This window comes from Hyaena hyaena, unplaced genomic scaffold (genome assembly GCF_003009895.1).
Source record: "Hyaena hyaena isolate Hyena2069 unplaced genomic scaffold, ASM300989v1 scaffold_122, whole genome shotgun sequence".
Lineage (NCBI taxonomy): Eukaryota > Metazoa > Chordata > Mammalia > Carnivora > Hyaenidae > Hyaena > Hyaena hyaena.
The window spans coordinates 2,887,901-2,959,989 of record NW_024080754.1 but is presented as its reverse complement, the minus strand read 5'-3'; positions in this window follow the sequence as shown (position 1 = coordinate 2,959,989).

The window sequence follows — 72,089 nt, the reverse complement described above, 5'->3', positions numbered from 1 at the left end:
TTAGTATCTACCTGAGAGGATCAAAGAAATGGAGATATGTTCTCACTCACTATGCATTAGAATGCCATATATGGCATTGTATTGTGGTTGTTTTTGGTAGTAGCTCTAATCTCCAGCAGAGTTGACAGGATGTCAGGCAGAAATAGAAATGCTAATCAGGAATGGAGCTACCCCAAACAAAAGGCAAGGGTGCTAGATGATAGCATATTATTTAAACTAGGAGGCAGCTAGGACAAATGAAAAAGAAGTATCTGATGAATGCCAAGTAAGTCCTAGTGAATTTGGCTTGGTTTTGAGCCTACATGGGATATCTGCTAGGGATTCCCAGAAATACTTAGTAGAAGAAGTCTTTCCAGGTGCCTTGGTTTTTGCAAAAGCAGAGATTTCAGAGAGATATGAATTATATTTAGAGAGAAAATGTTCCCACTGCATGATGGCAGTCCTTGATTCTACCTTAGCTCCATTTCAATTGTTTTCAGGGTCTACATGTTGGATTCAACACTTTCTCAAACTCAGTGAATCATTTCAGATATATCTCCTTTTCTGGATACCTGAAAAAGTTTGAAATAGTAATGTCAGCAACCATACTGTGAGCTCCAGTCTTAAATGGCCTGGGAGCTTTTCCCCTAGCTTCCTTGGGAACCTGAACTATTGCGTGACTGAGCCCAAGCTAGTCTGCTGGTGGATGTAAGTCTACATGGAGGAAAACAAAGGAATTGTGGCAGGCTGCAATCATCATGTGAGTGAGGTCATTATAGATAATCTGGCTGCCAGTTAACCTACCAGCTGATCCTAGAGACATGAGAGAGCCGAGGACAATCAGCTGAGTTGGCTTGACTGGAAGAACTGCCCTCATGTTTATGAGTTAAACAGTCATTCCTTTAAATCTCTATGTTTTTGGGTAGTTTGTTTGATAGCACAATCTAACTGATACACCATTAAAATCAAAAAGAAATAGAAAATCTTTACAGATCTGTAACTAGGAATGAGGCTGAATCAGTAATCAAATACCTCCCAACAAAGAAAAGCTCAGGACTAGATGGTTTCACTGGTGAATTTTACCAAATACTTAAAGAAGAATTAAAACCGATTCTTCTAAAACTTTTTCAAAAATTTGAAGAGGAGGGATCACTTCAGACTCATTTTATGAGGCCAGTATTATCCTCATTCCAAAGTCAGAAAGAGAAAAGAAAATTATAGAGCAATATCCCTGAAGAACATAGTTACAAAAGTCCTCAGTAAAATATACTAGCAAACTGATTTCAGTTATTCAATTAAAGAGATTATATACCATGACCAAATGAGACTTTTCACTGGGGTGTAAAGATGATTCAACACAGACAAATCCATAAATGTGATATACCACATAAACAGAATGAAGGACAAAAACCACATTATCATTTTAATAGATGCAGCAAAAGCATTTGACAAAGTTTTTTTATTTTTTTATTTTTTTTATTATTATTATTTTTTTATTTATTTCTAGGAGAGAGAGAGAGAGACAGCGTGAGCAGGGGAGGGTCAGAGAGAGGGAGTCACAGACTGAAATAGGCTCCAGGCTCTGAGCTGGCAGTCAGCACAGAGCCCGACGCGGGGCTCGAACCCACGAACTGCGAGATCATGACCTAAGCGAAAGTCGGACGCTTAACAGACTAAGGCACCCAGGCGCCCCTGACAAAGTTTTTTTTTTAAATTGGACAATTGGACATTCTTTTTTTTCTTTCTTTTTCCTCTTTTTTTTTTTTTTTGCTTAAAACCATAATTTCTGTCATTTGCTGTAAATAAGGTTCTCAAGATGTAGTTGCTTCTGACCTCTCTTGGCTTATCTTTCATTGAATCTCCATTCTTTTTCCTCCTTTGTTCTCTTTCACCTCCTTTTTTTAAAACGTTTATTTATTTTGAGTGAGAGAGAGAGAGAGAAAGAGCAAGAGCACATGAGCAGGGGAGATGCAGAGAGAGGGAGACAGAGGATCCGAAGTGGGCTCTGTGCTGACAGCAGAGAGCCCAGTGTGGGGCTTGACCTCACAAACTGTGAGATCATGACCTAAGCCAAGGTCAGTCACTTAACCAATTGAGCCACCCAGGTGCCCCCTTTCCTATCTCTTTTTTATGTGGCTACCTCCTACTTATCCTTCAAATCGCAGATCAGATTCCACTTCCTACAGGAAGCCTGATGGTTTGAATGCCTCTCTTTGTGCTCTCCCTATCATATCCCCACCCTGTACGTAAATCTTTGTTTTGAAATATTTACGTCCATAGCCCTATGTGAGGACTATGAGCTTTCTAAGGGCAAAGTGTGTGTCTTATTCTTCTTGTATTTCTGCTTCCTAGCAGGTTGTCTGAATGTGGAATAAATGCATGTTCCAGTTTTCAAGAATGCAAAAACAAATAAGATGTAGCAGAAAATAGAACTCACAATTTGTGGCTACTTTTTTTTTTTTTTACACCATCTAGAGATCAATAATAAACATCCATTTTAATCATTCATTTCTATGTCTCTGATTTCCATTTCTTTCCTACCTAAAGAGTTGCTTTCTAGTTGATACGGACTTTATTTATGTAAACTGAATTAGAAGCAAGAGTACCCAGTGTTTTTCCATGCATAGCAGTTGTAAACTATCATGCTCACATTAAAATGCTTCAAAATGAAAGACTTCAGGGTAAAAGTGGTGTTCTGCTTTTTCATAATTGTCAACTCACAAATGAGTTCACCTAGTTTGGCATTTTGGACAAATTCTAAAATTAAGTTTAAAGTTCACTTCTACCCACCCATACAAACCCACCCAGCAGGGAGGCTTGTAAGCTTTCAACATTTACGAGCTGAGCTGTGAATGCCAGTTTTTACTGAAAGGCTTTTGCTATCTTCAGGCAGAGCAGCATTTGTGTGGCATGAGAACAGATCTATGGCAGCCTGATTAAAAAGATTTCCCCTGGGATGGTGTGATTCTCAGGTCTTTTGAGAGCAACACACTAAGCTTCACTTTTTAAATTAAAAAAATATTCTTTCCTTTCTGGTAAGCGCTAAGACTGGTGCCCTCAATGAATGAAAAACTATTTGCATAGCAAAATTATGTTAATCCCTTTGACTCACTGTGTTCCCATAACACACAAAACCTATGAGCACATTAATAGGAATGAAGGTAGAAGAGAAGAGAGAATCCAATGAAAACAAGAGAAATTAAAATCTCTCAAAACCACCACCCTCATATCAAAAAATCAGTAAGATAAGCACAACACATATACCCATTTTGCCTACAAAATTGTGGCAAAGCTGAGTCACCCGACATACAGAAAAAGATATGAATATTCTGCTTGGAAATCCTCGTCAGAAAACAAAGAGAGGAAATGACTTAGCAGGAGATTTGCACATGAGCTGCTCCTTCGACTCCACAGTACTACCGCCCTAGCTGCACTACCAGCAGATGCCACCGACTTCCCTTTTAGAAATCACTGGAACATCACAATGCCATATTTTAAAAATTTGTCTAGAATTTCAGGTTTGTAGACCTTCTGTCACGTGGTTTCTAAGTGAAATTATTCCACTAGTGATTCACTAGTGATTTTGTAAACGATGTTTTGAAAATACTGATTATGAGTGCAGCTATACTAGAGATTTGGGTGAAAGTGACAGAGGTCATACTCTGTTCTGCTTACAAACAAGACAGTGCTTGTTTGGGTAGAGCACGGACAGTGAATCCAATGATGAAGCCAGACTGAGATTGGGTAGCAAGATTTGTGGATTATCATTCAAATTAAATTGTTCTCTCTATTGCAAAATAGATTTAACTCAGGAGAAAAGTGTGCTTTTTTTGGATTTTTAAAAATGTTTTATTTATTTCCAAGAGAGAGAAAGAGAGAAAGAGAGAGAGAGAGAGAGACAGACAGACAGACAGACAGCGTGAGTGGGGGAGGGTCAGAAAGAGAGAGAGACACAGAATCTGAAACAGGCTCCAGGCTCTGAGCTGTCAGCACAGAGCCCGATGCGGGGCTCAAACCCACGAACTGTGAGATCATGACCTGAGCCGAAGTTGGATGCTTAACCGACTGAGCGACCCAGGCGCCCCGAAGGTTTTTTGTTTTTGTTTTGTTTTGTTTTGTTTTTTTGAGCATTTCTGAACTTGCCTCGCACTTACCAGATTACAGATGTGGGGAGAGTAGGTGGAGGAAGGGAGAACTGACCATTTGCCATCAGACTGTCCTGCTCTGAGAAATTAATTTTATGTAATAGGAGGAAAAGCAAAAGTGTAGTTTGGGGGATCACAGGAAAGACAAGTTTCACGGTGTTACATGGAAAGTGTCCTGATGTCTTTTTCTGTCCAAAAGGGCTCCATTTTCAGGTCAGACACCAATCAGAAAGTTGCCAGTTCTGCAAAAGATAGTAAAATGGAGCTCTTCTCCTACCTAGAGAAACATGGGGTGGGCATGTGCAGAAAGCTGTCCACATGGGGCCTGTGGCTAAAGAATAGTATCTAGTATTGAACAAGTATAAGAATTCCTTCTCAGAGCAAGTGGCAAAAAGCCAAACAGTAAGCTATTATTAGTATTAAGAGTATTTTGGAGGCAAAGTTTCCATTTACTGAGGATTGTAGTGCATCAGAAAAGGCCATTCTTTAAAAAAAGAATTTAGATGTAAAATTTTGAGAAGGGGAGCTGCAGCCAGTGTAGACAAGTGTGGAACAAGAACAGATTGGATCCGAGTCTTTACTAGTTTCTTCAGTGGGACTAGCCCTTTCGTAAAGTGATACAAGATGGTAGCCTGGACTGTGCTGTCCAGTAAGGTAACCACTGGCCACATGTGGTTATTTAAAGTTAATTTAAATTAGATCAAATAAAAAATTTGGTTCCTTAGTCACACTTACGACATCAGGGCTCAGTTGTCACATGTGCCCAGTGGCCACAGTATTGGATGCAACAGACAGACTGGTTCAATTACTGTGGAAAGTTCCATGGGGCAGCATTGAAAGGGCATTGTCTTGGGAGCCTGGGATCAAATCCTGGGTCTGCAACTTGGTCAAGTTGTGGCTGATTTCTTCATATTTAAAGTAGTGCAAGGTAATAGCATATGCCTCCTGGGGTTAAATCTCTTCTTATAAATGAATTATTTTCTTATAAATTGTGTAGAACCATGCCTGTCACCTAGTAAGTGCAATAGCAGTGGTTTTTAAATGAATGGATGTCTACTGCTTATATTCTATAGTTTGTATACATGTAGGCTTATGTTAATTTGTAGTAATAATGATGGCTAGCCTTAACTGCACACCACTCCTTGTCGGCGAGGTGCTTTACCTGCATCGTGTGATTTAAGTGCCATTATGATCCCAGGAGGAAGAATCTATTATTATTATTAATAGCTGAGGGCACTGAACTCCAAGGTCACTCAGGTAAAGGATAATTTCTTTTTAATTAGTTAATTTTTAAAAGCTATTTTATTTATTTTAAGAGAGTGAGAGAGAGAGAGTGAGCACACACGGGTGGGACAGAGAGAGAAGGAGAGAAAGAGAATCCCAGGCAGGATCCACATTGTCAGCATGGAGCCTGCCCTCTGATGCAGGGCTTGAACTCATGAACTGTGAGATCATGACCTGAACCAAAATTAAGAGTTGAACACTTAGCCAAATGAGCCACCCAGGTGCCCAAGGGATGATTTCTTTTTAAAGTGATTATTTATTTATTTATTTATTTAGAACATGCCAGTGGGGACTGGGCAGAGAGAGAGAGAAAAAGAGAGAGAGAGAATCCCAAGCAGGTTCTGTGCTGTCAGCACATGGAGCCTGATGCTGGACTCCATCCCACTAGTCATGAGATCATGACCTGAGCCCAAATCAAGAGCCAGACACTTAACCAACTGAGCCACCCAGCAGACTTTGACCTGCTGCAGCATGTTCCATTGTGACGAGCCACCAGACTCCAGAGTCCACGCTGTATTGCCTTTTGTCCTGTAAACTAAAAACAATACATATTTCTTCTGGCTTTAACTCTGAGTTACAGAACTGTTTCAGTGATAACTTGCACAAACATAATAATCATAGCTAACCCTTACACAGGACTTAATGTATCCTACACACTGATCTAGGAACTGGGCATGTATTAAATCAATTAATTGAGTCATCACAGCAGTTCTGAGATATGTACTGTTATCACACCATTTTATAGCTGAGTAAATTGAGGCTCAGAGGTTCAGCATATTGTGTAAGTTCACACAGCTAGTAAGTCACACAGGTAAGCCACTAGGACTCCTATCCTAATTTGAATGTCTTTTTTCGCGACTGTTTGCTTCCTGCATGGGGGTTCAGTATAGAGTCAAAGAGTACAAAGATGGCTGGTTCAGGGGAGGGCAGCCTGACCAGGGCAGAATAGATACTGGTTCTCACAATGGACAGAGCCAACTAACTTCGCTTAATAGCTACTGAGCTACTTAAACAAGGCTATTTCAGTCCTGCATGCAATGCGTGCATATCCTGACTCGCCCTTTCCTTGGGGAAAATAGGGAGAAAAGTACGTACATGGAAATGTACTATTAGCTGTTGCACCAAATTTGGCAAGGCTGGTGGATCACTGATCCTCTGCAGAAGAGCATTTTGCTGCCGGCAAAGGGCGCATTTCCCAGGCTCAGATCCACAGGATCCCCTCCACCTCCTGCCTCCCAGTTTGCCTCTACAGCAGCTGGACTTCTGTGAGAAAAGGAAAAGTGATGTTATTTGGGAAGTCAGATCTAAGCAAAGACTAACTCTCTGCTTGCGGTCCTTAAAATAATTTTCAATGAAATAAAGCCTTCTGAGTCAGAGGATATGACATCCTCATTTGCATGATTCAGAATGGCGGTGACGCCACAGGCAGTCATTGAGAGCAGTTCCCGAACGTGGAAACCTTGAACAATTAAACGGGTACTGTGGTTGGCACTAAATGAATAATCTTATATAACTAAATCCCATTCCATTGGCCTCAGCACAGGAAGCTGGTGGCTATCAGAACTTCACAGGAGGTGACTCCTCTTACTTCCCCAACGTTTTCCTGCAGCGGAGTGGCTGACAGCAGTTTCTGAGTGGGACAGAAGTTGCTGGGTTTCCTATCCAGAACTTACAGTATTTAGTACATACACCACTTTTTTTTTTTTAGAAAGATATCCATATCATATTAGAATGGGAATTTGTAGCTTGGTAGGCACATAGAAGAAGAAAATCTTTAGGGCAGCTTATAAATCCTGGAAGTTGTATGCAGAAGGTTGTTTTTGTGTCCTGGGAAAATGATTTACAGATGCCATTATGTTCTTGAAAGGGCCTCTGGCTTCTAAAAGATTCGATCCATGCTCCTGGTAATCATACAGTTAGGAGATCACAAAGAAATTTGCATGCATGTTAGAGTGAAGTAGAATTTTAAAAGCTGGACCACTGATTATAGGTAGCAGGATCTATTGCAAGCAGCATCTTCCTCTCTCAATATACAAAAAATAAAAAAAAAATGAAAAAATAAAGACTTCATGTGTGGATATTTTTAAAACACATAGGAATGTGGGCATGACAATCATACTTCACTTCACCAGCAACAGCCCATTTAGTGGCCTTTCTGGTCTGTCTCTTCTGTTTTCTGGGAAGGTTGCCATGATTTTGAAGAGGATTGCTGTGTGTTGATCCGGTAACATTTTCCATCTAAGTAGGAGTTGAAAGTCTCAGATGTGGATTTTTCAGTATTAAGTGATGTCCTTGAAAGGTGAGGCATTGAGTGCCCCAGCTTGTGGGCAAGGTTGCACACTCTGGTGCCAGGAAGGTTTTTGACAATGGAGGGCGGTGCTCTCCTAGTGGTTACAGAAAGCAGCCTCTCCCTCCCTGTGCTCAGGTTCACACTTGCTTTCTCTAAGGCCGTGCAGAACAAAGGCTGCTTTGATAGCAGTATCCTTCACCACAATCCCATCCAATCTGTGAGCATAGCATCATTAAGGTTTGGTTGCTGATGTTGGAATAATGCCGTGGACAGCCAAAGATGGCTCCAATCAAGTGTCAGTCATGGTAGACACCATGAGAATGGAAGGAAATGGGACTCTGATTAAAAATTTCTTTTGTGATATATTGACAGTTGAAATAAACCACCACGGCAAGAGAAAACCTGTTAGAACTGCTTCTACTTTTCTTCCTTATCCTTCTGTCGGATTCCCCTGCTGTCTTTCCTATGATGATTCACCAAGGAGATATTAACTGCCAAGAAATCACTGATTTTGGCTTTGTGTTAGCTATTGTCACTGGCTTAACCCAAACTGTACAGCGAGTGTTGGAAGCGAGAATTACAAGAAGGTATTCTGATGAAGTTTTCTATAAATATAATTTCCTTCCCTGTGAACCAAAACTTACAAGAGCAAGTAGCTCAATTTTTATTTTGCTGTGGGGACAGAAAAGGAGAATTGGTTATGTTGACATCAATAGCAAATGGAAATACATTCTGCTCTAAAACTTCTTCCTACTACACTGAAACTTTAGTCCCCAAAATAATTGGAAAAAATCAAAAGATTTACACTGTGACTGAGAAGGATTGGTTAATAAACTCTTCTGTTTATAAGAAGTTATTTAGGGGCGCCTGGGTAGCTCAGTCGGTTAAGCGTCCGACTTTGGCTCAGGTCAGGATCTCACGTTCGTGGGCCCGAGCCCTGCGTCGGGCTCTGTGCTGACAGCTCAGAGCCTGGAGCCTGCTTCGGATTCTGTGTCTCTCTCTCTCTCTGACCCACCCCTGCTTGTGCTGTCTCTCTCTCTCTCTTAAAAAAAATAAATAAAATAAAAGAAGTTATTTAATGTTTTTAATAAGCTCAAAATTAGATTCTAAAGTTAAGAATATCCACTTTGAACTACAATTTTGGTGCCACACCGAATTACTAGTTTTTGCTATTCATTAAGAACTTATTGTCACATAATAAAGATCTCATTTAGAGCTTCCCAACTTAGATTGCTAATAAGCTAGGAGCTTGTTAGAAATTCAGGTTCTTGGGCTCCACTCCAGATGGACTGAACCAGAATCTGCATTTTAACAAGACTCCCAGGAGGCCCCCAGGAGGCCCCTGGGTGGCTCAGTTGGGTAAGCATCCCACTTTGGCTTAGTGGTTCGTGAGTTGGAGCCATCTGTCTGACTCTGCTGACAGCTCAGAGCCTAGATACTCCTTTGGACTCTTTGTCTTCTCTCCCCACATGCCTCACTCATGCTCTGTCTGTCTTTCTCTCTCTCTCTCAAAAATAAATAAACATTAAAAAATTTTTTTAACAACACTTTCAGGGGATTTGTATGCACATTCAAGTTTGAAAAGCCCTGGTTTAGGTTAATATTTCCAAGGCTTAGATAATCATCCTAATCACCTGTGTGTAGAGAGCCCTTAAGAAATATTGCAGAAATTCTGTTAATGAGCCTTTGTTCAACTCACTCTCTGGTTTACGAAGCTTTCTCTTTACTCCAGTAAAACACACTGACCAGTGTCCACAGCAAGCTGACTTCTCCTGGCTTGTAGCCCATTCTCTGGTGTTCAACAATACTTTTGCACAGTCCACTTGATGTATATATACCCTATGTTTGTTCCCAAACCTACTAGTGATACAGTGTAAATAATGCAAACTGATAAAATATGAGTACAAATAATACTGTTTGTTTGTTTTTGTATGTAGACAAGAAAACTTTGATAAGAAAAATTATAAAACTCTAGGAACTTATGTTTAGATTTCCTTACAAATGTCGTTTAGTCCTTGTCTTTATTTCAAGGAAATGAGCGCTGAAAATTGCATACCTGTGTTGTGGGTGTGAAAAATATAAGAAAGATGGCTTTGTAATTGAATCAGTAAAACTATATGAAAAAAATAAGTCTACATCAAGAGTGTATCAAATGGATATATTTATATGTGTAGTTTCACATATACCTTAGAAATGTGCATAAAGCTTTTTTTTTTTTTTTTGATTCCTTGCTCTCTGCAACTTTTGTGTTGAACAAATCAAGTGCCAATTAGGAAGAGGGTTTTTACTACACATATTCCTGGATCTCATGCCAGGCCACTGAATTAGGGCAAGATTAGAATATGTATTTTTAAAAAGATCTTGCCATCAGCTATGTTTGGAAGTTATTGAGTTAGGGAGTTCTAACTGACCATCTAACAATTATCAAAAGAAGGGAGGCTTCAAAAGGTTCAGATATTTAAAAAACATTACTAACACATTTATTTACTAAATAATTTTCAGAATCCTTATAACAAAAAAAAGCCATAGCTGATTCCACAGATAATAATTTGCATATTATCTACATTTCCTGGTATGATGTTTTTGAAGTGTTCCTGGGATTTGACCAGCTGGCCCCTCTGAACAGTCTATCTGTAAACCAGGGAGAAGGGAAGTTTGATTTGATACCAGTTTCAGAATATTTAAATTTCTTTCTGACCCCACTGCCGTTGGTCAGAGTGGCACACATATTTTCTTTGGAGATAATCATTACTTTCTAGAGACTTCCTGTTTCCTAAGTCACTGGTAAAGTGACATAGGGAATGGAGAACAGGGGATTTTGAGGAGACTAAGCTGTACTGATTCTCACTGGACTAGTGGACTAAGTTTGTCCTTTGATCCCCTGATCTGGTTTATCTGCTCTCTATATGCCTTCTAGACTCCTGTGGAAAACTAAATGCTGGTAGGTCATTGATTTATGGAAAGATAAACAACCTTCAAATGACAGGAGGACTGGAAAATGAGATTATCACCCACTACTTAAATTAGAGATGACAGCTACAGTTATTCCTGGATCAGATTTGAGTCTTGTCTTTAAGGCTTTAAGAATGTAGGTTTAAAAAATGATGTTTTAAACGAGCCGTCTTCTGGACCTGTCACCCAGTCTGCAGTTGACTCTCGTAGCTCTCTGCATAGCTCAAATATTTGGCTATCAGATACATACTCAAAGTCTACCACACATTTGCTTACATGGAGACCCTTGCTTTGGAAATCACATTCTGAGTATTTTGGATGAGAAGTGCCATGATTTATTTTGAGTTTCAGGACACAGACTGAGATAATTGCCTGATGTAGAGGTGATTACTTGACAATAATGGACAACACTATAGTGACTTCACCCTTGGCCCCAGAATCTGGCTGTCTGGTTATACTTTATCACCCACCTTCTCCCCTCTACTTACCAGTGAGATTTTTAGACAAAGAGAATCCAAATCTGAACACATTCAGTGTGTCAAATGTCTGTGAGAAGTGAGCTGCTGTGACTTTGCGTGAGTAGATTCTATGGTTCTCAGATTAGGCCAGGATTTTCCAGACTTGCCTCATCTTGGAAGTCATTGTATGTGGTGTGGGCTGAAGGAGGGTCGTACTTAAAGTATATAGATCCCAGGACTTCTTTCCAGAGATTTCCACTCACTAGGTCTCTTCGGGGAGGGAGCAAGTGATGCTTATGAACAGGGAAGTTAAGGATTCACTGGTTTTTTAAAAATTAAACATTTTTTTAAATGTTTATTTATTTTTCAGAGAGAGAGAGAGAGAGAGAGAGAGACAGATCGTGAGCAGGAGAGGGGCAGAGAGAAAGGGAGACACAGAATCCAAAGCAGGCTCCAGGCTCTGAGCTATCAGCGTGGAGACTCACCTGGGGCTCAAACTCATGGACCATGAGATCATGACCTTAGCCAAAGTCATACGCTTAACAGACTGAGCACCCCAGTCGCCCCTAATTTTTTTAAATGTTTATTTATTTTTGAGAGAGAGAGAGGGAGGGAGAAGGAGAGGAAAAAGGAGAGGGAGAAAGAATGAGTGGGGGCGGGGCAGAGAGATAGAAGGAAACACAGAATTCGAAGTAGGCTCCAGGCTTCAAGCTGTCAGCACAGAGCCCGATGTGGGACTCGAGCTTGTGAACCATGAGCTCATGACCTGAGCTAAAGTCAGATTTAACCCACTGAGCCTCCCAGGCACCCCCAGGATTCACTGCTTTAATATTGTAGGATTCATTTCATTTTGATGTCTCGTGAATAATGTGTGTTCAGTAAACGATGACTGGTGACGGTGGTGAACACACTTAACATCCAAATACAAGGGTGAAGTGTGCTAAATGTTTCTTGTGATCCTGAAAATGTCAACATGATATATGATATATGATGTCACTTGTTTTAAGGAGCAGGACTATTCAACAAGACTGTTCTGCAGAAACCGTGATCTCATCCGGGCTCATAAGAATACCAAAGAGACCAACGCTGGTCTTGTTCACGATAACACAGTAACAATAAACAATTCATAACTCATAGTGGTTACAAAGATTAACATGTCAGGCTTGCAACCATGAAATAAAAAAGCCTATATTTAGGGTATTGTTAAACATAAAAACAGTTAAGTTAGCCTGTCACAGGAAAAGGCCTTTAGCTTTTTAAATTCTGTATATAGGTATGCATGTATGTATATATACATGTTATGTGTAGATGTGTTTATTCCTATATGTTATATATGCACATATGTCTATCTATATATGTTTATACATGTATAATTACTGAGATAACACCGGGGATAGGAATTTTATGAACTGTACTTAAGCTAGTTTTAGCATTTGAAACTGTTCAAAAACTGTTTAAATGGAAGTGAGCTTAGAAATCATTGATTGCTAAAGCATTTTACCCATCAGAACATGGAGGCTAAGAAGGCTAAAATGATGCTTATTGTAGGAGAGTGAATAACAACCATCACTAAAAATGCTTTATTCAAAGCACATTTTTATTTTACTTAAAATCAACTTTTTCAACATACAATTTTCACGTTATAAAATGCACACATTAAAGTGTACACTTTAGTGAGTTTTGACAAATGTATATACGCTTGTGTATCTGCCAACCTAGGCAAAATATGTCACATTTCCAGTACTTCAGAAATTTCCCTCCTTGTACCTGTACCCTCATTCCCAGGCTGCTTGGATTTCTATCATTATAGATAAATTTTACCTATTTTAGAATCTCATATAAATGGAATCATACAGTGTGTTGTCTTTTGTGCTTGGCTTCTTTTGTTGATCATATGTTACTGAGATTTATTTGTGTTGCTGCACAGTTTGGCAGTGAGTTTCTTTTTCTTGCTGAGCACTGTTCTATTAAATAATAAATGACAATTGGCCTATCCATTCACCACTTGGATTGTTTGTAGTCTCTAGTTATTATGAATATAGCTGCTATTGACATGTATTTCTGTCGATTGTATGTTTTCATTGATTAAGTGTCTGGCAGCAGAACTGTTGTGTCACATACTAGGTATGGGAGTGGGTTTGAAGTGGTTTTTAATGTTTATTTATTTTTGAGAGAGAAAGACAGATAGAGCACGAGCAGGGAAGGGGCAAAGAGAGAGGGAGACACAGATTGTGAAGCAGGCTTCCGGCTCCAAGCTGTCAGCACAAAGCCCACCGTGGAGCTCAGATTCATGAACCTCGAGATCATGACCTGAGCCCAAGTCGGACGCTTAACCAACTGAGCCACCCAGGTAGCCCTGTCACAGTGCTTTTTTGAAAAATTAATATATACCTGACAATTAAGAGCTGTATGTATTTATTATTATGACATAACCCCGTTTTAGAAAATGAGTATTAACAAATATTTGCTTTCAGTCTGTGCCTTGCCTTACCATTTTCTTAACAGTGGATTACTAAATATTTTTTTAGTATCTATTTTATTTGTTTTGTTGGCATCTTTTTTAAAATTAAAAAAATTAAATTTTAGGCAGTCGTGCGAGGCCTAAACCTTAGCAAAGTTTATTTGGAACTAATGTTAGGCTATTTCACATTTCACGGTTCCTAGTTAACACTTAACATTTCTCAAAGCAGTAACCTTATTATAGAATATACTTTCATTCCCCCCAATCCTTTGTACCATTTTGTTATACCTGTTACTTCTAAAGTAAAAAGTCTGCCTTTGAATATTAGTGTTTTTGTTTCAAATGAGCAGCTGTCTTCTCAAGGAAATTTTTCCCCCTAGTAAGTATGATATTTTTATTTAAGTTTCTGACAGTTATTTTTAAAAATTTTAATTTAGTGTAGTTAACACACAGTGTTATATTACTTTCAGTTGTACAATATAGTGATTCAACAAATTTAACAATTCCATACTTCACCCAGTTCTCATCATGACAAGTGGATTCCTTAACATTCCTTAACCCCCACTCTTATTTAGATCATTCACCCACACCCCCACGCCCCCTCCCTGGTAACCATCAGATTATTCTCTACAGCTAAGAATTTGTTTCTTGGAAAAAAAAAAAAAAAGAATTTGTTTCTTGGTTTGTCTTTCTTTTTTTCCTTTGCTCATCTGTTTTGTTTCTTAAATTCTACATATGAGTGAAATTATATGGTATTTGTCTTTCTCTGACTTATTTCACTTAGCATAATACTCTCTAGCTCTATCCATGTCATTGCAAATAGCAACATTTCATTCTTTTTTATGAATGAATAATATTCTATTGTGTGTGTATATATAAAGAATATATATATACATATATCACATCTTCTGTATCCATTCATTAATTGATGAACACTTGGACTCTTTCTATAATTTAGCTATTATAAATAATGTTGCTATAAATATTTGGTGCATGTATATCTTTGAATTAATGTTTTGGTATTTTTTGGGTAAGCATCCAGTAGTGTAATTACTGGATCATAAGGTAGTTCTATTTTTCAGATTTATTTAAATCCAAGTTAGTTAATAGCGTAATAATGGTTTCAGAAGTAGACTGTAGTGACCAGTCACTTGCATATAACACCCAGTGCTCATGCTAACAAGTGCCCTCCTTAATGCCAATTGCCCATTTAGCCCATCGCCCCTACTCTTGCAGCAACCCTCAGTTTGTTCTCTGTATTTAAGAGTCTCTTATGGTTGGCATTCCTCTCTGTTTTTATCTTATTTTTCCTTCCCTTCTCCTATGTTCACCTGTTTTATTTCTTAAATTCCACATATGAGTGAAATCATATGGTATTTGTCTTTGACTGACTTATTTCACTTAGTGTAATACATTCTAGTTCCATCCACATTGTTACCATGGCAAGATTTCATTCTTTTTGATCACTGAGTAATATTCTAATGTATATATCTATATCTATGTCTATATCTAATCTATATCTATATCTATATCTGTCTATATCACATTTTCTTTATCTATTCATCAGTGGATGGACATTTGGGCTCTTTCCATACTTTGGCTGGTGTTGATAGTGCTGCTCTAAACATTGGGGTGCATATGCCCCTTCGAATCAGCATTTTTGTATCCTTAAGTTAAATATCTATTAGTACAATTGCTGGGTTATAGGGTAGCTTTATTTTTAATATTTTGAGGAACTTCCATATTGTTCTCCAGAGTGGCTGTACCAATTTGCATCCCCACCAACAGTGCAAAAGTGTTTCTTTCTCTACATCCTTGCTAACTACATCTGTTGTTTCCTGGGTTGTTAATTTTAGTCGTTCTGACAGGTGTTGGTGTGGTATTTCATTGCGGTTTTGACTTGTATTTCCCTGATGATGAGTGATTTTGAGCATGTTTTCATGTGTCTGTCAGCCATCTGGATGTCTTCTTTGGGAAAGTTTGTATTTATGTCATTTGCCCATTTCTTCACGGGATTATTTGTTTTTTGGGTGTTGAGTTTGATAAGTTCTTTATAGATTTTTGATACTAACCCTTTATCTGATATGTCATGTGCAAATATCTTCTCCCATTCTGTTGGTTGCATTTTAGTTTTGCTCATTGTTTCCTTCTCTGTGCAGAAGCTTTTTATCTTGATGAGGTCCTAATAGTTCATTTTTGTTTTTGTTTCTCTTGCCTCTGGAGACATGTCTAGTATGAAGTCGCTGTGGCCGAGGTCACAGAGGTTGCTTTTTGTACCTCTAGGGTTTTGATGGTTTCCACTCTTACATTTAGGTCTTTCATCCATTTTGAATTTATTTTTATACATGGTGTAAGAAAGTGGTCCTGGTTCATTCTTCTGCATGTCACTGTCCAGTTTTCCCAACACTAGTTGCTAAAGAGACTGTCTTTTTTTCCATTGGATATTCTTTCCTGCTTTGTCAAAGATTAGTTGACCATATGTTTGTCAGTTCATTTCTGGGTTCTCTATTCTGTTTTATTGATCAATGTGTCTGTTTTTGTGCCAGTGCCATACTATCTTGATGATTACAGGTTTGTAATACAGCTTGAAGTCCAGAACTGTGATGTCTCCAGATTTTTTAAAGGAAATTATAAAAACAACAAAAATTTTTTTGTATATGCATACTAATTTACTGTTTTTAGTGATTATCAATTTTTTGTAGAGTTGAGTTTCTGTCTGATATCACTTTTTTTTCCTGCAACTTGAACAATATTCTTTAACATTTCTCTTAATACAGATTTGATACTGACAAATTCTTTCTGCTTTCACCTTAAAAGTCCTTTTTAGATCCTTAATTTTATTTTTTAATTTTTAAGGTTTATTTATTTATTTTGAGAGAGAGAGAGAGACAGGGAGACAGAGAGAGAGAGAATCCCAAGAAGGCTCCACACTATCAGTGCAGAGCCTGACACAGGGCTCAAACTCAAGAACTGTAAGATCATGTCTTGAGTCAAGATCAAGAGTTGGATGCTTAACTTCCTGAGCCATCCAGAGGCTCCAAGGACCTTTGCTCCTAAAGTATATGTTCAATGGCTATATTTATCCTTGTGTTTACATTTCTGGTCTTCACTTCTTTGTGTAAATCCATGTGTCCGTCTAGTATCATTTTCTATATACCTGAGGAACTCCCCTTAACATTTCTTTTAGTGTGGGTCTGATTGTGATGAATTAGTTACACTTTTGTATATCTGAATAAATCCTCATGTAGCCACCGTTTTTGAAAGATATTTTTGATAGATACAGAATTATAGGTTGACATTTTTTTTTCTTTTGGTACTGTGAAGGCAGTTCTCTTCACTCTTTTTACTTTTGAAGAGAAATCTGCCAGCATTCTTATTCTGGTTCTCCTCTATGTAATATTTCTTTTCCTCTGGTTGCTTTTCAAAAGAATTTTTTTTGTGTGCGTGTATCTGGTTTTGAGTAATGTGATTATGATATGCTTCCATTAGTTTTCTTTACATTTATTGTGGTTCAGTGTTGTTTAGTTTCTTGAATTTGTTGGTATAGATTTTATCAAATTTGGAAAAAATTTGGTGATGAATTGTTTAAATATTTCTTCTTTCCTCCCCTTTCTCTTCTTTCTTTTTGTTGTCAAATTTCACATATATTAGGCTGCTTGAATTTTAATTTTTTAAATTAAAAATTTTTAATTTTTTTTTCTTTTTTCTGTGTTTTACATTAGATAGTTTCTATTGATATAGCTTTAATCATACTAATTTTTGTGTCCATAATATCTAACCAAATGCTGTTTTTTTTATGTTTATTTTATTTTTGAGGGGGGAGGGAGAGGGGCAGACAAAGGGAGACACAGAATCTGAAGCAGGCTCCCAGCTCTGAGCTTTCAACAGAGAGCCTGATGCAGGGCTTAGACCGAATCATGAGATTGTGACCTGAGCTGAAGTTGGATGCCTAATCGATTGAGCCACCCAGGCGACTCTTAGTAAATGCTGTTAATTGCACCTAGTATTTGTCCTGTGAACTAACTGTTTTGGTCTTCCTCCACTCTTTTTTTAATATTTTTTTATTTATTTCTAGGAGAGAGAGAGACAGTGTGAGCAGGGGAGGTTTAGAGAGAGTGTGATTTATATTCCGAAATAGGCTCCAGGCTCTGAGCTGACAGTTAGCACAGAGCCCGACGCGGGGCCCGAACCCACGAACCGCGAGATCATGACCCAAGCGAAAGTCGGACGCTTAACCCACTAAGCCACCCAGGCGCCCCTGGTCTTCCTCCACTCTTAAGCAGTGCCCTCAACCCTCGGACTCTGCTGGTCTCTCCACACGTTCTGGCTCGCTGGGCCATGCTCTAGAAAAATCTCACAAAGCAGATGTCTGGGCAGTTGTTTCTCATCTCTCATCTCCTCTTACCTGATATCCAGTCTTAGAAACTTTTGTTTCTCATATTTTTTCTGTTTGTGGTTGTTTCAGGAAAGAGGGTACATTGGTTTCTATTATCATATCTTGCCTGGAATTAGAGATTTTTAAATCACTTTTTCATGTTGCTTTTTCAGTTGACCACTCTCGAGTTATTTACAGGTTTATTTCTAATGATAAATAGTAATAATAATAATAATAATAATACCTTGCATTTGTATAGCATTTTGAAGTTTATGTGATATTTCAGTCTTCTAAAAATTTAATAATTATGGCATAATATTTGACAAATAAGTTTATAGAAAAAAGTCTCTTTGAACTTCAATTTTCTCTTAAGCTAAACAAGTGAATTGGACTGGAATAACTTTAGGGTTTCTACATGTTAATAATATTTTCAAAAATTTTCCAAAAAGTATGTTTGTATTCCTGGACTTGTTTTAATATGAGTTCCACAACTATCTGTTAAGAGCCACTCTCTTTTAGAATAGCCAACTTTTTAAATAATTCTTTTCCTGAAATAAAGCTTATTCTTGAAACAAGATAGCTCTGCAAAAGAACTTACCTGTTTTGTTTTCCAATCCAACTTTTCTTACCACTTGCTACTGATGTATAGTCATAGCTCAGTGATGATGTCATTTTTTTTTTTTTTTACTGATTTCAGTAAATTAAATAATGACTTAGCAAGTGGATTTGTAAAAAGCTAACGCCCATTTTAATAATGAACCATAATATGGTAAATACAAATCTATCCACTTACTGGACAGAAGTGGTTAGATCCTGCCTTTCCTCCCCAGTTGAGCTGAGCCCTGGCATCTAAGGGTTTATTCTGCTTAATACAGGAAGAGCTCAAACCTCCCACAGTGGGTGGTGTATAGCTGGCCTCTTTGTTCTTGGTGCAGTCACACTGAATCATGGGTCAGTCTGAACGTCCCAGGCGCAGACAGCCCATATGACACCTTGTTTGTTCAGTTGGCATGTCTGACTTTCTGCCCTGGGTTCCTGGTTAGTGTTGCTTGTCCTCATTGGGCTCTCTTCCAGACTCTAGCCCATTGAGCTAGGGACTAGATAGTCTTCTAAGCTCTTTCCAGAGTCCTTCCCTGGAGTCCATAGATCTCAAATAGTCAGACTCCTCTGCTAAACTTGTTAGAAGACTGATACCAAATAAACCATTAATTTGGAATGGCAATGGCATTGGCATCAGACCCATGACTGTGAATATGGTCACTGCTGGGTAACCATTGCAGCCACCCTCCTTTGGTTAGACTGTATTCTCCTTGAATGTCGGCGGCAAATAGTCCACACATCTCTGTTTTTACCCTTGCTTTCTTATCCTTTACTTAATTAAAAAAAGTTTTTAATGCTTACTTATTTTTGAGAAACGGAGAGAGACAGAGCATGAGTGGATGAGGGACAGAGAGAGAGGGAGACACAGAATCCAAAGCAGGCTCCAGGCTCTGAGCTGTCAGCACAGAGCCTGCTGAGGGACTCAAACCCACAAATTGTGAAATCATGACCTGAACTGAAATTAGATGCTTAACTGACTGAGCCACCCAGGCACTCCTCTTATCTTTTATTTTAGATAGGACTTCTTATGTTTTACAGGAACAAGTGATTGATTTATAATCGTGTCAAATAGCAAATTTTATGCTATCTGTAAGATGATGGGACATTTTGAAGGACAGAAGGAGCTACTTCATTATGGCATTCCAAATTTCTATAGTTTAGCATAAACTTTCTCCTGGATAAAATCCTAATGTAACTTTAGGTCTGTATGTTAGGTTTCACAAAGACTAAAAATAAACATTTGTTGTTGTTTCCTTTTAAGAAGGATCATAAATTTTAGTTAGTACTGTTAACAAACATAAATTTAAATAGTTTGCTGATAAGATAATGACTTTTTCAGTTTCACAGACTTCTTGTTTTTCCTTGCTTATGAGCCTGAAACTGCTAGCATTTGCTTGGCACTGCGAGTTGGCATTAGAATTTTAAGACATTTCCTTAGATTTACTGAGTCATATGGTGTTTATCTCAGATTATGGTCTGTTGGAATCTTAGTTCTTTAATGTTCTATTGATTTGCATGTTATCCTTAGTCCATAGCAACCCAAAACAGAATTAAAACCATATTACTTTAATAGGAACATTAATTTTTGTTGACAATGGAAAATAAAGGAAAGTCCCAAATCAATAGTTCTGTTCAGCCCTTTTTCAGTGAAGATGGTCCATCCACACAATGTTTTGAAGGACGCCAAGAGAAGGTGTAATAAAGGAGAGCCAGGATAAAATGAATATTTTAATGGTAGCCAATGGGTAGGAAAGATTAAGAGCTTTCTAACTGGTTTATGTTAGTATCTTTGGGAGAAATGCTAATGTGAGGTAAAATGAATGTTTCACAAATATCTGTTATGGCATCATGTGAGCTGGTGAAAGTGTATTTAATTTCTCAAATGTAGGAAATTTGCTTTAACTTTGATTTGTTATTTTAATTTCTTTATCACACCTTATAGTATTTGCTTTATGTGTTCTTGAAGATGTATAGCCAGAAAATGACTTTCATAAAACATAATATTATATGAGCTAGAATTCTTATCTGAAACCAGTGGATAAGTTCTCCAGGGCTGCTCTCATCAGGCATCACAGACTGGGTGGCTCAAATAACAGAAATGTATTTTCTCCCAGTTCTGGAGGCCTGGAGCCTGAAGTCAAGGTGGTGATAGGGTTGTTTCTTTGTGAGGACTGTGAGAGAAGGATCTGTTCCAGGCTACTCTCCCTTAGCTTGTCCATGGCCATCTTCTCCCTGGTTCTTTGCAGCATCTCCCTCGTGTGCATGTCTATGTCCAACTTTCCTCTTCTTATGAGTACACCAGTCACAGTGGATTTAGGGCCCATCTTAATGACTTTATTCTAACTTAATCACTTCTGTAAAGTCACTAACCCTAAGTACAGTCACATGCAGTGGTACTGGGGGCTAGGACTTTACATGATTTTTTTTTTTTTAGGGAGACATAATCCAGCTCATAATAATCAGTGACTATGGAACACCCTAGCAAAAAGTTAAGTTATGGTAATTATATAAACTTAAGCTCAGAAATTTGAAGAACTGAAGTCTAATTTCCTCTTGTTACACTAGTGTTAAAAATGGTCACTAGTCCTGTGAGATGTGTGCCAATGTATGATGAAAAGGTAAGAGTGCTTTCTTGAGGGCAAGTGTTCTTATGTAAGTGCAAGGATAAATTATGGGGCAGTGTTTATAGAATCACGGACAGATTAAAAACTAGTCTTTTTCCAACAATATCAGTTTACATAATAATTTTAGGGAAAAAGGAGATCAATCCAAAATACACAGCTAAATGATGTTCACCTGGGATTCACCAGTATTTAACCGGTGAACTTAGCTTATTTCTAACAATCAATTCAAAATAAGATCCTAAGTTGTTTTGACACAAACTGTTTATTTATAGTAGATAATGATTTAGAAGTATAAAACAAACTATGAAATTATGTATCAACACGTAAGTCATTAATCAAGGAATAAGTGTTCAGTATTATAAGAAAATAGGCCAGCAAGTTCCTTTTATGAGAAGTTAAAACAAAAAACATTTTTGTTTTTGTGGCTATAGGATTGCAAGTCATGAAAACTTGAACATTTTATTTTTAAAAGTGAGGTGCCTGGGAGAGACTTATGAGGGATTTGAAATTCTCAAGTGACATTTCAAGCAAAACTCATTTTATTATGCTTATTTCACCACTCATACCATAAAATTCAAATTCCTATCCTAATTTTGATACCACTCAGTTTAATTCTTCCTGTTATTCTTTTTATACTTAAGACACTCAAGAGTTCCAAATAACAGAATATTAGATATTGGTTAGGCCTTTTTATTTTGTTATTTCCAAGAAAAGCCTACAATGTTAATTGAAGACCTTTAGAAATACTGTTTTTTCTGGGTTTTGAATAAGATAATGTCATGCAATGGGCTGCTAGGTTGTCAAGAAGCAACAGATTATTTGGATCATGAAGGAATAGCGTTTGCCTCCATGTGGCAATGGTCAGATGCTTTGTAGAGAAGACAATAATATTGTCTAGAGATGGGAAATCCTAGAACTTACATCAGTGGTTGGCTGATTAAGAACTCAGCAGAAAATAGTTATGGAATATGAAATGGAGGTAGTGAGAGATCTGGTATTGTTTGACATCCTTAAGGGTCTTCAGTATAAAATCAGCACAAAATTACATATTCTTAGCATGTCATACAAGCTCCTTCATTTATTTGTCCCTGTTTCCATTTCTAATTTCATGTTATACTGTTCTCTCTTCTTCCCTCTACTCCAGCCCTGCTCAAACTTGCTTCAGTTCTTCTATGCTAAACTACTTCCACAGGGCCTTTGCACAAACTGCCTCCACCTGACAGTTTCCTCCAAATTTTAGCATAAATCTAATCTTCCTCAGCAAGGCTACTCTGAACCACCCATTTCAAATTAGTCACTAAGTCACTCTCTGTCCTATTGCCTTGTTGTACCTCTCTGTCTGGTTCTTAAGTCCATGTCATATCTCTTGCCTATTTGTTTGTTCATGGGTTGCTAGCCAATTGTCTATGGAAACTTCACTCTAGCTAAGCTCTGACAGTAGGAGTTTAGCCATTTTTTTATCACGGTACCTCCAGTGTCTTAAAAAGTGCTTGGCACATAATAATTTCTTATTTAATATTTGTGGAATAAATGAAAAAAGAAAATTATTTAATTCCTTGCCTACACTAATTAGGTATCATCCAAGGATACTATGAGGTTTTAGAGTGAGAGAAGGGCAAAGTGAGATCTATCCAGAGATAAGAAATAAAGAGCAAAGTATGTAAAAACAAGCAAACAATAAAACAATAGGTTATAGGAGGAACTGGTAATAGTCAACCTGGAAAATATTTGAATGGCTGGGAAGTGGAAAAAGAAGCTGTAAGAACGCAGTTACCAACTTGTTAAAAGAAAGAGTTTTCTGATAATTTGAGCAGTTCCACAAAAGAGATATCCAGTATAGCAAGTTTTCATATAAAAACTGCATGGCCATGTATCATGGAAGTTTAGAGAGAATTTTTTAGGTGATAGAATTCAAAAACCTCTACAGTTTCTTACAAATATATTATTATTATAAAACAAGATAACTTTTCATATAAAAATCCCATAATTCCTTCTCAAATCTAAAAAGGGGAGAGCTTTATTTTTTTATATAAAACAACAGAAAATAGAAACTCAAATAGATGAGATGAAGTCAACAATATTTTTAAATGTCTTGCTGATTGTAATAGTGCCCTTATTATCTTTACTGTATACATTTAAGGCAAGGTACATCCCAGATACTGGTGGGTGTATATGAGAGGGGCTGAATTTTGTGAGACCTGAAGTTTTAAAGGTCAGTGGGTTTTGCTAAGGTAGAGCCCTGAGGGTGCTGCCCTGCTCTAGGAGAAAATTCAGGCAAACAACTTGGGAGCAGACAGCATGGAAACAGTGATTTGAAGAAAGCCTGGGGCACACAAGGGAGAGATTATTCTTTCATCTGGGAAAGCATCCTTGGGAGGCAGCATTCACAGAGATACCTCTCTGGGAACAGGGGACCTGGCCTGTGCCATTTTTCTCTCCTGCCTTTCAGCATAAACACAGAACCACTTGCGGGGGGCAGCACAATGCCAATACTGGTTGCATAACTTGCTTAACGCCAAGCCCCACCACTCTGTGTTCTGGAAGGTACTGCCCTTCTCAGTCAAGCTTGCGTCAGTCCCAGTATGGCAGACTCTTCCCCCAGAAAACCAGCACAAGCCCCTGCCCACACCATGTTTCCCAACAAGAAGAAAGTTCTGCAGGGCCTCACTTCTGGAGGGGTTGGTATCAGGTCTCATTTCACAAGCAGACCAGAGCATGCTTACTTAAAACGTGGCACATTCAGATCAGAGACCAGAGACTGCCCATAGCAGGCAAGGAGAGCATCTGCAGACTTCTTGCCTGAAGAATAGAGCAGCCAAAACACAACAGCAGAGCATACAGCACACACTAGAATCACACTCCCTGAAGCAGCAGGCCCTGGACACTACATGACGTCTTCTTCCTAAGGCCATTACTTTCAGGAGCAGGAGACATAATTGGCTTTTCTCACACACAGAAAAAGGAGGAGACTTAGACAAAATGCCAAGTTGGAAGAATTTATCCCAAATGAAAGAACAAGATACAGCCATGGCCAGGGATCTAAGCAAAACAAATTGTAAGATACATGTCTTATGGAGAATTTAGAGCAACAATCATAAAAATACATACTAAGCCTGAGAAAAGAATAGAAGATATCAAGGAGACCCTTACCACAGAGATAAAAGAGTTAAGAAGGAATCAATCACTAATGAATAATGTAATAACTGATATTGGAAATGGGCTCAATGCAATGAACATACAACAGGGTGGAAGAAGCAGAGGAATGAATTAGTGACTTAGAAAACATAATAATGGAAAATAATGAAGCTGAACAAAAGAGAGAAAGAATTATGTAACATTAGAGCAGACTTAGAGAACTCAGTGACTCCATCAAATGTACTAGCATTTGTATTATAAGAGTCCCAACAGAAGAAGAGAGAGAAGGGGCGCCTGGGTGGCTCAGTTGATTGAACATCCAATCATGTTTGGCTTAGATCATGATCTCATAGTTTGTGAATTTGAACCCCATGTTGGGTTCTGTGCTGACAGCTCAGAGCCTGGAGCCTACTTCGGATTCTGTCTCTTCTCTCTTTGTCCCTCCCCCACTTGTGCTCTGTCTCTCTCTGTCTCAAAATAAATAAACCTTAAAAATTAAAAAAAAAAAAAGAAGAGAGAAGAATGAGGGTAGAAAATTCATTTCAAGAAAGAATAGCAGAAAACTTCCCTAGTCTGAGGAAGGGAACCAGGTATCCAGATCCAGGAAACAGAGAATTCCCATCAAAATCAACAAAAGCAGGACGACATCAAGACATATTGTAATTAAATTGGCAAAATACAGTGATAAAGGACAAATCTTAAAAGCAGCAAGACAAAAGAAACCCTTAACTTACAAAGGAAAACCCGTAAAGCTTGCTGAAGACTTCTCAACAGAAACTTGGCGAGCCAGAAGGGAGTGGGATGCTATATTCAACATTTTGAATGGGAAAAATCTGTAGCCTAGAATTCTCTCTGCAGCAATGCTATCATTCAGAATAAAAGGAGAGAGAAAGGGTTTCTGAGACAAACAAAAACTAAAGGAGTTTATGACCACTAAACCAGTCCCGCAAATAATATTAAAGGGTACTCTTTGAATACAAAGGAGAAACCAAAAGTGACAAAGACAAGAAAGGATCAGAGGAAATCTCCAGAAACCATAACAAAACAAGTAATAAAATGACAATAAATACATACCTATCAATAATTACTTTGAATGTAAGTGGACTAAATGCTCCAACAAAAGACATCAGAATGGATAAAAAATAAGACCCATCTATATGCTGCTTACAAGAGATTCATTTTAGACCTAAAGACACCTGCAGATTGAACATGAGGAGGTGGAGAAACATTTGTCATCTAAAAAATATCAAAGGAAGGTCAAAGTAAGGTCAAAGTAGCAATACTTATATTAGACAAACTAGGCTTTTGTTCTTGTGTTGTTTTTATCCTGTTTGGTATCAGGGTAGTACTGGCCTCATGGAATGATTTTGAAGGAGTTCCCTCTATCCCATTATTTGTAAGATTTTAATAAAGATTGTTGTTAATTATTATTTTTTTAATGTTTAGTAGAATTCACCAATGACACAATGGGATCTTGGGCTTTTTTGTGCTGGGTGATTTTGATTCCTAATTCAACTTACACTCTATTGGTCTAAGGAGATTTCCTCTTTCTTGGATTTAAGATTCATGATTCATTTGTGGTAACTTGTGGGTTTTTTGTTTGTTTGTTTGTTTTTAGGAATTCCCTGGTTCTTTTTTCCCCTAAGTTATCTGATTTGTTGGTGTAATTTGTTTATAGTAATCTGTTATCACACTATATATTTCTGTGGTTATCTCTGGTATTGTTTTTTCTTCCATTTCTCATTTTGAGTTTTGAGGCTTTTTCTTTTATTGGTCTAAGAAGATTTCCTGTTTCTTGGATTAATGATTCAATTTTAGTAACTTGGGTATTTGTAAGAATTATCTGTTTTTTCCCCCTAAGTTATCTGATTTGTTAGTATGTAATTGTTTATAGTAATCTATTATCACACTATGTATTTCTGTGCTTATCTGTTGTATTGTTTTTCCTTCCATTTTTCATTTTGGTTTTTGAGTATTTTCTCTCTCTTTGGTAGTTAATGTAGTTAAAGCATTGCCAATTTTTTTTTTTTGTTTTTTTTGGAAAAACTGATCATTACTGTCAATGTTGTTATTATTTATTCTGGTTTTTATTTTATTTATTTCTGATTTTTCTTTAATATTTCCTTCCTCTACTAAATTTCAGCTAAGTGTCTTCTTTTTCCAGTTCTTTGTGCTGTAATGTTAAGTTGTTTACTTGACTTTTTTCTTTTCTTTAGGTTGGTTTATTTATTTATTTTGAGAGAGAGAGAGAGTGTGTGTGTGTGAGCACTTGTGAGGGGAGGGGCAGAGAGAGAGAGGAGAGAGAGAGAATCCTAAGCAGGCTCCATCATGTTAGCACAGAGCCCAGTGCTAGGCTGGATCTCATAACTTGTGAGATAATGACATGGGCTAAAATCAAGAGTTGGACACTTAACTGACTGAGCCACCCAGGCCCCCCTGAACTTCTTTCCTTACTACAGTCATTTATAGCATCAATTTCACTCTAACATCTGCTTTTGATGAATCCCATAGGTTTTGGAATATTGTGTTTTCTTTTTCCAAGAAAAACAGAAGCAGACTAGAGTAGGTGGTGCTCTGGTCTTCTTATCTCAAAGTATGAGACATACATACTTTGATTTTCCATTTGCTTTCTTATTTGGCCCATTGCTTGTGTAGTAGTGTGTTGTTCGATGTTTACATATTAAATATTTAATACTACATTGTTGATTTTCCAGCTTTGTTTTCTTGTTGACCTTTAGTTTTGTACCCTTTTGGTTGGAAAATATACCTGGTATGATTTCAGTCTTCTTAAATATGTAATATTTGTTATGTCTCTTTTTTTGTGACTTAACCAGGGAATTCTTCTGTGTGTACTTGAGGAAAATGTGTATTCTATTTTTCTTGGATGGAATGTTTTACATATATCTTTAGAACCATTTATTCTGAAGTATGCTTCAAGTAAACAATGTTCCCACTGTGTGAGGACTAGAATAATTGTGTCTAAATTGATCCATTTGATTATAAGTAGAAAGTGATTACATGAGTGGAAGTTCCTCTGCCAACTCCTTGTTATGATGAAATGACCTTCTGGAGATTTCATGTATTTAACAGGATGAGTAGTATCTGATATGTGGGTTTAGTAAGATGTCATTATTTGTACTTTAGTTTTTTAAAAATGTTTTATGTATTTCTGAGACAGAGAGAGAGAGAGAGATAGCATGAGCAAGGGAGGGTCAGAGAGAGAGGGAGACACAGAATCCGAAGCAGGCTCCAGGCTCTGAGCTAGCTGTCAGCACAGAGCCCAATGTGGAGCTCGAACCCACGAACCATGAGATCATGACCTGAGCCAGAGTCAGATGCTTAAGCGACTGAGCCACCCAGGCACCCCTATTTGTACTTTAGAATTTAGTTGAAATTAATTTTTCCTTTGTAACTTCTTATATGTCCTCATGTCGCAATAGCTCATACCTTGTATCTCCTCTTACTTATGTGCCCTGCTTTGGAGATCACTCTTCCAGCACCTAGAAAACATATAATATTAAAAATATGATAAGCCCTTCCATTTGAAACATAATTATAGTGCAGTAGTGAGTAAAATCGCAGTCTTACAGAAGGCAGATGAATAGGAGATTCTGTATCAGATGCGCTTTAATTCTAGTGACTTCACTCTGGGTCTTCCAGTGCCAAATTTAAACAAGGGAGCAAATAAAAGTGCTCCTGCTCCTGGTTTTGAAATAACCACAGGGCACATAAAATCTCTAGCACCTTTCTTTGAGCAAACACACTGAAATGAGCAGAGTTTAGAGCTCAGTCCACTCATTTTTTGTGGACTCTTTAGTGCTGACGCGGGAGTGCTTCATGGTCCCTAGAGCTCAACATTCCCATTTGCTGGTCCTGGATCTACTCTCACTGTCTGAGGGAGAGAGAGAAAGAGAGGGAAGGAGAGAGTGATGGGGAGAAGGAGGAGAAAAGGAGGAGGAGAAGGAAGGGGAGTGGAGGAGGGGAAGAAAGAGAAGGAGGGGGAGGGTGGGAAGGGATGAGAGAGGAGAGAAAGAGAACTCTGGTAAACCCTGAAGAATGTGTTTTTCATCCCTTTCACCCTCCCAGCATCTTCCTGCTCCATTCTGCGTCATGAACCATGGCTCAGGCCATGAATCATCTAAATGCAATCATCCCGTGTGGGAATTTAAGCAGGCAAACAGGACAGTTTTGAATGAAGATGCAGGGGCTCTTTTATCACTCTCGAATCTCATCCTGTTAGGGCACACCTACTCCACACTTAAGAAGGTCTGTCCCTGTAGACAAGAAGAGGCTTTATGAATTGGCCATTCCTGAGAAACACTGAAGGTTAGGGAAGAGTTAGAAAAGGTTGCTTACTTTGTGCTCCAAAGTGGAATTTTGTACAGGATGGGAAAGACTTTACTGAGAAAACAATGATTGAAACATGTCACCCATTGTCCAAAAGTGTCAAAACTCAGAGATGAGCCACTGTTGATGGGTGTTAACTACACTTATTGGAGTGAGCATTTCACAAAATACGAAAATATCAAATCATTTTGTTGTTCACCTAAAACTAATAAAATGTTATATGTCAGTTATATCTTAATTTGAAAAAAGAAAAATGGAGGGGGGGGAGAGAGAGAGAGAGAGAGAAAAGAACCACTCATGTGCTGCCTCAGAGGCTGCTGCATTAGGTCATTCTCTAGGCGAGGCAGTGCCACGTGCCATGTGGAGGCACTTGAGCTACTTCCGATAACAAACTTCTTGGATGGGATTTAAGTCAGATGTCATCCATTAAATTCCATATTCTAGTGGTTCATGTTTCAGCAAAATGTCACTGAAATCTAATTTATCTAAGGACATTTTCTTCCAAAAAATATGTCATTTAGTTTTACAAATTGCCTATCATGTTTTTCTTAATAGCTCACAACCAAGAAAATGGTGAAGTCTCAAGTCGAAATCTTGGCTTTGGCTTAAGCCATTTTATCATATTTTTCTCTGAAAACTTCTGGAAAACTTTTCATTTTAAGGTTTTGCTAAATTGCAAAGTGTGTGATGGGCAAGTTTCAATATGTTTTTTTTCTGTGTGCAAAAACCAGGAAAGTTGAATTATAAGTAACAATTCTAACCAAAAATTTGCTCCTTCACCAAAAGCTGAAAGATATCTTAAGTTGTTTTGATTTTCTAGTTTGTGCAGGATCCATTTTTTCAGAGTCAATAATGTGAATTGCTTACAAAATTGCAGATATAGCAACATGATTCTGGATTCAATGCCTGGAGACAGAGAGGAAAAAAAATAGAGAAAGAGACAGAGATATTATGAATTTTATTTCCATTAACACTCATTGCCTCAAAAGGGCCTCATGATATATATGTACAAAAAATAAGTATTTGCGGGTTTTTCGTGGAAATGTTCTCCCTGTGAATAAAACACTGCATTGTACTTCCTCCCCTGGAGGAACATCCTCTCTGAAGAAAGTGCAGTCTTACAATGCACTTTTCAATGGAGATGTAAATACTAGCTAGCAGACTTTATCAATGTAGAAGTATGACAACTTGGATTTGAGGACAATGCCTTTACTTACAATTCTATTTCTTTCATTAAAATTTTTTTAATGTTTTATTTATTTCTGAGAGAGAGAGAGACAGCATGAGCAGGGGAGGGTCAGAGAGAGAGGGAGACACAGAATCCGAAGCAGGCCCCAGGCTCTGAGCTAGCTGTAGGCACAGAGCTCGATGCGGGGCTTGAACCCACAAACCATGAGATCATGACCTGAGCTGAAGACAGATACCTAAACGACTGAGCCACCCAGGCACCCCAACTCTATTTCTTTTAATTAAAAAAAGTGCTGTATTAGGCTTGAAACTATTAAGAATTTTTAGTTTATTTGAATATACAGATTGGCCAATGCAGCTGATACCTACCCTAAAGTGAATTTTTAATAATCAGAATGAACAAATTATTAAATGAATCTGGTTTTCAATTGAACTATTCTCATGATTTTTCATGGCTGCAAGACTATAAGTTTATATGTTGAGATTCATCCTTTTGCTTAGGTGTTTCATATGTTTAGCTGAATACTAGTCATTTACATTTCAATACTCTTTCTTCTTTTCAAATTCAACCTGACCATGATTGAATTTATTGTGTCTTTGAACAAGTGCTGTAATTCAATGCTTGGATTTTGTTAATGGTATCAACATATTTTGGCTATTTAATACTGGATACTTGGGGCAGAAGAGTTCAAAACCATAAAATATTTATGAAAGCACTATATAATTGCTCAAGTTCTGTCCAGATGCAAACTGCTAGTATTTTGTCTCAGCCTCCTATCGTGCATCTTTATATGAAATCAAGCTAACTTGATTTTCAAAGGCTGTAGTATCTTTCTCTGTTATCATATTAAGATTGTAGTTCAGGTCTTTATTATCTCATGGGCCTTCATTCAGTAATAGCCTTATTCATTTATCTGTTCACTTATTGAAAGCTATATATTGGGTAGCTTCTATGTGCCAGGCAATATGCCAAATGGCACAGTAGTCACTGTGATAGAACATAGTTCCTGGCTCCATGACATTTAGTCTAGTGACAAAGGTAGACATAGAAAAAGTAAGTTTAAACACGATAAATGCAGTGAAGGAAGCAGAGTGCTATGTTTGCGTGTATCGGGTGAGCCTAACACAGTCCTGGGTGTCAGACGACCTAGCTGATCTCTTTTTGGTCTCAGTGATGACATTAATTTTCCTCAAACACCATTTATACCATATCATTCATGCTACGAATCAACTAAACCTTAATCTCCAGTCTAATCTGAATACCTCTGAACTGAGTACTTCATAAGCTGGCCCCATTGGACTCATTGACATATGTTTCTCAGGACACCAAATTCTAGTCAGGAAGGTTTCTTCACTGTTCCATGGATATGTCATACTTTTCTAGGCTCTACGCCTCCTTTTTATAACATCTCTGTCCTTGATTGCCACATAGTTTTCCCATCCTTAAAAGCCCTGGTTAAAATGAATTCCCAGTGTGTTGGGTTTGAGTGGCCAGCCATATTGTAATACCAGCTCTTGTATACCTTTTACGGCTCAGTGTTTAACTTTTACATTTATAAATTTTTGGATATCCCAGTTGGCATATCCAGTATTCCTTTCAAAGGTGATAAGCAATTTTCTTTTTTCTTATTCTGAAACAAATTGTGTGAGTGCGTATGTGTGTGTGTTTCCATCAGATTTTGCTTTAGCCAAGTTGGCCAGAGAAAACTTATTACACTTCAAAAGTCACTAATAGGTCAAGGTGGGAATTTTCCTTATCCAAAACACTGTAAATACCTGTAATGGAATATAAATATCATTATTTTATTTCTTCTCCATTTTGACATTGAAATAGAAACATCCTAGTTGGGGTACTTAATAATAAAGTATTTAGAATTTACCATGTATAAAGTATTTAGAATATACTATGAATTTACCATGGCCTTGAGATTAACATTTATTTCCCATACTTGGTATTGATATACACAGAGACATACAAAAACATACACATTAACTGACACAGACACACATATACATACATATATATATGTTCACATATATTTGTGTGTGTTAAAATATTTAAACATGGAGAATTTGGATTGGCCATTCATGAGGATGGAAAAATGTGGTTTTCATAATTGAACAAAAACTTCCAGATGCATTCAATTGTGTTTAAAGAGCTAAAAAATTGGCTTAGTTAAAAAAAAAAATCCCAACTTACCATGGTCTTTATTCTTAATTAGAACAAGTGTCTTTGACATATTTGAAGACATTTGACTTAAAAATAGCCAAGTTGAAAGTATTCAAGACTGACACATGAGCACCATTCTCGACGGCACTCAGCACTCTATATCTGCTGCAGGCACCCATCCCCTCGACTTCAAAGAGAGTTCCCCAGAATGAAACCACTACATAGCAAAACAATCTGTTCATCTTCCGCTTCCAGTGTATTTGAAACTCAGCATCACTATCTGTGTACAATTGAACCCAGTGAAGTCTTGGCTCGGACAAAACTTCCAATACTCTACCACATGCCAGTGAAGTTCCTTTGCAAAGCTCCTGGTTCCCAAATGGAAATCCTGCCTTGGCTCTTTGGAGGTGCTAAGGAGTGGAGAGACGGAGCAGACCAAGGCCTGGATGTGCTTTTTGTTTACATAAGTGCATTGACTTGTGGATGAATTGGCATGGTCCATGTCTGCAATCATGGTGAAGGGCAGTGTTCAAGGACATAGCCTATCATTAGTATAGATTTAAGACAGTCTTTTTCACTTAAAACGTTTATTTAAAAAAATGTTTATTTGTTTCTTTTGAGAGAGAGAGAGAGAGAGAATGAGAGAGAGAATGTGAGCAGGGAAGGGGCAGAGAGTTTGGTAGATGGAGAGTCCCAAGCAAGGTCTGGGCTGACAACAGAGAGCCCGATTCAGGGGCTTGAACTCATGATCCCTGAGATCATGAACTGAGCTGAAGTCAGACACTTAACTGACTGAACCACCCAGCTGCCCCTTCACTCAAAACGTTTATACGCACAGACCTGTAAAAAAAAAGTCTGTGATCAAGAGCAAGAGTTTTGAGGTACAGCATGGCCCGACACATCAAAAAGGCTTCAACTCTGACACTCCACTGTACTACCAAGTCAGGGGAGTGAACAAAGATGTTTTGAGATCCGTACAAAGCTGGAAAGAAAACTTTGGGGAGATGGGGCAGTATGTAGACTTCAAGCTTTGATTTGACAGCAGACAGACCTGAGTTTCAATTTTGGGAATATTCTTTACTATGTAGTCTTGAGTTAAGTCATTAACACTTACATAGCTCTGTTTTCTCCTGTCAAAAATTGGGAGAATAATATGGATCCCATTGCTTTGTTGCGAAATCAGCAATAATGCCTGGACACATAGTAGGTGCTTTCATTAGGATAGTCCAGAGAAAGAAACAGTAGTGGATTATATATTATATATATAATAATCTAATCTATATTTATAGATATAATAAAATATACAAAATATATCTATTTGTCATCTGCAAGCTGGAGACCCCGGAGGCCTTATGGTGTAGTTTCAGTTGAATGTTGTCAGACTTAAGACCCAGAAAGAACTGATGTTTCATTTTGGGTCTGAAGGCAGGAAAAAAGTGATGTACCAGCTCAAGGCAGTCAGACAGGAGGAATTCTTTATTTGAAGAGGTGGCAGCCTTTTGGTCTTACTCAGGCCTTCAACTGATTGGATAGGGCCCACCCACATTAGAGAAGGTAGTCTTCTCAGTCTTATCAATGCAAGTGTTAAACTCACCTAAAACACCCTCAGAAAAACACCCAGAATAATATTAGAGCAAATATCTGGGCATTCCATGGCTCCATCAAATTGACACATACAATTAACCACCGTGTGCTTTGTAAATGATAATTTCTATTAATAAAAATGACTAGAAATGAATGTAATTTATTTTCTTTCCTGAGTTCTGCTTATGCATAAAATTATGCTGAAATACAAACTTTCTATTTCATTTTCAACTCAATCCATTTAAGTGAAAATTAAAGGAATATTTATTAGTTATTGTAAAATTCTTATATTAGGAGTAATTGGTTTTGTCACTAATAAAAATAGTTGCTTAAATCAAGAAAGTACCAGAACTTGGAATAATGAAAATCATTAAAGTTGCCTACTGTTGATAATATTTTTTACCAAGATATTCAATACTAAAGAAAAAATATATCACTGCTGTTAGTTAAGGTTGTAGGAGTACAATTGGCATGTAACTTTAATGCATTAGAATCAAGGAGTTTCCATTTTATAACTCTGAGTAGCAATTCCTTCCACTCCCCCTTCATATTGCTGAACGTTTTGCACACGAGGTCATTTGCTGGTCAACATGGTATAAAACGAACATGTCTAACTTCACCCACTGTAGACATTCCCTGAATGAAAAGCCAAAGCTGTGACTCATCTGGAAGATCTCCATCTGTCTTTCCCATATAGGGAGTGGTGGTAAAAACCACTCCTGTCACAGGCAGAAACTTAAAGGGGCCTATTTCAAGGCAAAGAGACAAAATCTAGTCCTGTATGAAGCAAGGAGATGGTAGTATGGACCCCTTGGTTCTAATCTCAGATCTGGTGCCCAAATCTCCTGTGACCATGAGCAGCTTCAGTGTCCTCATTGGAAAGTGAGGGATTGGACCAGTATGGCTTGCATGACCCTCTAGCCATGGAATCTTTTAATTCTTAAGGGCTGTGTTCACCTCTCACTATGGCAGTTGGCCTGCCCAGACTGGATGAGGGAATAGGGCTTGCTGTGTTGACGAGCTCAGACAGGCTGCTTGCATGGCTCACTGCCGTCCTCTGGGTAGACACACACCTTGGAGTGAATCAGGTGGAACTTGAGCCCTGCCGTGAAGACAAGGCTGCCGTCACCCCATCTTGAGCCAAGAGGGAAAGTACATTTTTTGCAAGTGCAGGCTTAAACTGAGCTGCTGAAACTAAACACCCTGGTGAGAGTGATATCATGGCATTATGAGCTCATCCAGAAGAAAACAGAGTGAGGAAAATAAAGCTTCCCTGTGGCTGTGGGGTTGAGTTAATGTGAAGAAGGAAGTACAAAAAGGAATCACTTCTCAATAAGCAATTACTATTCCAGAGCATTGAAAGGTTTTATTTAAATTTCCCCATTGCAACTGAAAACATACAAACACATGTATATGCCTTCCTCAATAAAAAATATTTTGGAAGAACCTCTATGGGCTGCCTTCTGGGAAGCAATATTGTCATTGCTGTGTCACTAAGGGTTTACCTATGACCCCGTGTTACTACAGAATAAGGAAAGGGCATCTGTAGCAGGATGCCTGAAAGTGAAGGGGCTCCTGTGAGGGGACTTTGAGACAAATATTGGCAGGAAATGATTTGTCAGAGAAGTGTTCCTAAGAAAAATCTGTCAGAGAGTAGAAGAAGCAAAGCAGGGATAGAGATGAAACTTGTCAATTGTGGAGTACATCAGGGGACTCCCTTGATTCTGTAGGGGAAACTCAGGTGTGCAAGTTAAGTTTCAGTTTGTCTCCACTGGACAAAAGTCTAGGAAATCGGACTTTCTTAGTCCCTATCTGGCAGTCACAGGCTAAGGGATGCCCCCAGGGGAGCCCCGCACTTGCTGCTGTCTGGGATGCCTGCAGGCAAAAGGGCTCTGGGAACCCCTGAGAGCAGTTTTCCAAAAAAAAAAGTGTTAAGTGAGGGCCATTGGAAGAAAATAGGCATCAAAGTTGGGGTTGAGCTCACAGATACGGTGCAAGGGATCTTTCATTCCTGGGGGGGGGCTAGCTCCTGATTAGTATGCCCTTCTCAGGCTATAGTTGTAATTGCCCATTTCATAATACCGACTTACCATGGGAGCATGGGAGCATCAAGAGATGCCCTGTGGATACCCAGAAGCAAAGTCTTAGAATGACGGGCAATGGACCAGCATTCACTTTCAGGATTCATAAGTATGCACAAAATGTAGAACATGGTGATTTTAAAGTCCAAGATAATAATTTGTATAGTGTTTCAACTAATAAAGAGGTTTAACTGACAAGTAAAATTTAAGGTGTCCAGCTTAATGTTTTGATATACCTATCCGTTGTGAAATAATCACCACAATCAAGCTAATTAACACATCCCAGTGACGAAATGGGCAGAAGACATGAACAGACACTTCTCCAAAGAGGACATCCAGATGGCCACCAGACACATGAAACGATGCTCAGCATCCCTCCTCATCAGGGAAATACAGATCAAAACCACACTGAGATACCACCTCACGCCAGTCAGAGTGGCTAAAATGAGCAAATCAGAGAACTCTAGATGCTGGTGAGGATGTGGAGAAACGGGCGCCCTCCTACACTGTTGGTGGGAATGTAAACTGGTACAGCCCCTCTGGAAAACAGTGTGGAGGTTCCTCAGGAAACTAACACTAGAACTCCCCTATGACCCAGCAATAGCACTGCTAGGAATTTACCCAAGGGATACAGAAATGCTGAGGCATAGGAGCACATGTACCCCAATGTTCATAGCAGCACTCTCCACAATAGCTAAAACATGGAAAGAGCCTAAGTGTCCATCAACAGATGAATGGATCAAGAAGATGTGGTTTATCTATACCATGGAATACTACATGGCAATGAGAAACAATGAAATCTGGCCATGTGTAGCAACATGGATGGACCTTGAGGGTGTTATGCTGAGCGAAATAAGTCAGGCAGAGAAGGACAAATATCATATGTTTGCACGTATAGGAGGATTAGGAGGAACTTGACGGAGGAACAAGGGGGAGAAGAAGGGCGGAAATGGTGGGGGAAAGGGAGAGAGGCAAACCGTGAGAGACTCTTGAATGCTGACAAAAACTGAGGACTGATGGATGTGGGGGGGAGGGGGGATGGGCACGGAGGAGGACACTCATGGGGATGAGCATTGAGTGTTATGTGGAAACTAATTTGACAATAAACTATTTGAAAAAAAAAAACACATCTGTCACTCGCAAAGTCATCGTTTTTCTTTTCCTTCCCTCCCCTCCCCTCCCTTACTTTCTCCTTCCCTTCCCTTCCCTCACTTGCCCTCCTTTTTTGTGGTGAGAACATTTAAGATTGATCTTCTTAGCAAATTTTAGACATACAATATGGTGTGAAATTTAGTCACACTAATGATCTTCAGAATCACAGTAGATCTTCAGAACTTATTCATCTTGCATCATTGAAATGTTGCTGCACGATCACACTTACATGTGTGTCTTTGTCCTTTTGGGCTGCTATAACAAGTTACTATAGATAAGTTGGCTTATGAACAATAGAAATTTATTTCTTGCAGCCTGGAGGCAGGAAATCTGAGATCAGAGCATCACCATGGTTGGGTGCTGCTGAAATCCCTCTTTGGGATTGCAGACCACTGACTTCTCACTTGTCTGTCTTCTCATGGCAGAGAAGCAAGCTGTGCCGGACACTGATCCCATTCAAGAGGGCTCTTCCTTCATGACCTCATCTAATTCTATTTATGTCCCAAAGACCCCTTTTCCTAATACCATCACCTTAGAGAGTATGGTTTCAGTATATGAATCCTGGGGAAACACAAACATGCAGTCCATAATTTGTGGAATCTAAAATAGGCAGACTCATAGAAGTAGAGATAGAATGGTAATTTCTAGGAGCTTGGAGGAGGGAGAAGTAGTGCAATACTGATCACAGGGTACAGAATTTCAGTTACTTTATATAATTTTTGTTGTAATGAACACTGAAGTCCAGTAAAATAAATTTGTCAGTTTTATTAAGCTTTCTAGTATATGACTTGGTACATAGTAGGCACTTACCATTTGATAATTAAATAAGCATATTGTAGGGGTTCAACAAATATATGCACCACTGAACAAAAAAATAATTTTAACCTCTACATTTAGGTTACCAAAGACAAACAATAAAGTCCAGTTTTCTAGGAAGAAAAACATCGAAATATATTCATTTTCCTTTGTACTTAAAGGAATATTAAGAAAAAAAAATTTCTGGTTTGGGCAGCCAAAATTCTTTCCACAAAGAGGAAATATTGGGCTTGAACAAGCCATAATTTGATGAGCGTACACGATTGGAACATTGACTGTTTCACTAGAAGCCTAGTATTCTCTTGAGAAGTGGTCCCTTGATCCTAATACTGCTTGCTTCTTGACAAGGTAATGGCAGGATGTGTCCAAGGGCTGACTTTCATGGTTAACCTACTGATTATGGACCGATTAGCCATAGGGCACTCTCCATTGCTTTTCAAACATTCACTCATTCAACAAGTCTGAGCCAACTGCAGTTCTTGGAGCCAGGGAAATCACAGTGAATAGAAAACCTTCTTGTTCCTTAAAGCTTGCATTCTAGAAGGGGAAGAGAATCATAAACAAATGCATTTTGAAAAGAGAGACAGAGATGTCTGAAGGTGACGAGTGTTAGGGAGAGACTAGGAATTGCCAAGAACTGAGGTGGATGGTTCTGTTGTGTCTAGACCCTTCCCCCTGTCAGAGAAGGAAATTTATGTATGTATACTACATATCTGTAAATATTGTTATATGTGTCCATCTTTATATTAAGCTAGGCATGAGTACATACTGATGTCTCCAATTCCAAAGTGGTATACCAAAGGATCATGCTAACCTTCCTCTCCTTGCTTTTCTGTAATATCCATGCCAACACTGAGAAACTTGGCTCCCACTATCCACCACCCATTACTTAATTGTTTAATTTCAGTATACATGCATAGTTGTTTCAGACGACTTAACCCACACCTCCATGGGAAACAACTTAACCAACTAGAGTACAATGCCCATGAATATTTACTTTGCCTAAGCCTTACCATCTTCATTCATTTCCAGAAGTACTCAGGTCAGTACCTTACTTTACCTTCCCCCTCAGTGAGGTTGTTTCATACATTTGTAATATAGTTAGATTGTTTTGTCACATGGTGCGATCCCTTGCCCTCCTAGATTATTTTTTTTAAACTTGCATACATTAAAATCCATTCTGTGCTGTATAGTTCTGAGTTTTCACAAATACATACTGTCATATATCCATCATAACGAATCATACAGAATAGTTTCATTGCTTCAAAAATGCCCCTGTACTTCATCTATTAAACCCTTCTCATTCCTCAACAGCCTGGCAATTCCTGATATTTTTACCAACTTAAAATTCTGCCTTTTTCAGAAGCTCATATAAATGACATAATACAGCATATAGTCTTTTCAAACTAGTACCTTTCATTTAACAATATTTATTTAAGATGTTTTTGTGTAGCTTGATAACATTCCTTTTTTTTGTTTTTAAATCAACAAATAGTATTCCATTGTATGGATATATTGCAGTTTGCTTATCCATTCACCTATTTCAGTACATCTTGGTTATTTCTAATTTTTGGCAATTATAAATAAAGTTGCTGTAGATATTTATGTGAAAATTTTTGTGTGAACATACTTTTCACATGAATTAAGTAAATATCTAGAGGTATGATTGCTGGACCATATTTAGCTGTGTAAGAATCTTCCAAACTCTCTTCCAAAGTGGTTGTACCATTTTTCATTCTTACCAACAATGAATATATATTCTTGTTACTTCACACCTTAGTCAGCAATTGATATTGTTAGTTTTTTTGGATTTCAGCTATTTTAATAGGCGTGTAGTGGTGTCTCATTATTGTTTTAAGGCTGTCTGATTTGAATCCCTGCATAGTTGCTAGCTGTGTGCCCTTGGTCAAATTACATAGCTTCTCTAGGCCCCATCTTTTTTTTAAAAAAAGTTTATTTATTTATTTACTTATTTAATTATGGGGGGATAGAGAGAAGGAGAGAGAGAATCTCAAGCAGGATCTGCGCTGTCAGTACAGAGCCCGATGAGGTGCTCAAACCCACGAACCATGAAATCATGACCTGAGCTGAAATCAAGAGTAGGATGCTTAACCAGCTGAGCCACACAGGAGCCCCCCTAGGCCCCATCTAAATAAAGACAGTGATAACATTGATCTCTTAGATGGTTGTTGGAAGGCAGTGGTTAATGACACATGAATAATATTTGAAATATACTAAGTGCTCAGTAAGCGTTGTTACCTTTCAGACTACGAAATAATTTTACTGGATGAGTATACATAATAACCTGAAGTTAATTGAAAGTAACTATTCACTTTAAACCTTTCCAAATTCATCCCATGCCCCCAAATGTGCCAAAAGTCTGCTCTGTACATTTTAGAATAGTTCCCTGAAATTTTGCTACATACAGTATTCATTTTCCTCTGGTAGGATTATATGATGTCTTCATATATAAAACTGACTTTTATTTCCATTTGCTGTCCCTCCACTCATGGCACCTTTTGACATTTTTGCCTTTAAAAATTCAAGTCCGCTTTCACTACACCCAGATAATATGTCATTTCATCCAAAGAACCTTTCCTTGATGACTTATGGCTGGGAGCGGTCTCTTCCTATTTGCAATAGACGGTTTTAAACATGTATTGCTTATTTATGGGTTATATATACTCATTTCTAAAAATGTGAGATTATGAATAAATATGACCAAAATTACACACATAAACATATAAAAATATCAGAAAGTCCGTATCCTCCAAAGTAGTCAATTAGGCTATAATTGTTTGAATTCCTCATTAGGAATTTTATTCACAGCGGATACTGTATCATTTTATTTATTTGTATTTTTTACTTTTTCTTTTTTTATAAGTTTATGTATTTATTTTTGAGAGAGAGAGGCAGAGAGAGTGCGCTGGAAGGGGCAGTGAGGGGGAGAGAAAGAATCCCAAGCAGGCTCTCTGCTGTCAGCAACAGAGGGCTCCAACCCACAAACCATGTGATCATGACCTGAGCCGAGAACAAGAGTCAGAGGCTTAACCGACTGAGCCACCCAGGCACCCCTGATATGGTGTCATTTTAAATATCCTTAGTGGTGGATTGTATTCACTCTTTCGTCTCCACCTCCTCCCATTAACCTAACTGTTCGCATAATCCCTGACCATGTAAATACATATAGAAATGTACTTGTAAATATGTCTACACATATGAGGATTAGTGTTTATTTTACAAAGAAAGATCTTAAAATTCTTACAGTCTTGCTCTTCTCACTCCTCACTCACAAATCCCTTGTGGGATTTTCACTACACACTACAAGTCAGAAGGTTAGCACTAATTCATTATTTTCAAGTGAGATTTTTGCTGCTACAAACACATGGCCTTACATTGTATGGGTTTGGGGACAAATGTATAAATGACATGTATCCACCATTACAATATACATGTGTTTTCACTGCCCTAAAATTCCTCTGTGCTCTGACTGTTCATCTGTATCTGCTCCTCCCACCTCCTGCTAGCTGCTGTTATTTTTTACTGTCTATAGTTTTGCCTTTTCCAGAATGTCATATATTTGGATTCAGACAGTGTATAATAGCCTTTAAGATTGGCTTGAAAAAATTTTTTTAATGTTTACTTTTATTTTTGGGAGAGAGACAGAGAGACAGAGCATGAGCAGAGGAGAGGCAGAGAGAGAGGGAGATACAGAATCTGAAGCAGGCTCCAGGCTCTGAGCTGTCAGCACAGACCCCTTCGTGGGGCTCGATCATGTAAGTACGAAGAAAAATATGTGTCTGTGTTATGGTGGATAAGTGACAACATCGGTATTTAATCAAGTGATAAAATTCAATCTCACTAATAGTGGGGTAACTTAATATTATGTGTCTCCTTAACTAATGCAATATGGAGTAACACCACCATGTGTTTAACACCACCCATGCAGTATTATTAAAAAAAAAAAAAAAATGTTTAGCTGCATTTAATCAAGTCTCTAAACCAAACTTCCTGGTTAAGGAAATAGAGGAACAAAGTAAGTGGCCCCAAAAGAAGACAGTAAGACACATCTAGAATGTGGGTTATTTTATTTTTATTTATTTATTTTTTGAGTGAGAAAGGGTGCAAATGATTGAGGGGCAGAGAGAGAGAGAGAGAGAGAGAGAGAGAGAGGGAGGGAGAAAGAGGGAGAGGGAGAGAGAGAGAGGCTAGGTTCACCTGGGGCTCATGCTTATCCAGTGCAGAGCTTGTGCTCACCCAAAGTGAGGCTTGAGCTCACCTGATGTGGGACTCGAATTCCCAAACCGTGAGATCATGACCTGAGCCGAAGTCAGATGCTTAGCGACGGAATCACCCACACGCCCTAAATGTGGGATATTTTATAACATGACTGGCCAAGACTCTTTGGGTGTCTGTTCTCCATAAGTAGTAAGCATATCCAATGTGTTACTATTAATTGTAACCTGGATTAAAAACAGACAAAAGAAAAATAAAGTCATATTATATTTTGTTAGTGTGTTCTATGTGTTATACAATATATTTCTATATGTAAGATATTATATATGTATGTATAACATTATTTATGTTCTTAGGTGTCATAATGACATTGTGGTTAGGGAGAAAGCTGTCCTTACCTCTGCAAGATACCTCCTGAAGCATTTAGAGTTTATATGTCACATTGTCTGCAACGTTTTTTCCAGAACAATTGGCGAATCTAGGTGAGGCATATATGCTGTTCATTGCACATGCCTTTTGTTTTTTTTTTCCAAAGTTTAAAAATTTTTCAAAACAGAAAGTTAAGAAAAACATCAAGTGATTGTTTCATTTTTTCAAGTTTTAAAATTGTCATTATTGAAAAATTTTCTTTCATCCCTCAGTTAAGGTAGAGATAGCCAATTGTGCTGTCATAGAGGAAATGAGCTCTCTATACCAGTAAGGCAGAGAATTTTACTTTTCTTTTGGTGCAAGGATAATTCTCTCAGATTATCTTGAGTCATTTTTTTTTTTCCAATAAGGAGTCACATGGAGATAAAATAAGCAGGAATTAGCTTCACAGCCAGGTTTGAGGGATGTCAGGAACAGCTGGAGAGCTTGCCCTTATGGTGACTTGTCCTAGTGCAGAAGTGGAAGTGGCTAATGTGGTGCCTCTAGGAGACAGAGAACCTTGTTTCTTCAGCAATAGGAACTTGATGTTCTTCCAAAGTTCTGGATTCTTTCTTTCTGCCGTTCTCTCTGCTACCAGAATACGTTTATCTCCCATACTCTGTGAAATTTATTTTTCTAAGTTAGCCTTTTCTTCTTTCTCACCCATGGCTCCTGTTGTATCATGGGAATCTATGCTGCTCATTCTTTGTATATTTTTGAACTTTGGCACCTTCTACCAATTGACTGGCTTTCCTCTTGTATTTCTGGTTTGAAATCTCCCCCAAAAGGGAAAAAATACAAACAGATAAGTTGATTCTCACTCCTGGTTGAGCAGAACTTTTCTTTATCTCTGGTCACCTGCTGGGGAAGATGGAAAGCCATGAGACTCTGAGTCCTGATACCTTGGCTCAAGCAGGTGTGTTGGGTCACATAAAAAGTGTGTAGATATTACGTAACAAAGCCATCTACATGTAAGGAATGCCCTAGGCTTACTTCTGGGGCAGAGCCTGTCACTTGAGGGCTGCAGTTTTCCCCAGAGTAAAGGCAAGGGGGCAGGGACAAGAATCTTGCAGGGCCTTTATGGTACATAAAATCAGCCTTCTTCTTACATTTTGTTCACCTTGCTTAAATATTGCTTCAAGAAAGTTGAGTCTCTTTTTACAATGTGAGAATTTTATTTGCCACATAATTCATGAGTCCACCTTTCAAAGATCTAGGAGGTTATGTTTTGAAATCTGTGAACTTTTAGTTATTCAAGAGCTTATATTAGTCTCAGATGTCCAGTGGGGAGGGAGACAGAACACCCCTGCCTTTAATAGCCCTGATCTTTCTGCCAACTACAGCTGGGGCTGGCATGTAAGTGGTCTTGCAACATAATTTCCTTATCCTTTGTATATCCTGCATGCGGTGAACACCAAAGTGGCCCATTTCTAATCTCGACAAGCAAATGAATCACTTCTAAGGGACTTGTGACAGTCAATAAAATTTAGACAATTTATTTATGTATTTGGACTTAGAAGAGTTTCAGAGTAGTCTGCATTTTGGATTTCTGGAATACCCATTATATAGTAGGTATAGAGATGCTAGATTGCAAATAAAGTGGTTTTTTTGAAGTGAAAAAAATCCAAACTCATTGGCATTCATGGATAGTTGGAAATGTCATTTGATGAGGATAATACTTAATTATTAATAAATGGGTCTGGACGCACCCATTAGAAACAGTAATTGGGAGCTTATGGAGGGGAAGGGTAAATAACCCATGCCAGAAGGAAAGGAAAGTTTACACATGTAGTAAATCAATTTTGTAGGTTGCCTGCTACCAATGAGTGTCTTAGCAATTTGCAATAGTAATTTCACATAACAATTTCTATACTATTAGGAGTAGATTTTTAAAAAATCAATTAATCTATCATATCTATTAATTTACCTTACCAATATATCTTAAGTATACAGTAAGATAATAATAAGTCATTTGAACACAGCCCATTTTGGTGAGTATTCTAATGTGAGAAGCAGCAAGCTTGGTAGAAGATGGCAGACCAGAAGTTGTGGAGTCATAGAGTCTGGGTTCTGATCTCAGCTCCTCCTCTTAGCAGATGTTAATTTTGGGAAAATGACTTGACCTCTCTGAGTTTTGGTTTGCTCATCTACAAAAGAAGAGTCCTAATGAGGATAATCTACCTCATTGGGTAGGTGTGAAGTCTTGGCAGTACAAGCAAGACACTTAGACCCTGACATGTAGTATGTAGTTAAAATAAATATTATCTCTGTGTTATTGGCAAAAAAGTGATACACATGTGAACTCTTTCCTGCCTTATGGGGAGAAAAATAAATGTAACAAGTATTATGAAGCAGAGTAAAATAAGTACAGATTATTAAGGAGATTGAAGAACAGGGAGCAATTAATTCCAACTAGGTGACCAGAGGCAACTTTTTGGAGCTATTGACTGTCACTTACAGAGAAGGAGGTCCCACAAAATTATGGTAAGTCTGTATATTGTCACATTCCCCCAAAGATTCTCATTTTGCAAATGAAGATGGTGAGGCTCAGAGAGATTAAATAACTTATGCAGGGTCACACTTGTGGTAAACAGAAGCACATTGGGAAACTTACATTTACCAGATTCCAGTTTTCTATAAGTTAAAAATGTCACTTTATTTATTTAAAAAAAATTAAAAAAAATTTTTTTTAATGTTTTATTTATTTCTAGGAGAGAGAGAGAGAGAGAGAGAGAGAGAGAGAGAGAGAGACAGCGTGAGCAGGGGAGGGTCAGAGAGAGAGGGAGTCACAGACTGAAACAGGCTCCAGGCTCTGAGCTGGCAGTCAGCACAGAGCCCAACGCGGGGCTCGAACCCACGAACCACGAGATCATGACCTAAGCGAAAGTCAGACGCTTAACCGACTAAGCCACCCAGGCGCCCCTATTTTTAAAAATTTTTAGTAGGAGAGTGGTAAACTTTTTTTCCCTAAACATTTTCTCAAGCTATAGAATTGACCCTACCCCAGTAACTGCATTAAGTCATAGAATGCAGGTTCCTGCACATAAAAGAACAGAGTTTTGAGACTACATCAATGTTTTTACAGTTTATGCACCAGCTTTCCTCTTCACTTATTTTTTCCAGCTTTGTCGAGATATAACTAACATATAACATTGTGTAAGTTTAAGTTGTACAATGTCATGATTTGATAAATGTATATATTGCAAAATGATTATCACAATAAGCTTAGTTAACACATCTATCACCTCACATTGTTACAGTCTTTTTGGTGTGTGTGTGTGTGTGTGTGTGTGTGTGTGTATGTGTGGCAAGAACTTTAAATATCTCATTTTGTAGCAAATTTCAAATATACAACACAGTACTGTTAACTATGGTCACCATGCTGTCCGTTACAGCCCCAGAACTTATTCATCTTATATTTGAAAGTTTGGACCCTTTGAACCAGCTTCATCTATTTCCTCACTCCCCTTTCATACCTTGCCCCGTTCCATGGTCACATTTACATAAGCTTGGAAGGATCAGGCACATAAACAGATTTATTTTACGTGTTCTCACTGCAAATAAGGCTTTCATTGTGTTCTGTGTTTAATATTCCATGATAAATCAATTCAGGTTTACAGGTGGGACCTGAAATGTATTTGCAATTTGTCATTTGAAAATTAGGAGAAATACTCAGAACATCAGAATCAGTTTTGTGAAACCATTTGGAAAAAATCATGGCTCCCATGTATCCCATGTAGTAAAGTATCAACTATGCTTAAAAATACGATTCTTCATAAGACACACTTTTACCATCTTTAAAGAACATTTTCTAATTTATATATGGGTCTTCTAGGGCTATGCAATAGCAGATAGTTTAATATTTCTGCTAGGAAACATAGAATTGTGGAATCTTAACAGTAGAGACAATGCTGAATTATTGAATAACTGAATTTGAATAATAGAACATTGAATAATAACACTAATTATTGTTATTTTAATAATCCCCTGTGCAATGCTTACCAGGTGCCAGGCACCATTCTACATGCTTTACAAATGTTAACACATTTGATCCTCATAACAACCATATGAGTGTTGAGTAACATCATTATTTGCACTTCACAAATGGGGGAATTGAGACCCACAGAAAGATTAAGTATAATGCAATTCTGACACTAAGTACTCAGAGTTAGGGCAGACTTTAAAAGTTAAAGGCAAACAATCCCTAAACAGATTGCCCTCACTTTATTCACTAGCTGCAAGCTCTGAGGGTCCTCAGACCACCCATGCATAAATTGGGGGGTTCACAGAACTCAGGAAAGCACTATATTACGGCCACAATTTTATTATAAAGGATACGAATCAGAACCAGTGAAATGAAGAGATGTACAGGGCAAGGTTTGGGAGAGTCGCAGATGTAAAGCGTCCATGTTCTCAGGACCTATCATCTTCCTGGCACACGTGCATCATTAATGGGAAGCACACCCAGGTTTTGTTGTCCAGAGTCATTATCATTATGTAGGCACCATTGATTGAATCATTGGCCACAACGTGGAACTCAGTCTCTGGCTCTCCTTCTCTCTTTGGAGGTAAGACTAAATTATTTTGCTCAAAACTCCAACCGTCTAGTCACAAAGTTTGTCTTCTGTCGTGACATAGCCCACCCCGTCCTGAAACAGTTTTGGGGTCCACTGTGAGCCACTTTGGCAGAAGAGGCTCTTTACCTCAAGCAATGTTTCCCTCATGTCTGCCTCACTCAATTCTCTTATTGAACTAATTGTATCTTATTTAATCATTATAAGAACTCCCTGGGGGAAATGTTATTCCCAGTTTACAGAAGACACACAAAAAGATTCAGATAAGTTATGCTAACACTTGTATAGGAGACCATAACCCAGGATCTCACTGTTTAATGGTAGTGCCCAGAGAAAATATTTGTTTCTCTTCACCACCAGGTGGTCCCACAGGCCATTGAAAACATTCTAAAATGGCTAAAATCATGATTTTCATACAGATATAAAATGAACACATGTTAAAGATTTTTATTTAACTCATTATTGAGGGATTGAGATAGAATTTGTAAGTTCAAAGAAGTAAAATAGCAGAGGTATTTATGGATGAGTAATACTGAAATGAATTTGCAAAACTATGCAAAACTGGGTTGTTGTTGTTGTTGTTGTTGTTTTGGACATGGGAGAGTTGTCTCTTCAAATAGCATAATTTATTTGCATGCTTAAAGACAAGAATTATTTACATTGCCATCACGGATCTACCAAAGGCCATGAAAGGTCAAGAGACTCCTTTGAATCAGATTCAGATAACAGAAGGATATGCCTGTAAAGAATTAGAAGTTTGGGGCACCTGGGTGGCTTAGTCAGTTAAGCGTCCGACTTTCGCTTAGGTCATGATCTCGCGGTTTGTGGGTTCGAGCCCCGCGTCGGGCTCTGTGCTGACTGCCAGCTCAGAGCCTGGAGCCTATTTCGGAGTCTGTGTCTCCCTCTCTCTCTGACCCTCCCCTGCACATGCTGTCTCTCTCTCTCCTAGAAATAAATAAAAATATTAAAAAGAAAAAGGAATGAGAAGTTTTACGTGAAGCACAAATGATTTTTTATGCCATCAAACTAAGATTAATGAGGTTATCAATTTAAGATGACTTTATCTTTTTCTACAAAGGGAAACACTTAAGAACTTCATAGTCCTTAAGCTTTTAAAATCTGGAATACTTTTGCCTAGGCCTTGATTACGGCAAGTCATGTTGGAATATATTACTTGGCTCCCTGGAATTCTAGATGAAATAAATATTCCAGGAAGCCTGGGGAACTTCTAGGAATGCATAAAGTTAAAAGAAGAAAAAGTTCTACCATTTGGGAATATTCTCAATATATCATTAAAAACTAAAAACTGACCCCGAATTGCATTTGCAAGATAGCATCTATATGAGTAGAAAATTCATGCAGGACAGAAAGGTAAAAATGAAAAGATAAATCACTTACCACCCACAGCTGGCTCTATAATAATTAGCTGCTATTGGCAATGTATGTAACTTTTTTTTATTACCTGAAAGAGATTATATGATACAGTGTTCCGAAGCTTACAGTTTTAAAAATAATATCTTGAAGAGTTTTTCATGTATGTGAGCACAAATCTACTTCATTATTTTTTAGCAATTCCATAGGATTCCCCCCATAAGGATGAAAGGAAATGTGTACATTGTGGAAATAAAGGAGGGCCGCTGAAATGGGAATGAAGAGAGGCTTTTTTTTTTTTATGCATTGCTGTTTTATTGATTTTACATTCTTTTTTTTTTTTTTTTTTACAAATAGTTTATTGTCAAATTAGTTTCTACATAACACTCAGTGCTCATCCCCAAAGTGCCCTCCTTCATGCCCATCCCCCCCTCCCCCCCACATCCATTAGTCCTCAGTTTTTGTCAGCATTCAAGAGTCTCTCATGGTTTGCCTCTCTTCCTTTCCCCCACCATTTCCGCCCTTCTTCTCCCCCTTGGTCCTCCGTCAAGTTCCTCCTAATCCTCCTATACGTGCAAACATATGGTATTTGTCCTTCTCTGCCTGACTTATTTCGCTCAGCATAACACCCTCAAGGTCCATCCATGTTGCTACACATGTCCAGATTTCATTGTTTCTCATTGCCATGTAGTATTCCATGGTATAGATAAACCACATCTTCTTGATCCATTCGTCTGTTGATGGACACTTAGGCTCTTTCCATGTTTTAGCTATTGTGGAGAGTGCTGCTATGAACATTGGGGTACATGTGCTCCTATGCCTCAGCATTTCTGGATCCCTTGGGTAAATTCCTAGCAGTGCTATTGCTGGGTCATAAGGGAGTTCTATTGTTAGTTTCCTGAGGAACCTCCACACTGTTTTCCAGAGGGGCTGCACCAGTTTACATTCCCACCAACAGTGCAGGAGGGTGCCCGTTTCTCCACATCCTCGCCAGCATCTAGAGTTCTCTGATTTGCTCATTTTAGCCACTCTGACTGGCGTGAGGTGGTATCTCAGTGTGGTTTTGATTTGTATTTCCCTGATGAGGAGGGATGCTGAGCATCGTTTCATGTGTCTGTTGGCCATCTGGATGTCCGAAGAGAGGCTTTTTATTCAGAGCTTGCCCCAGCAAGGGAGTCATCTACCATTGCTTGTATTTGGTAGACACCCAGAGGCTGTCAGGGGAGGGGAAGGCTTTATAGTGACAAAGGGAACAGTTCAGGCATCCGCCACTTTTCTGTCCCATCCCTTCCTATTACTTCCAAATTCTCTTTTCCGGAGACAACTATTTAACCCTATTTTCTAGTTGTTTCTTCTGGAATTTGTGCATCTCCAGTGTTACAAGTAATATGCATATCCTGCCATGTCACAACTCATAAATTTTAGGGAGTATCAACTTACTGGGCATGTTGGTGACTGAGGATTAAATTCTCTTACATTGTGGCTTGTGCCTTCTTCCCTCCTTCAATGTAGTTTTACCATTGTTAATTCTGTTTGACATTCTTTGGACCTTTATCTGAGGATTCGTGTATTTCAATAATTTGGGAGAAATTTTAGTCATCACCTTTGAGGGTTGCATTTTTCTCATTTTTCTTGTAATTTATCTGTAGAGCACAGAATAGACATTATTAGACTTTCTTCCTTTTTTCTTCTTGTCTCTTAATCTCATATTTTTCATATTTTTTCAGATTTATCATCCAACTCACCAATTTTCTTTCAGCGTCTCTACTCTGCTGCTTTATATGTCTATTAAATTTTATCATAATTTTCACTTGTAAAATTACTTATTTTTCAAAGATGCTTGATCATTTTTTTCTGAGAGAAAGAGAGAGAGAGAGAGAGGGAGAGCATGAGTCAGGAAGAGGGGCAGAGATAGAGAGAAATAGAGAGAGAGAGATGCTGATAAGCAGGATGGAGCCCTACCCAGGGCTTAATCCCCACCACCCTGGGATCATCACCTGAGCTGAAATCAAGAGTTGGACGTGGGGTGCATGGATGTTTCAGTCGTTTAAGCATCCAACTTCAGCTCATGTCATGATCTCATGGGTTGTGGTTTTGAGCCCCTCATCGGGTTCTGTGCAACAGTGCAGAATCTGGAGCCTGCTTTGGATTCTGTGTCTCCCTCTCTCTCTCTGCACCTCCTCTACTCATGCTCTGTCTCTCTCTGTCTCCAAAAATAAATAAATGTTAAAAAAAAAAAGGTGGATGGGGGCGTCTGGGTGGCTCAGTTGGTTAAGCGTCCGACTTCAGCTCAGGTCATGATCTCACGGTTTGTGGGTTTGAGCCCCCCATCGGGCTCTGTGCTGACAGCTCAGAGCCTGGGGGCTGCTTCGGTTTCTGTGTCTCCCCCTCTCTCTGACCCTCCTCTGCTCTCTCTGTCTCTCTCTGTCTCTCTCTCAGAAATAAATAGAAAACATTAAAAATTAAAAAAAAAAAAAAAAGGTGGATACCACCCAGGAGCTCTCCTTGGTCATTTTTTATAGTTATGCTTTGATCCCCTCTGATTTCCTTACACACAGTTACTCTATGTTCTTTTTTAAAAATTTTTAAAATGTTTTATTTATTTCTGAGAGAGAGATAGAGACAGCGTGAACAGGGGAGGGTCAGAGAGAGAGGGAGACACAGAATCTGAAACAGGCTCCAGGCTCTGAGCTAGCTGTCAGCACAGAGGCCGACGTGAGGCTTGAACCCATGAATGCAAGATCACTACCTGAGCCAAAGTTGGATGCTTAACCCACTGAATCACCCGGTGCCCCTCTATGTTCTTTATCTAATATCTTGGGTCCTCATTGGTTTGGTTTGGTGTTTCAGCTGATTTTCACTGAAGATAGTTTGTTTCCTTAGATTACTAATGATTTTTTTTTAAACGTAAGCATATACTGGTAACTACCTCTGAGGGTCCTGTGAGGCTCTAGGGGAAGGTGTTTTGATCTAGGATGGAATTACCCTTGCTTCTACCAAGTACTCCTAGCTACTATTAGCTAGTGTCCACTCTGCACTGAAATTCTTACTTTGGGCCTTTTGTATAGTACATGGTATACATGTTTTTTCCTTTCTTTGTTACACAGTTTTCTTCTATTTCACTCTTTCCCTTAGGGTGTGGTTTTCCTTCAGCCCCAGCTTGTCTTCAGTCAGGTTCCTTACTCTGCCTAGATTCAGGGCTTAGTCCTAATATCCCCTCCCCCCCTCCCCCTCCCCCCTCCATTGATGCCCTTAAGGCATGGAGCAGTCCCCATTACTGAAATGGCATTTTCATTTCAATGTGATGTGATCCCTCCTGCTTCCTTGCACGGTGTTCTAATTTCAAAAGTTTTGTTTCCATGGCCTTTTTTTTTAGATATATTTCAGATGAATTTTGAAATATTTAGTCAACATATTACTGGAAACAAATGCCTCAACTGGCTTTAAAGATCATCAATTCATGTAATTCTCTATCTTCCTCAATTATATGTCCAAGCTGCAAGGCAGAACTGTGTTCATTTTTTAAAGTTTATTTATTTTGAGAGAAACAGAGACAGAACAAACAAGGGAGAGGGAGAGAGAGAATCCCAAGGAGGCTTTGCCCTGTTAGCGCTCAGTCTGACACAGGGCTTGATTCCATGAACCCGTGAGATCATGACCTGAGCTGAACTCCAGAGTCAAATGTTTAACTGACTAAGCCGCATAGGCGCCCCTGTGTTCATTTTACTAGTAAGTACTGGTTCTGGTATTGCTGGTATGGGTTTGCTGTAGAAAGCAAAATCTTAACAACTTGTATCCAAGTTTCTGTCTCCTAAATTTATTGAGAATGAATACAAAATAATCTACTATGTTGAAGGCCAGCTTCATCAAAATGTCACCAAAACAAACTGTTGATAGGTCAAAGTGGAATTCATTCCTATTGTGATTTAAAAAAAAGCACTATCTTGAGAAATCTTATTAGTGTCACAGGTGGGAGGGAGCAAAGTGGATATATTCATGAGATTTTGAAGTCTGATTTATAGCAGGTCTCTCAGTACAGAGGCTTGGTTTCGATTAGGTAAGGATCATAATACAGTTGCTTAGGGCTGGTGTGCACAGCAAGAATTCTCAGGCCATGGTTTCAAAAAGTCTTGGGCTGTAAATTGTCTTTTGATTCTTTCTATTGAAGATTTGATGGGTCTTTCAGGAAGATCCTGGACTGGTAAATAAAGTTTGCAACTTTGATATTATTGGGCAGATGTTTATATTCCTGAAATAGTAAAGTCCTATTAATGTGAGCAGTAAGCTGTATGGGCGTAGGCGTTTTCAATTCTCAGGTCTGAAATAGTAGCTATTGGAGAATGTTTATAAAATGGCACAAAGTAATGATAAAGGAACATCACCAGAGTCATGCAGTGCTGTACAATTTGGAAAAAATATGGCAGTGGTGCTAAATACTTTTCTCAGCAAGATTTCCAATTGTGATAAAAGGATAGAAGCATTTTTTGAAATTATTTAATGGAATTAAAATGATAAGACACCGTCAGGCATACTGATTTGTACAAAGACTGAGGTGACGTGTTCGGGATACTTCTTTATTGAAATGTTTGTTTTGCTGTCATAGCCCTATTTCAAGGGTCCATTTTCTCTGTAATCCCATCAGTTTTCTCAGACTTTCTCACACAAGGGCCAACAAAGGGCAGAAAGGCCTTTTTCTGAGGCTGCAAGCTTTAGAGGCAGAGAGGAAAAGAAGAATTCCTAAAGGGTCTTGAGCCTTGCTGTTGTTCCAGTAATGTAAAGTTTTCACAGGTTATTTAGTCGAAGACACCATCATTTGGAAGATGATTCATTGTTTTTACGTACCACTAACAAAGAAACCCTGCCAACTGAACTATGTAATAATGCCCTTATCACCTAGAATTTTCATTTTATAGTCATTGAAACAGCTCTTTTATAGTGAGAAATTTATTTTTATCACATATTATTCTTTAACATAGATAAAAAGAATATATCCAAACAAATTTATTCTTAAAATGCTTTCACATTCAGATAGTGACTCTTCAGAAATACCTTTTGACTCATTCGACTCATTGATGTTACTCTTTCCAGTGATATCATCTGTACCCTTAAGAATGTTGGTGGTATAGCATTTCTTGAGAATGTTTTTCTCTCATCTCTTTAATTCGCTTCCAATGACACCTATTTTTTAAACTTTGATTTTGGTACTCCTTTGATCTTATGAGCTAATATCAAAGAAAAATTTTCAGGTAACAACAGGCTTCAAATTTCTTCCTCAAATGGCCCTCAAAAGGTTTACTTGCTGATATTTATACCACCTGGAAAAATAACCAATTGGTTCATATGCAGGTGAAGGCAGTTATATTATGACAACAGCCTAACTACTAGTGATTATAAGGTGTCATTAATTGGAATAAATGCAATATAGCATTTTGTATAGAAAAGGCTACTGATTGTAGTACTTCCTCTTAATCTTTCTTAATTGATTCTTTATAATCCTGTTAACTTGATTTTCTTAGCCCTCTGGGAAAGCTTCACTCTTACTTTAAATATTTAACTCTAGGACTAAGTACCTTGGCAGACTTTGCGCAGAAACTTTAGAGGGCTAGTCCGTTTCCTATAAAAGTCGCACCCTGAATGCACAATTTGCTGAATGGTATTTTACTGGTAACACATACTTGATTCCCAAGTGGTATAACTGGAAGTTTCAATTCCAAGCTAGAATATGACATCAAATGAAGGAACTGGCTTTGGAAACCTCACCATTTGAGAAAGAGAAGTAATACTAATATGTCCCTTCTGGATTGAGTTATTTAACTCCCAGGGTGTCCATGTGTGTGAGCTGGACTACTGTCTGGTCCTGGAATGAAGTGAGACTAATAAATTCATTTAAAATGTCAGCTTCAGTTTTAACTACATGAACTGAGAGGTCTCCAAACAGAAAACCCATAGTTCAATCCTTTGCTATTCAAATTTCTATTATACTCAGCAATAAACTAATCCTTAACTGGTGGAGTAACTTTGGTGGTTGTGAGTCCTTTTTAGTGAATTTGGATAATATGTTGCTGACTGTAATGTTATAAGGGAAAGCAGAAAAACAAGACCAATATCCTTTACCTAATTTGGAAATGTATTCTCTAATCTTCAGGAACACTGTAAACAATGACTTTAAGGCATTATTATTTTTTTCCCTTAGTGTACCGGCCACGGCAAACTTCTAAGAGGAGGGTTTTTTTTTTTGTTTTTTTTTTTTTGTTTTTTTGCATTTCAGCATTTAGTAAAATCAGTTTTTTCTTTTAATTTGGCTAGTATAACAAAAGACCTTTCTATTTGGTATAAAGGAGCTAAATATTTCCCCCTTGTCCTTCTTCTGAAGTTAGCCTGATAAGATTCATTGATTGAGGAGCAAAAGCCAGTATCCATCCCGGATCTTAGGGTGTGGATAGGTCATCATTATTAAACCCTCATATCCTTAAGTAAGGGTACCGATCAAGGCAATACTAAATACAAAAGGCAGAGCCACTGATTTCTTTTTTTTTTTTTTAATGTTTTATTTATTTCTGAGAGAGAGAGAGAGACAGCATGAGCAGGGGAGAGTCAGAGAGAGAGTGAGACACAGAATCAGAAGACAGGCTCCAGGCTCTGAGCTAGCCATCAGCACAAAGCCCGATGCGGGGCTTAAACCCACAAACCGTGAGATCATGACCTGAGCTGAAGTCGGATGCCTAACTGACTGAGCCACCCAGGCGCCCCGAGCCACTGATTTCTTATGCCTTCTCTCTTAGTTAACTTTCTAGTTGAGGAAGGAAAACACACAAACTTGTGAATAACAAGAGAAGTAGGTGCATAAAGCAGAATGAGGGACAATGGCAATAAATGCTTGTAGATGTTGAGCGGAGGGCTAAATGTTGAGTGTTGAGTTGGAGGAAGTTTTATGCAGGAGGCAGAGTTTCTGGTGAGTTTCAGTGACATGTTCCATTGGCTTTACAAGGAACAGGGCAAGCACTTCCATTTTGTGTGTTGAGGCTTTGTTTACTTCACTGGAGGTTTCTCACTGTAGCAAAGCCATTTGGACTTGGCATAAATGGCTGGGATGATGTACCACCAGAAGGCAGGATATGCTGGCAATTTTGTTCAAATGGGTGCAGAGTGGGGTGGGAGGCTAAACAGGATTCAGCAGGTCACTTGTTGGGGAGCTCTGCCTGACCCATCCTAGCTCTTCCTCCAGGTTACATTGTTTTTTTGAACTGCCTGACCTCGCAGGGAGCCATACATAACAGCTCTCTGCCCCGAGGTGGAAAAGTATAATCCACTGAGCCCCATCATGATGGGAATCTGTCCAAGAGAAGGTTCAGTGAGTATCTGTCCAGGGTCTTCCTTCTCACAGTTGTTTTAGGGCAGGAGAATCACTTGCTCCTTTCTCTTATGAGGAACTTCTCTGCCAACCTGTTTCCTGCAATCACCTCTTTTCACCATTTGCATAAGAAGTGCCCAAAGCGGTAAATGCTAACTCACATATAAACTACATTCAGAAATTGATGATGTTCCCTTTTGGCAACAAAATCTCAGTTTTTGCTTGCAGTCAGGTTTCTTAATGCTGTCCTAGAGATTCAGAACTGTGATCTAGCAACTATTTGTTTGTATAAGAAAACTTGCTGCCAAGCTTCTTTTATGCTTTGTCAGTCAAAATGACGTTTGCCATTTTCAGCCCTGACCTAAGTTACTCTAGGAGTAAGGAGAACTTTGGGATAAAGCTTCTCAAAGAAAGTTTAGTCGCCAGAGTGAGCAGCCAAACTTCGATTGTGAAAAAAAGCAAAAATGGGGCCCTTTGCACTCCCTGCCCATAACATTCTTCAATTTTATTGAGCAAAGAATTTGGCCTGGGCCAATGCCCTTAATGCTAAAGTAGATTAGCAAATATGCATAATTTTGAATAAATAAAAATCCCCCCTTTCTTAATTGACACATGTGTCTTTCCCCTTCTCATTTCATTTGTCCTGTAGTATGTTTACTTAGCTCTCTTAAATATTTATCATTTTAAATTTGTAAATTTAATAAAATTTACAAATTTAAAAAAAGCTTATTATTAAAAAATCAAATAAGATTCAAAGATAGTTTTACTGCCTCACATAAGACAACATTTGCATTTAAGTATATTTGTATCTCCTTTTCAAAGATAGTTTTTAAAAATTTTAAATCACTGTTATCTTTATTGCTAAAGTATAATTTTCCAAAAAAAGGTGAAATCATGAAATTTCATGGTAATGTAAAAATGTATAAGAGATGATATGGAACTCCTTATTTAATGAGGAAACCAGTAAGATATTCAAACTTATTAAAATAAGAATCTGAAGAGTATATACATTTATATATTTAGATATATATGCACACATACATGCATATATACAATGCCCATACACACAATTGGGAATGCTGAAATGAACTTCTAGGGGCGCCTGGGTGGCTCAGTCGTTTGAATGTTCGACTTCAGCTTGGGTCTAGACTCGCGTCAGGCTCTGTGCTGACAGCTAGCTCAGAGCCTGGAGCCTGCTTCGGATTGTGTATCTCTCTCTCTCTCTCTGACCCTCCCTGCTCACGCTGCCTCTCTCTCTTGCTCTCAGACATAAATAAAACCTTAAAAAATGTTTTAAAAAGTGAAATGAACTTCTAATACTGAATCAAATCCCATAGGAGTAAAATGCAATATAATGATGGATGCTTAACATCATCTAATCCTTCTGTCAACAAAATTCATTTGCATTGATGGCAATAAAAGAATGATTTACATTTAAGCCAGTTTTCTGCTACTTGACTTCTATGCCTACAGAGTTTTAAAATCTAGTCTAATCATTTGAAATCAAATGTACAGAATCAAAGGTGCAGAATTCAGTAGCATGAGCTTGGAAGACACCCAGTCGTTTCCAACTATTGGACAGTTTTCCTGGCATTACATTTAATTACATTTCTGAATCTGGTGAGAGGTAAATCTAAACTTTCCAGGTACCATTCTGGAAGGAGGCATGAACTGTCATACATTCTTACAAGTTCGTTAGCTATGGCAGGTAAGGCTTAAAATCAAGGCCCAGTATCATGTGCTGCCATGACATTTGGTAAAACAGGGAGGGCCTCAAATGATCTTAACTGTAAGTTCTCCTTCCTGCTCTACTCCCATGGATAAGGACTCTTGGCCGAAGAACTTGCCTTACCTAGGGCACCAGACACAGTTCCTGCTTATCCCTTAGTGTGGGTGACCTTCTCTACTAGCCCACATAATTCTTCAACAAGCCGATCGCATCCACCTGTGGTACCTGGGGGCCCCTCATCTCTTAATACTATAAAGCCTGTTTCCGGCAGGTCTTGGTTGTTCACTATGGTTCTAAGTGCAACTCCTGCATGGCCTCGTGAGATGTCCTCCAATCCCAGGCTGTCCTGCTCCCAGTGTATGTGACTAATGCTACTGTCCGTTTCATCTGTCCAGTGTCAGGTGTTCAGTGTTCAGCTGTCCCCATAACTGGAGGGTGGGAATGGCTCCTTCTCAGAAGGGTGAATAGGCGATGTGACAACCTTAGCATGGAGAGTTGAATCAGAGCAGAGCAGGGGAAGAGAAAAGTTCACACATGATACCAAGCAGCCCAAGGCCCAGCCGAAAGGGCTAGTGAGACTTATATTATGGGCTGGAAGAATCCTCTAGATAGAAGAAAATTCATGTGTGAATATGTGAACCAATGGGTAGAGTTTAGCTTTGTCAAGAGACTGAAAGTTTTCCCCAAATGGTTGGAGTGTATGGAGAGTGCAGAATTCTGACTGCTTAGAGATAAACTGGGCAGACGCAATGTAGCAGTGAAAGCCAGATTTAGTAGTTTAGAATTTGTCTGAAAAGCAATGGGAACAACCACAGGGGTGTGACATGATCATGTTTGTGTTTAAAAGAGTCATTATGGCTTTACAGAGAATGAAGAGCATTTAGACTAGAGATTAGGAGCAATTAGGTGGTTAAAGCAACCTAGGTATAAATGTGGCATCTTCTTCAAGACTACAGATAGAAAGAAATGGACTTAATTCAGGAAATATTGAGGAAGCAGGATTTGGAGGGTTTGGTGACGACTTAGAGCGGGTAGGTTTGCCAGATTTAACAAATAAAACTACAGGACATCGTGACATTTGAATTTCAGTTAAAGTATGCTTCAGGCAATCCTTGGGACATGTACTAAACTATTATTCATTGTCTAATTGAAATTCAAATGTAACTGGGTGACCTGGATTTTAATCAGTTTTAACTGGTAACCCTAAATGTGTGGTTGAGGAAAAAGGAGGAGGTAGGATGACTACCAAGTTTTGGAACTAAAAAGTTGTCAGAGAAGTGAAATAAGGGTTTTCTACTTACCCGGAATATGAATACTTATTATAAATGTAACACTCCATGAGGAAAACCCACACCAAATACACATCTTTCTGAAGGTGATTTTACATTATTATCTTCTTCATAAAATATGGTATGTTTGAATTTTTTTTCCTGGAAAGGAGAGAAAGTGAAGAATGATACGAAATAGAATAAAGTAGAAGATGGGAAGACAAAGTTCCCAGCACAGGTAACGGTGCGTGAGTAAGTGAGCAAGGTCCAAGGTTGAGGATAACCTGACCTTGGACTTTTCTTTTCTTTTGATTTTTTTTAATATATATATTTTTTTATTTCTAGCAGAGAGAGAGAGAGACAGCGCGAGCAGGGGAGGGTCAGAGAGAGAGGGAGTCACAGACTGAAACAGGCTCCAGGCTCTGAGCTGGCAGTCAGCACAGAGCCCGACGCGGGGCTCGAACCAACGAACCGCGAGATCATGACCTAAGCGAAAGTCGGACGCTTAACCGACTAAGCCACCCAGGCGCCCCTCTTTTCTTTTGATTTTTAGAAAACATTTTGAAACTTATATCCAAGTTGGTTAGCATATAATGCAATAACGATTTCAGGAGTAGAATCCAGTGATTCATCCCCTATATATGACACCCAGTGCTCATCTCAGCAAGTGTCCTCCTTAATGCTCCTTGCCCATTTAGCCCATCCCCCTCATCCACACACCCTCCAGCAACCCTCAGTTTGTTTTCTATATTTAAGAGTCTCTTATGTTTTGTCCTTCTCCCTGCTTTTATGTTATTTTTGCATCCCTTTCCTTAGGTTCATCTGCTTTGTATCTTAAATACCACATGAGTGAACTCATATGATATTTGTCTTTTTCTGACTGACTAGTTTTGCTTAGTGAAATACACTCTAGTTCTATCCCCATAGTTTCAAATGGCAAGTTTCACTCTTTTTGATTGCTAAGTAGTGCTCCAGTACACACACACACGTGCGTGCGTGCGCGCGCACACACACACACACACACACACACAGACACCACACATTCTTTACCCATTTATCTGTCAGTGGACATTTGGCTCTTTCCATACTTTGGCTATTGTCGACAGCATTGCTATAAACATTGGGGTGCATATGCCCCTTTGAAACAACACACCTGTATCCCTTGGATAAATACCTTGTAGTGCAATTCCTGGGTTATAGGGTAGTTCTATTTTTAATTTTTTGAGGAGTATTTATACAGTTTTCTAGAGTGGCCGAGCCAGTATGCATTCCCACCAGCAGTGCAAAAGGGTTCTTCTTTCTTCATATCCTCTCCAACATCTGTCATTGCCTGAGTTGTTCATTTTAGCCATTCTGACAGTTGTGAAGGGTATCACATTGTGGTTTTGATTTGCATTTCCCTGATGATGAGTGATGTTGAGCATGTTTTCATGTATCTGTTAGCCATCTGTATGTCCTCTTTGGAAAAGTGTCTATTCATGTCTTTTGCCCATTTTGTCACTGGATTCTTTGTCTTTTGGGTGTTCAGTTTGATAAATTCCTTATAGATTTTGGATACTAACCATTTATCTGATATCTCATTTGCAGATATCTTCTCCCATTCTGTTGGTTGCCTTTTAGTTTTGCTCATTGTTTCCTTTACTGTGCAGAAGCTTTTTATCTCGATGAGGTCCCAATAGTTCATTTTTGCTGTGGTTTCCCTTGCCTGAGGAGACATGTCAAGTTAAGAAGTTGTTGTGGCTGAGGTCAAAGAGGTTTTTGCCTGTTTTTCCTCTAGGATTTTGACGGCTTCCTGTCTTACATTTAGGTCTTTCATCCATTTTGAGTTTATTTTTGTGTATGGTGTAAGAAAGTGGTCCAGGTTCATTCTTCTGCATGTCACTATCCAGTTTTCCCAACATCATTTGCTGAAGAGACTGTCTTTATTCCATTGGATATTCTTTCCTGCTTTGTCAAAGATTAGTTGGCCAATATGTTTGTGGGTCCATATCTGGGTTCTCTATTGTGTTCCATTGATCTATGTGTCTGTTCTTGTGCCAGTACCATGCTCTCTTGATAATTACAGCTTTGTAATCCAGCTTGAAGTCTGAAATTGTGATGTCTCCAGCTTTGGTTTTCTTTTTCAACATTACTTTGGCTATTCGGAGTCTCTTCTGGTTCTATATAAATCTTAGAATTGTTTGTTCTAGCTCAAAACCCACAGAACTTCTAAAAGAAAACAGAGGTGGGGCACCAGGGTGGCTCAGTCGGTTAAGCATCTGACTTCGGCTCAGGTCATGATCTCTCGGTTCATGAGTTCCAGCCCTGCGTCGGGCTCTGTGCTGACAGCTCAGAGCCTGGAGCCTGCTTCGCATTCTATATCTGACTCTCCCTGACTCTCTCTCTCAAAAATAAATAAACATTAAAAATTTTTAAAAGAAAACAGAGGATATCTTCACAATCACAAAATATAGGGAGGTTTCTTAAATAAGATGTAGGAATGAGAAAACCATAAAGGAAGCAAATTGTAATTTAGATTAAAAAATAGAATTCTATTTGTCAAAGCCTTTGTTAAGAAAATGAAAGGACAAATCTCAGTAGGGCTAAATATTCAAAATACATTTATCTGAAAAAAGACTTGTATTATGAATATTCTTAAAACTTCCAAATCTGGATAATAAAATATAAACCTAATTTAAAACAGGAGAGAAGGCATATGAACAACCAGGAAAATCATGGGAAGGTAATCAACATTAGTGTTCAGGAATATGTATTTTGCTGATGACTACAGTGAAATGGCTCTTACCCATTAGAGTGGCTGAAATTAAAAAGGCTGACAGTTCTGTTGGAAAGATGTGGAACAACTGGACCTCATATATGCTGGTGGGAAATTAAAGTGGTCCAACCTCTTTGGATAATCGTTTGGCAGTTTCTTATAAAACTAAACATATATTTATCATATAACCCAGAAATTCCTCTCCTATGTATTCATACAAGGGAAATGAAAACATATTCCCATGAGAAAATTTATATTGGAATATTCATAGATGGTTTACTCATAATAACTCCAAGGAGAAAAAAATCCAAGTATCTGTCAACCAGTGAATAAGCAAGCTGTGGTATGATCATACAATGAAGGAACACTCAATGAAAAAAGATCAAGTTACTAACGTACAGAACAACATTGATGTATTTCAAAAACTATGTTGAATGAAAGAAGCCAGACAGAAAAGAGAGCATAAAGAATATGTCTTCATGGATAAGAGGCTCAGGTTTGTACTCTGACTCACTTGATCTCATCCACATTTCTTAAGCTCAGTGTGCTCCCTGTGACAATGTGGACATGATTACATATGTGAAAGGTCTTAGTAGAAGCCCAAGTGGTAAGTAGGGATTCAAGCAATCAGTCCTTTTCTCTTACTCATTTGTGTTATTGCTCTTGGTAACAACTGATTAAATAGCTTGGAGAATATGTTCATATCAAGGCATATAGGGTTGGTTTCAGGCACACAGAATCAATTGATAGTACCTAAAAAGAGTGTTTTGAGAGAAGATTTATACATTTTTATTATTTATTTACTTTAGAGAGAGAAAGCATAAGAGGAGTGGGGGTGGGAGAGCTGCAGAAGGAGAGGGAGAGAGAATACCAAGCAGGTACTGAGCTGTGACGTGGGGCTCAATCTCCCAATCTTGAGATTGTGACCTGAGCCAACATCAAGAGTTGGACACTTAACCAACTGAGCCACCCAGGCGACCCAAGATTTATATATTTTTAAAGAGCATTATGTTAAAAATGTGTGGCATTATTTTGGAATATTTTGCCTATTAAATTGCTGTGAAACCTTTTTTGAAAGAGCTGCTCAAAATTATTTCTTTTGTAATAACTTCTTTAAATAACATTTTTCTCTAGAAAACATTTTTCCCAAGAATAAATCTCTGTGTTTTATTTTAAAGATAGTTTTGGTATTTTAAAGTATTCACAGCTTCTCAAGGAATGCTGAGATAGGCATATCAGTTTAAGACAGCTGAAATGAAATAAACATGAAAACTTGGAGCTTTATAACATGCAAGTTAATACTAATGTATGCATGAAGTTCAGATCACATTGTTTACAGCTTTTGCATTTCAAATGTTCCTTACAGCTGCAGTGAGAATTTTCAAGAGTCAAAGAAGGAAAATTTTGCCTTATAGAGATTCAGTAGCATAACTGTTTTTTAATAGAGTTGACAAATTTCTTTCATTGAGTAAATTTAAAACTTATGAAATAATCACTCTACTGAATGGAAATGAGAGACATACTAGTTCAGTTTAAAATGTTATACCATTTCCCTGCAATAAACAGTCAAAAAATGAAGAGAGAATATATTTTACTTTTTTATTTAACATGTTTGTGACAATTTGTAAATTGTTATACATTTATTTAATATGTTTATAACATGTTATAAACATGTTAGATAAATTTCAGCATGGTTAATAATCAGTAAATTAATGAATTCTGCTTCTGCAGATACTTCTATTTTAACTCCTATATACTTATTATTTAATATGATTTCCTAACTCTAGCAAAATGAGATTGTAAGAAAAGAGATAGCACATGACAAAACAGGAGCCCAAGACAAAGTGTGATGGTGAGAACATGGCCTCCCAGAAATTAAAAAAAAAATCTTGAGGAAGGCTTTGAACTGCCACAGGACCTTGGCATGGAATGGCTCATATTCACTAAATTTCAAGAGATTGGGCTACTCCCACTGACTAAAATCTGCCACTTTCTTTTTTTTTTTAATTTATTTATTTATTTTGAGAGAGAGTGAGAGAGTGAGGGCTTGTGAGCATGAGTGGGGGACAGGCAGAAAGAGAGGGAGAGAGAGAATCCCGAGCAGGCTCCATGCTGTGTATGTGGAGCCTGATGTGAGGCTCTGAGCCTGATGTGGGCTCGAACCCGTGAACCGTGTGATCATGACCTGAGCAGAAATCAAGAGTTGGACACTTACCAACTGAGCCACCCAGGCGCTCCAATCTGTCACCTTTCTGAGCTTACTGCCTTTCATTGGTTTTCTATGGGGGCTTCTAGATGTGTTATTATACCATCTATAACTGTAGTGGTGTTTCTTCTCTTTACTATTTTTACGTCTCATTTATATATAGACTATTTCCCTCACTAGTACTTATAAAAAACTAATTATAACATTTATTTATTTAATATATATATTTTATTTATATATTTAAACATAAATATCTATATATTTCACATTAAATATTCATCTATTCTTATTCTAAGTTTTAAAAAGTAATTAAGGGGCACCTGGGTGGCTCAGTCGGTTAAACGTCTGACTTTAGCTCAGGTCATGATCTCACGGTTTGTTGGTTGGATCCCCACATTGGACTCCATGCTGGCAGCCAGCTCAGAGCCTGGAGACTGTTTCAGATCCTGTATCTCCCTCTCTCTCTGACCCTCCCCTGTTTATGCTACCTCTCTATCTCTCAGAAATAAATTTAAAAAACATAAAAAAATAAAAAGAGTGGAAGGCAAATATTACAAATTAAGTTTTGCGTACCTACTAAGAGACCAAATACTTTTTCTCCTTTGATATATACATGTGATATGCTATATTTTTAAGTTTTACTGCATGACTGTCTTTACAAATATTTTATTTAAGACTTTAAAATCCATACTCGTTAGTGACATTTGTTTGCAATTTTTTTGTGTGTGATATAAAATTTTGGTATTACTTTTACATAAAGATTTTTTCTTTTTATGGAATAAAGAATAATATGGATAACACAAGATTTAAATGTCTAACATTTGAAAAAATACCCCTCTGAAACTATTGAGGCTTTAGAAGGTAGTCTTTGATAACATTTTCAATTTATTCTATGATTATACAATTTTCAGTGAATTCAGTTATTCATTTTATTCAATAGGGATTTTGAACTGTTTATTAATTTAACTTGTCTCCACAAAGTAGTGTTAACATTAAAAATAAGAATTGATGTTAAATTTCATAAAGATATGCTGTGATTTAATCTTATTAATGAAAAAACTATGGTTCTATTATATTCAGAGTTAATGTTGAGCAGAACAAAGCCATGTGTGCAATTTATAGTCATAATAGCTTGTTGATGCAGCATGCTGAAAATATATTCTTGTCCAAAACTTGGGCCATCGGTCCCTCTGAAAACAGGGACTGTGGTTTACTCATATATATTTATTTTATCATCTTCACCTATACTTGCCTTGGCATAGAGTAAATATTCAATGTATATTTGTTCCTCTTTTTTAAACATATGAATGAATCAGTCAAGATAAACACACCTTTTTTTTATAGGGTTGGCAGCGCCTTGGCTGGGGCCATGAGCAGGGATTCTTACTGGCCCCATCCGAGCCCCAGGAGGCAAAGCGTGACCGGAACAAGTATTTCTGTTAGCTTTTCTTTTAGAAACTGCAAATTACATTAGGCTGGCAGCTGGCGCAGATTTTCTCTGATTTGTCCTATCAGAGTTTCATGGTCTTTAGATAGAAGAATTCATTGTTATTTTGGGGGGGGATAAGAGAAACAAAACGGAGGTTAAAAGAAGCAGTAAAATGTTAAGATTTCCCTTGGGAGGAAAATACATGTTATATATTATATATGTTAAATGCAGGATTAATAAAATATTAATTCTCTCTCTGGAACAGAGAGAGAAAGAGACTGAGACAGAATCTGAAGCAGGCTCCAGGCTCTGAGCTGTCAGCACAGAGCCTAACATGGGGCTTTGAACCCACAGACTGTGAGATCATGACCTGAGCTGAAGTCAGATGCTTAACTGACTGAGCCACTCAGGTGCCCCTCGGGTGCTTTTAACAACAAATTTTCATTGAAAAAAACTTTATAAATAGTTTGGAAAAATTATATAAACAGCATGGAAAAATATATTAAAAACTATTAGCATGTTCAAAATAATGATCAGATGTAAAGTATTTCAATTGTTTGATAAAACCATCATAAATCTAAGCTGCTGTTATCTACTTTGGCTAATTTCTGGAGCACTAAATGAGTTTTTTCAAAAGGTTAGCTTTGTTTCAGTTTTGGAATAATGGTTATTTCTTTTGTTGTTTACAGCACTTGCCTAGCTGTCTTCAAAACATTCCTGGACATTTTAAGCTAGCAATCTTCCCAAGCATTGAGTACAGGAAGGGTCACATTGACCTTGACTTATCTGAACATTTCCAAGTATTCTGGCTCACCCAACAGGGCTTTAGATAACCCAGTGGCTACACAGCACAAAAAACGTCACTACCAAAGGCATGTCTTGCAACATTTTCTTTTTCTTTCTTTCTTTCTTTCTTTCTTTCTTTCTTTCTTTCTTTCTTTCTTTCTTTCTTTCTTTCTTTCTTTCTTTCTTTCTTTCTTTCTTTCTCTTTCTTTCTTTCTTTCTTTCTTTCTTTCTTTCTTTCTTTCTTTCTTTCTTTCTCTTTCTTTCTTTCTTTCTTTCTTTCTTTCTTTCTTTCTTTCTTTCTTTCTTTCTCTCTCTCTCTCTCTCTTTCTTTTCTTTCTTTCTTTCTTTCTTTGTGAGTTTCTGTCCATATGAGACAAAGCACGTTTTCAATTCTTCTAGACTAAAACCTCATTTCCTATAGAAACAAACTTATTTATCTAGCTCACCTACAAATGCATATACTTTGGGATATAAGATATTGAAACCTACGAGTATTGTATATCAAAGCAAAGCAAAGAGGCTGAACAGTATGCAATAATAAAACAGATTAATGAATAATTTGTAACAACTGTAATAACATATAAAGTAATTATACATTATTATTATAAGATATATAGTCATAAAATACATTAGGCTATATATTACATATTATATCTTACATTATATATTATAATCCTATCAGTAGTAGTAATTATAATAATAGAGATAAATAGAAAGTAAGCAAGTAAGGAAGACTGATGGTCCAAATGCTAGTTGAGCTCAGGAGTGTACGTTGTATGGTAGAATGGCAGTGACATGGAAATGACTGCTATTGCCCTTGTCATGTCATACTTTGCTGACTCTGATGATACTAATTCAATTACTATATTTTAAAAATACAGAAAAACACACACACACACAAAGAAGTAAAAATCACTTATAGTTATACTATTCATGACATAAAAAGAAGTGAAAATATATCTTCTATTTCTCTAGTTCTGCCTGCTGAAATGACCACTGTTACTGGTTTTTAGTAGTATCTGACAACATCTCTTGGAGTGGCCGCAGCCTCATGGCTTTCCCATGACCTGCCAGTCTATAAAGAGGGGTGAGCCGTAAGTGGGGGTGCAGAAGCAGTGCTTTGCCTAAGTCCTCAAGCCATTGCTCCCTATCACGTCTCTGGGAGCTCTACATGTACCCACTTTCCAGTTGCTTGGCATCAGGGTTCCTTCTCAGACTTCAAATGTTTTCAATGCTTCTTTCTTGGAACAGATGCCCAGACTACCTCCTATTTGCTCCGTCTCTACTGGAGAGTAACTCTCATTCCACTCACCACCCACTGGCTTCAGTGGGAATGTGGTTCTCCCAAACCCCACTTATCAGCTGCCCTCATTAAAAGCACACAGTAGTTTTGTTTCAGGATTTCACACCAATGTATCATGGAGTGTACAGGGTGTTGTCATACACTGCCCGTGTGCTCCCTGCTGCTCATTCTGCTGCTGGAAGGAGTGTTACCTGCTGATAGCTCAGAGTTGAGTCCTTTCACAGGCAGTGCCCTCTCAAAACAAACAACCTTGCACATGGCTACAGTTATATGCACTAGGAGGGGGACAGCTTATATCCAATGACTGGTTCATGTGAAGGTGCAGAGGCCCTGGATTTGGACCATCATTAGAGGGGCAACCACCTGTGAGCCCTCCGAGGCATCAGTAAAGGCTTATGTCACAACCATATCATAGTTCATCTTCCCCGTCTGCTAGTTATGCTGCCTCCCCCTCCTTACAGGTATTCCTGAGGGCCCTCCTTAATTGACCACCTGTACACTAATCCCTGCCTCAGTCTGTTTCCAGGGAAATAATAAAAGAGCCACATTAAATCTATTTTCCATGAGGATAATCTGAATGATAGTTTTTTTTTTGTTTTGTGGTAGGTGACAAGTTCTCTAGAAATCTGCCCTACCCAAGAAGGATCACCTCCCAAAATTACTTATTATTCCATCTGACTGGTAAATGGCCATGGGAAAAATCGATTTCTGCGTGTTAACAGTGGGGATTGACCAGTAAGTTGTAGCTCATGGGTAGTAGAACCATCATGCATACTAATTACCTGTGAATTTACTTGTAAAATATAACCTAATTCCCATATTAAATTTTGGATTTCATCAGGCCATATAGGCAGAGACTGATTTAGATGGTAGGTACTTAAATAGATTTCATTCCTGAATTAATATTCCTCTTCTACCTGGAGGTAATGGGCAAATGTAAGCTGTAATTTGCTGATGAATATGGTAACTGACACAGTGTACTGACAATAAATGGATGTTTCTCTTGCTCTTTAGCATAGAATTACTTGGACATTAGAGACATTCTGAATATCAGTGACATTCCTTGGGATTTACTCTATATACGATCACATAGTCTTTGAATATATTTTTGTTTCCTTTCCAATCTTTGTGATCTTACTGCATTTTTACAATCTTAACTCATTGATTAGGACCTCTCGGACATTATTAAGTAAAAGTAGTGAAAGTTGACATCGTTGAGCTTGAAAGTGTTTATTTAGTATTTTACCATTAAGCACTATACTAACTGACAGTTTTTGTAGATGCCTTTTATAAGACTGAGTTAGTTCTCTTGTAGTTAGAGTTTGTTAAGAGACTTTTTTAAAAAAACAATTGTGAATTGCTATTGAATTTTGTCAAGAACTTCTTTTCTGTGTATTGAGATATTTATATGATTTTTCTCCTCTGTTCTGTTAGTCAATTGACTGATTTATAAATGTAAAGTCAACTTGAATACTTGGTCTTAAGGATTTTCCCTTCATATATTGCTGGATTGATTTACTAATATTTTGACAAGAATACTTGCATCTGTGTTCATGAGGAATATTGCTATGTAATTTTTTTCTTGTGGTGTCCTCATTAGGTTTTGGTATTAGGGTTATGTTGACCTCATAACATCAGTTGGGGGATATTCCTTCATTTTTATATTCTAAAAGTTTATGTAAGACGTATAGTAAATGTTTGATATAATTAATCAGTGAAACTATCTTGGCCTATAGCTTTCTTTGTGGCTTTGTGGGAAGATTTTAAATTATACTTTAATTTTCTTAGTGATATTAAGATTTCTTTCTTGGTTTATTTATTGTGTAACTAGAAGCCTGTATCTTCAAGTTCTTTTCCTTCATTTTGCCCATCCTCTCAACCCTCTCCCTCTGACAACCATCAGTTTGTTCTCTGTATTTATAAATCTCATTCTGTTTTTTGTTTGCTTGTTTTTTAATTGTTTTGTTTTTAAGATACCACATATACATAAAGTCATACGGTATTGGCTTTTCTCAGTCTGACTTATTTCACTTAGCAAAATACCCTCTAGGTCCATCCGTGTTGTCGCAAATGGCAAGATCTTGTCTTTTTCATGGCTGTGTAATATTCCATTATATCTATCTCCATCTCTGTCTCTATCCCTATCATATCTATCTATCTACCTATCTATCTTATCTATCTATCTATCTATCTATCTATCTATCTATCATCTATCTATCTTTATCACATTTTCCTTATCCTTTCTTCTATTGATGGACACTAGGGTTGCTTCCATATCTTGGCTAATGTAAATGGTGCTGAAGTAGACATAGAGGAGCATATATCTTTTTGAATTAGTGTTTTGTTTTCTTTGGGTAAATATCCAGTAGTGGAATTATTGGATCATACGGTATTTCTATTTTTAATTTTTTGAGGAACTTCCATACTGCTTTCCACAGTAGCTGCACCATCTTGCATTCCCACCAACAGTACATGAGGCTCCCATTTTCTCCATACCTTTACCAACATTTGTTATTGTCTTTTTGTTTTTAGCCATTCTGATAGGTGTAAGATTATATTCTTGTTGTGGTTTTGGTTTGCATTTCACTGATGATTAATGATGTTGAGCATCTCTTTATTGTCTGTTGGCTCTCTGTATCTCTTCATGGAAAAATGTTTATCCAGGTTCTCTGCCCATTTTTTAAATTGAATTATTTGATTTTTTGGTGTAGAGTTGTATAAATCCTTTATATATTTTGGACATTATTCTTTATTGGATGTATCACTTGCAAATATCTTCTCCCATTCAGCAGGTTGCCTTTTCTTGTTGTTGATGATTTCCCAGGGAATATGGTCAGTGATATTGTAATAGTGTTGTATGGTGACAGATGGTGGTGAGTGTAGAGAAGTTGAATAACATAACATATAGACAAGTTGAATCACCATGTAGTATACCTGAAAATAATGTAACATTGTATGTTAATTATATGTCAATAAAAAAACTAAAAAAAGTATTTTTTTGGTATTGGTTTTGGGAGCTGTAATTTTCAAGGACTGTCCATTTTAACTCAGTTGTCAAATTTGCTGGGTTATTTTGAAGATTAATTTGTTCAAAATATTTTCTTATTAACATCTTGATGTATATAGGATCTATAGCGATGTCCCTACATTAATTTCTAATATTGGTAATTGGGTATTGATGTGTCCCTCCCTCCCTCCCTCCATTCCTCCTTTCCTTCCTTCCTTCCTCCTTCGATCCTTCCTTCCTTCTCTCCCTCCTTCCCATCTTTCCTCCTTTAAAAAAAAATTAGCCTAGGGGCGCCTGGGTGGCTCAGTCGGTTAAGTGTATGACTTTGGCTCAGGTCATGATCTTGTGGTTTGTGGGTTCGAGCCCCGCGTCTGGCTCTGTGCTGACAGCTAGTGGAGCCTATTTCAGATTCTGTTGTCTCCCTCTCTCTCTGCCCCTCCCCCACTCATGTTCTGTCTCTGTCTCAAAAATAAACTATAAAAAAATTTTTTTTTAAATTCGTCCTTTTGGGGATTATAAATTTTGTGAATCATTTCAGACTTAGCACTTCGATTTTGATGTTTTCTATTGCATTTTTCCTATTTTAATAATGTTAACAATTTTTTTTTTAATTTTTTAAATGTTTTTTTTTTATTTATTTCTAGGAGAGAGAGAGAGACAGCGTGAGCAGGGGAGGGTCAGAGAGAGAGGGAGTCACAGACTCTGAAACAGGCTCCAGGCTCTGAGCTGGCAGTCAGCACAGAGCCCGATGCGAGGCTCGAACTCACGAACCGCGAGATCATGACCTAAGCGAAAGTCGGACGCTTAACCGACTAAGCCACCCAGGCGCCCCAAATGTTAACAATTTTTAAATTATGTTCCTACCATGTATATCATGCATTTTATAGAATTTATCTCTAATTCTCAAAAGGGTATTACCACTCTTAGTTAAAAATGTGTGGAAAATAAGGTGCAAAGAAGTTAATTATTGTATCTTATTAAAGTCAAGGGCTATATTTGAATTTAGGTCTTTCTGATCTCAAAGATGATGTCTTTTACTACATCATAGTGACTCATGGCAAAATTGTAGTGTTTGGATATATGAATTATGATTCTAAGTCCAGTTCTTGCCACAGCACTAATTAGTACCACCAAATTGAACAGATATATTTGGGATGCCTGATTTGTATAGCTACAAAACCTACATCAAGTTTTGATGGGGTAGTCAAACCAGCATATGTACTAATTACATCTAGAGATAATATTGGTGTTTTATAATTTGCAGCAGGAAGTCTTATCAAGGGTGAGAACAGAAAAATTCTTGTAGAAACTAATCACAGAATGGAAGTATAGAACATTTGCCTTTTGTTTTTCCATGGCAGTTACTCTTACTGAAGCACCACATACTCTCCCTCTGTTCTCCTCCCTTTGGAAGATCACATTTTTGGAGTTTGCCCTAATGAGGTATTTCCCATTAGATCCAGTCCACAGTGATGCCCTATCAACCACATTTGATGGATTGCAAAATGACCCCAAGTCTTTACCCCTGAGAGAATAGTGGACAATGTCAGGTACCCACCTACGTGTCTTTACCTCTAAAGGAATATGGATGTTGGGGTGAAAATATATCAATAAGACTATTTGATCTACAAAGATAAAGTTATTTTATTTTGGAGAATTCTTTAATATGTTGGAATAATTCTGTGGTAAATACAAATAATTTGAAAAGGCTACCTCAGATCAGTTTTCTGTTTATTACATCACAGTCAGTGGAGTAAATGCAACAATGGTTGGTCTTAGATCTCTGCAGCTTTGTTGAAAATGAATAAATATGACTACCAGGATGGTCTCCATTTTTTTAATATTTCATCTGCTTGTGAGGTAGTATGTGTCCATTTAGTCCTCTGACTCCTCAGATCTTACTGTTTAGTCCTTGTAGTATGAAGCATCCATTCTTGATCTGTTCCCGACTTTTTATGTCTCTTCTTCCAGTTTTCTTTTTTTTTAATTTGTTTATTTAAATTCAAGTTAGTTAACATACAGTAT